We start from the raw sequence: 72,089 nt of genomic DNA on the forward strand, positions 1-72,089 counted from the left end.
ATGTTCTCTGATGTGAGCAAGACGGCGAGGGCGGACGCGCCGGCGGCATGCTTCGACGGCTTCCTGAGCTTCCACCAGGAGGCGGTGCAGGCCGTGGCCGACATCGAGTCCATCCAGGCGGCCACCTCGATGGCCGCCACCGCGGCAGGCACGAGCGACGAGCCCCCAGCCGCCGCAGCCGAGGAGGCGGCGCCGCCGAACGTCCTGCAGGAGATCGCCCAGAACAGGGCTGCGACGCCGAAGAGGCGAGGCCTGCTCGGGTTCGGAGGAGTGTCCAAGTCGGTGTCCTTCGCGCCTGGCACACTGCTGGACCCTTCCTCGCGGCAGGACGGTGGCCGGAGCTCGAGCGCCAGCAGGAAGTGCCTCGCCGCGGACAAGCCCGACGACAAGAGATCGTCTGCTCCTGTGGGGGCGGCGGTGGCGCACTCGGCTCTGGGCTCGTCGCTGAAGATGGCGAAACAGATGCAGGCCGAGGCTGGGAGCTGGTTTATGGAGTTCCTGGAGGCCGCGCTGGAGACCGGCCTGAAGAAGAGGAATAGCAGCAAGGCCTCGTCGGCGGCGGGGCAGAGCGGCGGCGGATGTCCGCAGTCGCTGATGCTCAGGGTGATCAACTGGGTGGAGATGGAGCAGAGCGGCGGGGAGAGCCGGAAGGCCGGGCACCCCAGGGCGGCCGCCGTGGCCAGGAAGCTCAGGATCAAGGCCAAGAACCCCTGATTCCTTTGCTCGCAAGATGATCGTGTTTGTAGTAGGAATTGGTGGGTGTTTGTGCTTTTGTGATAGGAACAATTGTAGAAGAGAGTTGGATCATCCACCTGTTGGTGTATGAATCACATGTATGAATCACAAATTCGTTATTCTTTCGGAAATGATTTCTATTTCATCGTTGTTCGCTTACAGAAGCAATTTGCAAATTTCTATTGGAAAAAGGAAATAAGAACATCGCAGTATGCAGAACTTGAAATGCACAGCTCACTCCAGAAAGCCACAACCCCTCATCACTGGAGGTGAGCTCGCCATTGCTGGTGCACCCAGCAAGGTATGTGATCAAATTTCAGCACCCAGCAAGTAGATGCATCGGGACAGAGACAAGCAAACTACTGCAGAACTTCAAAATGCCAGTATTCCTGCAAGTTGATCAAGGGGGAAACAACTCATTTGGAACACACAGCTAGCTCTCCAGCTATTTTTTCATTCTCCTGTCAAAAGTTTCCCTGATACATTATAAGAATAGGTATGTTCACTACTTCAAAAAAAAAAAGAATAGGTATGTTCACTATTTTCTCTTTGACAACTGCATACATATTGTTCACAACATAAACAAATTGACTCTATTCTGGAAGAAAAACGGCTACTTGCATCCCCAAAAAACCAATACTCCTCCTGCCACTAGCTTTGGTTCATTATTTTTCTGCAAAAGAGACCAATAGTTGAGTGAATAACAAATCCTGTAAACTGCAGACAGAAAAGCAGATCAGTCATACTAATATTATGAATACAGTAGTTCAAATGCAGCTATCTCATGCAAAGGAAAGAAAGTGGGGAGCCTCAAGTCCAGCGAAGCATACAAAACTCAATTACACTCATAGACATCCGAAATTTCCCATTCCCCAGTTCTGAACAAGAACCATAATAGGGATTTCACTGGAAATGACGATTCAAGTGAGAAGTTGTTACCAAAATATCTCTGTGCGAAATAGGCAGCAAGGATAGAACTACTGAACGAGACAACAGGGCACGGACTAATTAGAAGAAATTTCCTACGACCAACTAGAGATTCTCTTGACAGGAAATAGCAGGAGCTCTGCTTTTGCTTATAATATAGTAAAGGGAAAACTGTACAAAGACTGAGAGAAGTGTAGATGCAAAACAAGGCATAAGGAAACAAGAGAAGGTGTTCAGACTTCAGAGCGATTACTCTCCTAAGCGTGATCTGGAGTCATTAAATTATCACACATGGGAGTGGCAACGCGCTCTGTCTCTGGCATAACAGGCACATCTTCGAAACTTCTGTGGGTTTCTCTATTTCCGCAGGTGCCAAACAACATATGCGGCAACAGAGATGTGACCAACTAGAGATTTTCAGCGCTCTCTTTGAAAAGGTGTTCTGTCAAATGTTTCCATATGTAACAACAGCATGATTGATTGCGTTTGCATAGGTTCTGGCAATAAACATATGAGCACACCATGGAAAACATTACCAGCATTGACCTTTGATTTTCCAAACAAGATAACCTTATACTTCATTACTGAAAGGAAAAGAAGAGTGACAAAATCCAGAAACTACAACTGTTCTTCTGTCCTCATGTCAGTGGTGATAGAGGGGAAAAACCAACACACTCCTACTTTTTTTTAGGAAACCTCGAAATGGCAGGCCGTTTGTGCAGACTGTATATATCTAGGATCATGAATGTCAACTCCAGTATGACCTTGAAGAAGTGATTCTCTACAAGTTCTAATGCACATTAACAACCTATTCGTAACAACCTGCCACTGTTGGTACTAACGATAAGAACCTAATAGTTATGCTCACCTCACTATAAAATTCAATGGTCTTAAGTACATTCTTAACAGAATCTGATATCTAAAAAAGGAGAATCAGTGACTTTTGTTTCAAAGGAAATATTTGATTACCTCTTTAAGTATTTCGTTCTTACCAATACTAATGAGATGTGCAGATGTCATTTGATATTTCAGCTTGCCAAATCTTGTTGCATATATATTTCTATAACCAAATTTGCAAAAGTAACAGACTCTTATTCATCTTGCTAATATTCTTAGCCCAGTTCAGTTCCACCCGCGTACGTTTACAAGATCATTTCATATCCGCTGCATATGTTATAGAGTAGCAGAAATGGAAGAAACAAAATTTGAACAAGCATGAATAGCACATGTGTTGAAATATTGGGTCCACTTTTAGTGGCCCAAACTAGATTTCAGTTTTTCCTATAAATCTCAAAGCCCACATAGTGGCAGCCTTGTGAGTTTGAGCCCAAGTTGGTGGCAGCTCACTAGGGAGTGGCAAGAGGTGGGAAGTTTAGTCCCACATGGAAAGTTGCGAGGAAGTTAGACCACCTTATAAGGTGGGTTGTTCCACCACTAGTAAGTGAGTGAGAATAGGAGTGCTACACGCGCGCTCCTCCTCCTCCTCGCTCGTCTCGACTCGACACGACACGTCCCGACGCGCGCGCCGCGCTCGTGGTGAGTGGATTGAGCCTCGAGCCGGGAGAGCAGGTCTCCGGAACCGCTCGTCCTTGCGATCCTGTACGGGAGAGGGCGAATTAGGTTTTTGGGAAGCGCTCTGCGCGACTGCTCAAGCTCTTCATCACGGGTCGCCTTCCGTCCAAGTCGGGCGGTGCTGCCTAACGCCGTCTACTTCGACCCGTCGTCAACAACGTTGTCATCAACAATGTTACTGCTGCGACATCATTTGCTACACCTCCACCGCCACCTCCACCAGATCGGTACGTGCAACATATCTCGATCTGTTTAGCGATGGATGCTTTACCGTTTGCGCTGCTACTACTCATGTTGACTAATGCATCTAGTATGTTCGAATTTCACATGTTAGTAGTTGCTGCCATCATGTTTTATATTCTGGAATTAATCATGAAAATTGTGCCTAATTATCCAACAACATATGCATTAACATTTGCATCACATAAGTGTTTAAACATGAAATGCATATAGACGAACAAATAGATTACTTAGTTCAAGTTCCCAACATGGAAAAAATCTTATAGATACTCACATTATTGGTAAGGATGGAGTGCATCACAGGCCTCGGAAAAAGCTTTGCAGCTTCACACTTTTGCGATCTTTCCTTTCGAAAAACACATGCTTAACAAGGCTTTCTTTGAAGGAGAGCCGGAGAACCTCGGGGTTCACACAAGCCTCTTGGAATTTATCCACCAGCTTGCCCTCTCTGTCACAGTGAAACAGGAGACCAGAATAGCTGCCACTTACGAGCATATCTCCATTCTCAGTCACAGCCATCAGGTAAAATGTTGTGTACGGAGCATATTTCGTCATCTCCACCACTGGCAATTGAATTCTGTGCTTCAGTGACCATACCTCCATCTCGTAGTCCCGCAGCGCCCAGACCTGGACTGTCATGGTATGGCGATCCACCTGGTGGATGCCAAGCGTACCATCCATCCGACACAAATGTGCTTCTGCTTCATTGTCAGCTACAGGCGGAGATCGCATACACCTGAATGACTCATCCACCGTATCAAAAACCACTACCTTCCATTCGGCGTCCAGGTAGGTGCCGGAGTACCAATGGAGGCAGTCGTGTAAGAGGACAGGCGGGTTATCCTTATCAAGCGGCCGAGCATGGGCAATCCATTTCTTCACTGATGGTGAGGGCACTGAAAGCCCGATGCACCTCTTCTCCTCCAGGGAAGAACTCACGGTGAGAACGTAGTAGACAGCGCTGAAATGGCCGTCTGGTTGCTCCACGCAGAGGACGCGGTACTCGCCGGACTGGCGGTGATGGTACAGAGTGACCACATTGCTCACATCCGGGACCGGGAGTGCGCACCACTGGCGACGGCCGGGTTGCAGATGTAGTAGAGGCGGTAGGTGCGGGACAGGAGGAGGAGACCGTCGCAGGAGGCGCGGATGTAGTATTTATGGCACTCATCGTAGCTGCGGAACCCTAGGATCGGGCGGCGCACGGCGGGGGACTGCCGGAGATCGAAGGCGTCGACCGTGGCAGGGACCTTGCTGAAAGCGTCCCTGTTGAGCAAGACCAGCGGGAGCGACGGCTGGCGCCGATGGTGGGCGAGGAGAAACTCGGCGTCGAGGGTGAGGCGGCGCCAGGAGCGGCAGACCGCGCGGCAGCGGAGGATCTCCTTCGCCGCCAGGCGGTAGAAGATCTCCCACAGGACGAGGTCCTCCGGGAGGACGGGGCCGGCGGCGCGGTCGCGCTGCGTCCGCCTTACCCTCGCGGATTTCAGCATGGTCGATCGATCTCACGCTGCACAGCCGCTGGCCGCCTCACGCCATTGGACTGGAGCGAGAGCTCGCCGGCGAATCTAGGGTTGAAGAGAGGGGCAGTCGCGCGCGGCGTGGTGAATCGGAGAAGGGACTTTTTTTTTCCAAACACAATACACACTTGAGATGCACATTGTCGAGGTTTTATCACAAGTGCATCGCTATCGATAGGAATATCCTCTCCCACTGAAAAATATTCTGTCTTCAGTGAAACAACAGTATCAAATCTAAGATTCAAATTCTGGTGAACTTGAGATGCCACTGTGCTCCTAACCACCCAACTACATGTTGGTTCTCAAATGGAGAAGGAACTCTGAAAACGTGAATGGTTTGATTCATAAAGATGAGGTGTGCCTAGTGTTAGTTACGTTTCATACTTGTGATTTGTTTCCAAATAATTGCTACTCTCTAAAAATAATTTTAAAACAAATTCCGTAGTTTCAGGAAATATTTTTGGTAAATGATGATTTTTTCTCATGACTGGTAGTAATTCTTGGACCCCCTCCATTCCACCTAACTTGTCAGACGTTTAATACACATGGAATTTTAGGAACCCCCCATCAGTTCAATTCTTCTCAAAAATCGAAATTGGTCTCTTCCTGCCTATGTTACCATCCATTCGCCGCTGACGTCCTCTGCGGGCGTATGCCGTCGGCCATCCGCAGCTACCACGGGGAGGGCGGGGAACCTCTCCTTTGAGCGCATGTAGAGTATTATGTACCAAGAAGCGTAGAGCACAAGGTCCTCCTTGTCGGAGAAGTCGCCGGTCCTATGGCCCCCCTTCTTCTTGCCAACGCTCATGCCGGCCCCAGCATCCACAATATCATCAGGCCCCAAGATGTCCTCCTCTTCTCAAATTCCTCCTCGCCGTTTGTTCCCTGGGTATAAGCCATCGATCAATGGCTCCCCATCGATGTCAACCCTTTGGTATTGGGTCTATGTCCCAGGTCCTGTGTCTGTATCCCAAGGCCGTTGGCGACATAGCCGCTGCCGTATATCAGCGCATGAATGGACTCTTCTTCGTGATTGGCCTCATAGGTTTGCGGCACACCGGGCGTCGGAAGAACACAGTGCATGGTAAAAAGGACATGCGAGTGAGATCGTGCGAGCCTACCGGGTCATCCATCGTCGGGGTGACCAGCGTCATTTCAGCATACATGTTGCGGGGCGCCAACATGTGCTCTAGCTGCACCGCCCGAGTCTTGCGCACGGGGCCTTGACCCGAGTCCCCGCGGGGCGTGCAACACCTTGAGCTTCTCCTACTACATCAACAACTTCTTCGGCACCTTCAGCTTCGCCTCGCAGCGACGGAGGTGGCGCGCTTTGAACCCGTTGTAGGTGCGGTATCTTGGTTGGCTGGGGCGACATTTGTTGTGGCTTCATTGGCTTCTGTAAGGGTATTTTACCCTTATCCATTATTTTGGTAACAATGACACCGTGCTAGAGTATTTGGCCTAATACATGTTTGTAAGGACAATCCCAGGTATTAGCCAAAGAGGCATAAATGGTGTATCAAAGGAACAACAAGGCTCAAGGAGACCCCCCACTTCGACAACAATCAAAAAGGGGTCTACAGCATCCTGCCGGTCAGAGGCCCGGTCAGACCGGCCCCTGCGCCGGCCGATTCCGTGCTCGGCCGCTCGGCCAGACCGGCGCAGGGGCCGCGGCGCCCCGCGCCGACCGGCCACTAGCGCTGATGCCATCCGGGAGGCGTACTGGAAGACACGGAGCTGCCCCGGTCACGGCCCGGTCACCGGTCCGGTTGGGACCGGGCACTTTACAAAGTAAGATGCACCCTTCGTGGTAATGCTCTTGTCAAGTTTGATTTCTTGATGGATTCCCTCAAAGAAAAGGATGAGTCCATTGAGGAATTAGAATATCATTCTAATGAGAAGGAACGGAGATTCACTCTCCTAAGACAAGAGCTAAAAACCGAAAGGTGCATATCTCAAGGTCTTAAGCAACAAATTGAAACCTATGAACTAGATAAAGTTAAGGATCTTGAAACTATTGAAAGGGCTCAATTATTGGCCCAAGAGCTTGATGCTTCAAACAAGGAGCTTGAAGTTGCTCATGATTCTCTCACTAGGGATCTCGACCACCTTAAAAGGGCTAACAAGCTCGTCAAGGATGAGCTCAAGAAACTTGGAGAGAACCATGACATGCTTCAAGAAACCTACAAGAAGGCTCTTGGATCAATGAATGATCCCATTGTTGTTGAAAAGGTTGCTAGTTCCTCCACCTCTTTTACTAGTGAGCATGCTAAGCTTGTTGAGGAACATGTTCGTTTACAAGAGGAACTATCTTTGCATGTTGAGACCAATGCATATCTTGAATCTTTGGTGACCAAATATGGTCTCAACTATCATCCTAATGAATCTTCTTGTGAGCAAGCAACTATTCTTGAGGAAAATGTTAGGTTAACAAAGGAACTTGCAAAGTTCACCACCGCCAAGAATAAGATGGGATTGGATGACCTCTTGAGTAAGCAAAGGTCAAACAATCAAAAGTTTGGACTTGGATATGTTCCCAAGTCCTACAAGAAGAAGAACTACAAGAAGGAGAAGCCCGCTCAAGAAAAGAACAAGAAGGTCACTAATGATGGCAAAGCCTCAAAGGGCAAAGCCACTAGTGGTGACCGCACGGGGCCAAACAATCACTATGCTTTATTTGTTGATTATTATGGTGATGTTTATGCTAACTATGTTGGCCCTCGTAATGGCTATGCTTATAGAGGGTACTCAATTTGGGTACCAAAAGATATTGTTGCCATTGACAAAGGAACCCATTAATCAATGGGTTCCTAAATCCTCTACTTGATTTTGTAGGGGTATTCCTCCCGAGTGGTCCAAAATGGGTGTTTGATAGTGGATGCACCAATCATATGACCGGAGGAAGAGGTGTGCTTGACCAATTCATTGAAGATATAAACAAGAAGTCAAGCATCACCTTTGGTGACAATTCAAAGGGAAAGGTACTTGGGTATGGCAAGGTGGCAATCTCTAAGGACTTGTGCCTTGAGACGGTCATGCTTGTTGAATCCCTTGGCTATAATTTGCTTTCTATATATCACCTTGCGGATGCCGGTTACAATTCATATTTTACTAATTATTGTGTGAAAGTCTTTAGGAGTGACAATCTCAAATTGGTCCTTGTTGGATATGTGGAGAACAACCTTTATGTGGTTGACCTCTCGAAAGAGAGCCCCTCTCCCTCCACATGTCTAATGGCGGCCAAACATGACGAAGGTTGGTTGTGGCATCGCCGCCTTGGTCATGTTAACATGAGAAATCTTAAACAACTCCTAAAGGGTGAGCACATTGTGGGACTAACCGGCATTTCTTTTGAGAAAGATCGTGTTTGCAGTGCATGTGTAGCCGGAAAGCAACTCAAGAAGAAACATCCTATCAAGAGTATCGTCACCACATCTAGGCCTTTGGAGCTCCTTCATTTGGATCTCTTTGGGCCATCACATTATGATACTCTTGGTGGGAGCAAGTATGGACTTGTCATTGTTGATGATTACTCAAGATACTCTTGGGTCTTTCTCCTTAAGTCTAAGGATGAGACCCATAGAGAGTTCATCACCTTCGCCAAGAAGGCTCAACGTATGTATGAATCCGAGATCAAGGCGATTAGGACCGACAATGGCACCGAGTTCAAGAACTACACCATGCAAGAGTTTGTTGATGATGAGGGCATCAAGCATGAGTTTTCAGCTCCATACACCCCTCAACAAAATGGTGTTGTTGAAAGGAAGAACCGGACTATCATTGAGATGGCAAGAACCATGTTGAGTGAATTCAACTCACCCCACAACTTTTGGGGAGAAGCCATCTCTACTGCTGTCCACTACTCCAACCGGCTCTTCCTTCGCCCCCTCCATAACAAAACTCCATACGAGCTTCTCACAAGTAACAAGCCTAATGTCATGTACATTCGTGTCTTTGGATGCAAATGTCTTGTTAAGAACAATAAAGGGAAGCTCGGTAAATTTGAAACTAGAACCATAGAGGGCACATTTGTTGGATATGCGGAGAACTCCCACGCCTATAGATACTACAACAAGTCCACTGGGGCTATTGAAGTATCTTGTGACGTGGTGTTCTTGGAGGATAATGGCTCCCAAGTGGAGCAAGTTGTTCCATGTGTTGCAGGTAATGATGATGATCCTTCTAATGCCATCAAGCTTATGGGCATTGGACACATCCAGCCCACAGAAGTTCATACTGATGATCGAAGTGATGGAAGTAGAAGTATCAAGCACAGCCCAAGTGGAGCCTAGCTCAACTCAAGCCGAACCATCAAGTGCAACTCAAGAACCATCCTCCACTCAAGATGAGCCACATTCCGAAGAACAAGAAGAAAGTCCTCATTCCACCGAGCAAGACCATGATGATGATCAAGAGACATCCTCAACTCATGATCAAGCTCAAGTTGTCCCTCATGATCAAGTACTAGCAAGAGATGAGTTCATTGATCATGAAGGAACCATTCGGAAGATCAAGGCCGCTACAAGGGCAAGTGACATGAAAGTAGATCAAGTCCTTGGTAGCATCTCAAAAGGAGTGGTAACTCGTAGACACCATGCATTACTTATCACTTATTGTCAACACCATGCTTTTGTGTCTAGTTTTGAACCACTCAAGGTACATGAAGCCTTGGTTGATCCGGATTGGGTAATTGCCATGCAAGAAGAATTGGAGTGTTTCACTCGTAATGAAGTATGGTCTCTAGTTGAGAGACCCAAGGATCATCGCATCAATGTTATTGGGACCAAATGGGTATTCAAGAACAAGCAAGATGAGAATGGCATTGTCATAAGAAACAAAGCAAGGTTAGTGGCGCAAGGGTTTGCCCAAATAGAAGGTATGGATTTTGAGGATACCTTTGCGCCGGTAGCCTGTCTTGAAGCTATTCGCCTTTTGCTTGCATTTGCATCTTTCCACAATTTCAAACTATATCAAATGGATGTGAAAAGTGCATTTTTGAATGGTCCCCTAAAAGAAACCGCATATGTGGCTCAACCCCCGGGTTTCGAAGACCCACGCCGACCCAACCACGTGTATTTACTCCATAAGGCACTCTACGGTCTCAAGCAAGCTCCACGTGCTTGGTATGAGTTCCTTAGGGATTTCTTACTACATGATGGGTTTTGCATGGGTACGGTCGATTCCACCTTTTTCACCAAACGGGTTAAAGGGGGTGGCTTATTTATATGTGAAAGATCGAGATGTCGCCTAGAGGGGGGTGAATAGGCAATTACAAACTCTTGCGGATTTGTCTTGTATGAATGCGGAATTAAACTATCGTTTAGTTTACAAGCACAAACCCTAAATATGCTAAGCTCAACTAAGTGTAACAATAGCAACTAGAGCTAAGCAAGATAGGCACAAGATATATGTAGCACAAGTGATAGCAAGATATATGTACTTCAAGCACGATGGCTATCACAAGGAAAGAGAGCTCGGGTATAGAAATAGCCGAGGCACGCGGAGACGAGGATGTATTCCCGTGTTCCCTTGCTTTGCAACAAGGTACGTCACGTTTGGAGGAGTGGAGGTCCCACGAAGGATTCCCCGCGCCACGAAGGCTCACCCTATTCTCCGAACCACACCCACGAAGGATAATGGCCCTTTCCTTATGGTTAGCTTTTCCTCCGCTCCGGAGATGGCAAGCTCCACAACCACTTCACAAGCTCCACGAAGGAGAAGCCCGGGCCTCTTCACAATCTTCTTGAAGAGATCACCGGAGCACCAATCACCAAGCCAACTAGGAGGTCACCCTCCAAGAGTAACAAGCTCACGGTCTCTCACTCGAACAAATCGTGGTGGAGAGCTCAACACTATGCAATGATGCAAAGCAAGAACACCGGAGGTGTTCAAGTCCTTCACACTCAAATCCCACCAAAGCAACGAATGCTAGGATGAGATTGGAGAGGAAGAACAAGGGGAAAGTCAACCAAAGACTCCAAGATCTAGATCCCAAGAGATTCCCTCACTTAGAGAAGAAACGGTTTGGTGGAAGTGTAGATCTAGATCCCCTCTCTCAAATCCTCAAATTATGAGCAAGTATGGTTGGAGGATTCAAGGGGAAGAGCAAGTTCTTCAAAATGGTAGCAATGGAGGAGAGAGAATGGGAAGAACTAGTTGCTCAAGGTGGAAGAAGGGCTATTTATAGTCTAGGGAGAAAAATAACCGTTGGGGAGAAAACCGGGTGAAAAACGGCTCAAAACGAGTAAAAAAGACAGCCCGGCGGCCGGCCGGGCCAGCCGACCGGAGCTGGGCCGGAGAGGCCGGTGGCCTGCCCGGTCGGACCGGCCCACCGGCCGGGGCGGGCGGATGCGCGCTGGGCGGCAAGCGCCACGAGCCGCGCGGGGCAGGCGAGCCGGCGCGCGTGGGCCACGGCGGCCCATCAGCAGCCGAGCGGCGCGGAGCGCCGGGCCGCGCGGGGGCGCGCGGCGGGAGCGTGGGCCGGACGGCGGTGGCGGCCGGTGGAGTGTCCGGTCGGACCGGAGGAGGCGCCGAGGCGGGCCGGTCGGTGGCCGGGCCGACGCCACGGACGTGGGCCGAAAGAACCTGGAGGCGGCCGGATGTCACGGCGCCGGACCGGGCCGCGGACCGGGTGGGCCGGTGCTGGCCGGTCCGGCCGGCTGCCCCATTCCCCTTTTCTTTTTCTTTATCTTTTTCTCCTTTTCCTTTTTCCCTTTTCTTTAATAACAAATGCTCCCGAACTCCGAATCGCATGAAACCAATTTTGTTTGGAAGATAACAACAAATGCTATCTTATGGAAAGTGAAAAACCAAGAATCTGTAGGAGGGATTTTATCATGAATATAAAAGGTAGAACCTTATATCATGAATAACCGGTAAAATCACCCAACCTCGAAAACGCAATAGAAGATGCATGTGAACTCCGTTTTCGATGAACTTGGGCTTGTTGTAAAGCTAGCAACAAGCTCAAGAACCTCACACCGAGAAATACCAAGAAGCAATAAGAATATGCAACGCATGCAAGGATTGAGCTCCCTAAGACGATGTGATCAAGTTAACCAACCGAAAGCCCCTCTTAATAGTGCGGCTATCTATCCTATAATCCGGTCTCCCATCAACCACCTCGAGGCCAGGTAAAAGGAAAACCTATCAAGGTCATACCTTTGCCTTGCGCATCCCATCACTTGATCATTGTCGCTTCGTGTATACTCACAAATGCTCCCCCATACACAATGATGGGAAAGCTTCATTGATGCACATCTTCACATGTCCACTATCACCAAATGGACGGCAAGCTTCAAGCATGTGATCCACTCAAGATGCTCATCTTGAACTTGCCCAACTCAACCTTGTATCTTCTCATACTCACTTGAGATAGAGCATGGCTAATATTGAGTTCCACATAAGAACTCCATCTTCATTTCTTCTTCTTGATCATATCACATATATATCTTCATACCAATGATCTTGATGCCAAATCACAAGGTATATACATTTATCTTCATGGCATCCATACTTGAATCCAACACATGGAGATCAAGTAGTACCTATGGAATATTCCTTCATATAAACTCAATGAAAACATTAGTCCATAGGGGTTGTCATTAATTACCAAAACCACACATAGGGGCAATGTACCCTTACAATCTCCCCCATTTTGGTAATTGATGACAACCACAATAAGAAGGGTTTATATAATGAATATTAGTGACAAGTACGCAACTTATCAGAGAATAAGTTGTATACAAGAGGTTGTATTTGATATGGTCAAGTAACACAAAGCAACTAGTCCATATCAAAACCGGCTCTACTCACACAACTACAACAAATGCAATGGATGTGAGTAGAACCAATATATATAGAGAAAACTCCCCCACAATGTATGCACGTGTGATGAACATGAATTCATTGCATACATTGTCAAGATTAACCTTTGGGATAGTTTCCACTATATATATACAACCATGCAGAACATATAAATATGGAATGCATGAGAGGCAAAACACTGTAAGCACAAACCAAGCTTAAGTATAAAACCATTCCCTTAAACCCTCTAAACTTCTCCCCCATTGGCATCGATTGTCAAAATGGGTGAAAAATTTAGAAGGCCAATATAATGTGAGTTCCTCCCCAAAGTGTGCACTTCTCATAATTTGAGTGGAATCAAGTGCACATATCCAATGATGAATACTTGAAGGAAGTCAAACTATATTGAGGATCAAAGATTGCATAAAGATAACATGGTGAAGTGAGCTTCAACAAAATAAAGCAAGCAATCAAAGATCCAATTTGGAAAAATAAAGATATCATGATAAGAGAGATATATTGCTTCTAAAAATAAGAAAGCTCCCCAAGGTTTGTGCACAATTTATAATGTTTGCATTTGAATACAATATGCACAAACATGGAATCCTCACTCCCTATATATCATTTAGAACACAACTAAGATAAAGAGAGTATGCTTATCAAGAACAACTTTAGTCCAACAATTACGAGATATGAGTGCATGAAGGAAAACAAATAAACCAAGCACTCATAAATTTTCTTTACCAACCCACTAAAAACAAAAAGGGTAAAAGATGGTCGGCAAAGAACAAGGATATCAAGATGATGGATTAACGCTCTTATGTATATGAGTTTCTAAAGTGGACAAAGTGATCCATAAAGAAACATGCACACACAAGAGGTTAACAAAATAGATAAGACGAGATATCCAAGATGAAGTCATAAAATATACCAAAGGATGTTTGCTTAAGAAGCATATATAGCCTATGGCTCCAATTTTCACTTATGGTATATGAATGAACTTCAACCAAGTTAAACCTCAAAAACATACACAACTAACAATAAGGGAAGTAGAGCTAGTTGGAGTGTTTTGAGAAAGGCAACAAGTATCACAAATACGGATTTATTTCACAAATTCATCAATATTGCACACAAGAGCTCTTTGAGGAATTGATATGCAATAAATTGCTAGAGGGCATATTTGTGATAGGTGAATCATAAAATATGATATATATATATAACCTATCATATGCATCTTCTCAAATTACTCAAATGTTCAATAAGAAGTTTTACTTTAAAAGGGTTTTCAAGAACCGCAATATTTTTGAAATAAATAATTTCATGCCAAGATACAACCTACAAGAGGTTGGATGCTATATGAGAGTGCATGAATAAGATACTTGTTACCGAGATAGCAATGACTTGATGTAGTAGATAAGAGTTCATTGATCATCCTAGCTTGACTCCAATTCTCATATGGTGATAACACCTTCCTTATAGATGAGACAAGCCTCCATTGCATCTCCAATGTACCTAAAACATTATTCAAGTACATCTTGGTCCCCAAACTTATTGGGTCCAACATGGTTAGACTAACCACAATATATAGGACACACTCCATATAAACATGTGCATATTTAGATGAAGTTTGAATTTCATGCACATCTTAGCCATTTAGGATTTGATGGAGTATATCCTACATAATGGATCAAAAGAAAGCAAGCATGCTACAAGTATAAACAAATTACATATAAGCATGCACCAAAACCTTTAAAGATCCAAGAAAGATATACTTTGGACAAAACACCAAAAGAATTAAATAAGGCATAAAGGTGCCACAAAACAAATTTGTTGTCCAAATTATATCTAAGAAGCAAATCACAAAAGATTTGTTCAACAAAGTTCAACAAATGAACTAAGAAGAAACCATTGAGCATAATAGATGAAATAAAGCAAACATGCTCAAGGATTTATCTCATTCAAGCAAATAAATCATGTAAGAAAGAATGAGATAGCAAACTCCCCAAAAGAGCAAGGTTCAAACAAAATAAACCAAACCCTATACACTTTTCACAATGGCACAATGTACCGTAAGGAAAAGGTTTGTCTTCCAAAACAAACACTTGATATGAATCAAGAGAATTTATCAAAACATTTTTCAAAGGGACAAGGAAGACACATGGGAGCAACAACGATTTGTTGGAAGTAAAATAAGGCAATAAGAAGCAATCCAAGATGAAGATGATCCATGAATTCAATCACATACAAGGTTATCAATTGTCAAAGACAATGAGTATATTGGAAATAATTTCCGGTGGTGAAATGACAATGGTAGTAAGGATCAACTTCACAATAAAAGGCATAGGATAAGTATATAGAATTAAGCACTATGCACGGATGAAGATTCTTGATAGCTTCAACTAGTCAAACAATCACGCACGGCAATGATTAGAATAACTTGAAGCAAGCGGTGTCCCAAATAAGATATAGAGATATGTATTTGAGGAAAAACCGTACCAAGAATATCTTACTCAAACAAGAACCCATAAGATGAGTAATAAAGGATTTTTATTAGGAATGGAGCTTGTTTGAGCAAACATGCCACCTAGGAATAAGATAATTAAGAGCATCAACTCTAAGTGGCAAAACCTCATATGTTCACATTTTCTAGGCTTGTGATATGTACAAAACATATTACTCCCCCATAATGTGATAAAACATTTCTTCTAAACAAGAGGCAACTAAAATTCAACTAGAGATGATTAATGGATATTTTAGAATTTGAATTTCTCATGAGTATGACACACCACATAGTGACTAGATAATCTTGCAATATCAATACTAAGTGGTGGTACCCATGTACACACATTTTAAAGAAAGAGAGATGCACAAAGCATATCACTCCCCCAAAATGGGATGTTCCATTAATCACTTCAAAGAGAGCCAAATAAGATATCATCAAGATGCATTAGGCTCAAAACAATACACAAGTATATGGTGAGTCAAACAAACATACTTGAATACACAAGATAAGCAAGTAAGACACAACACATACATACACATATTTGGTACAAAACCAAACATGCAAAGGGGCAAGTAACTTACAATAAACATGATGAGTTGAAGTATAAGTTACCGCAAGGAGGAACATTGGATATAAGATATAGATGATAATCCATATGACTTGACTTGGTCAAAATATAATATATGAAGATCCCTTAATTCTTCATGAAGTAGTCAAGTCTCCAATGACCTCCAAATACACCTATTGATCAAATTTGAGCTTGTTGGTCCCCAACCAAGTTGGGTCCTAAGAGGTTAGTCACAATAGGCTTGGCAACCCAAATGGTTCTTTTCTTGAAACCACTTTGAGTTCCAACAAACTTGGCAAACACATTGCCATCCTTATCCTTCCCTAGAGAATAATCATCATCAACAATTATAGGGTTAGATAAGGTACCACTTAAGCAAGAAGAAGCAAAGTGCCCCTTCTCACGGCATAAGTAGCAAGTGTTCCCCTTTCTCTTCTTTATTGATTTCTTCTCTTGGGGAACATTATCTTGATTCTTCTTGGGAAGTGGCCTATCTTCATCTTGAGGTCGAGCATGAGCTTGACCTTGACCTTGTGGCCGTTTCCCTTGTTGTTTCTCACTCAAGTGCTTCTTCTTCTTCAATGGGCATGATCTAACATGATGCCCTTCAACCTTGCACTTGAAGCAAACCAACTTGGCCGGATCCTTGACTTTGTCTTGGCCCTTCTTCTTGTTGCTCTTGCTCTTGGACTTGTTCTTGTTATTGGAGTTGAATCCAAGTCCACTCTTGTCATTGGGGGATTGTTGCACACTTAGCATCTTGTCAAGTGCGGATTTCCCTTCATGACGCTTTTCCAAGTCTTTCTTCAAAGAAAGGACTTGAGCCTCGAGCTCTTTTATTTCCTCTACATGGTTAGTAGAAATACAAGTACTAGAGGAAGTAGAAGCTTCATTGTTAGAGCAACAAGGCAAATCAAGTAATCCAACACAAGGTGTATCACTAGTTTGACTAGATGGATTACAAGGACTAGCACATGGCAATATAGCATTTTGGGTAGAGATTGTGCTAATGTCCACATGAGGCTCACAAGATGTTACCTTAGTGATACTAGCCTCATGAGCTAACTTTAGCTCATCGTAGGAAGTTAGAAGATCCTCAAGAGAGTGTGAGAGCGTTTTATTGTTTTCTTCCAATTCCCTACAATTGCTAGTTAGCAACTCAAGTTGAGCCCTTAACTCAACATTCTCCTTTAAGATAGATGCTTCACAAGAAGTAGAGTTAGTAGCACAAGCATCAACAATAGTTTTCTCATTTTCATGCATATAGGATTCAATTTTTTGTGTAAGCATGAAATTAGTATGCTTCTCATCTTTTAGCTCATGCTTGAGGAGAGTGAATCTCATTTCCCCATTTTCAATATGGGACTCCAACTCCACTATGGTTTCCCTATATTTATTCAAGGTATCCATAGAGTGTTCGAGATAAGCACGAGCTTCTTTATTACCACGAAGAGAAGCATATACCATTGCCATATCATGCACCAAGGTATTATGTTCTTCATCATTATCATCATCATCACTCTCATCATTAGAGGATGTGTTAGGAGTCAAAGTAGGAGATACCTTTGATCCATTTGCCATAAGGCACATGTGCATACCGGAGGATGAAGATGAAGGTATTCTTGAATCCTCATTTGAAATCATGTCTTGATCCATAGAGTGTTCGGTTTCCTCTACATTGTTAGTCAACAAGCAACTAGAGGAAATAGAAGCATTTTGATTATGGGAGCAAGACAAGGCAAGCATATCCTCATGAGATCTATGTAAGCAATTTACACATGATATGCAAGAACTATCAACACAAGCATGTAGATTATTTTCAATGCAAGATGTGTTTAAGTCCAAAGAGGAACCATTGCAATGAGATAGAGATGAAGAGTCATCACTAATGAGCACAATATCAACATTGCAATTTCCCTCACCACTCACCATATCATTACCTTGTGTCTTGCAACACGTTGGTGAAGTGGAAGAAGATGATATATCATCACGGCCGGAGGTGGAAGCAACTTGGAGCTCTTCATGATGTGAAGGGGAAGAGAGCTCCTCGGAGACACCACCGACCAAATGAGAAGTGGATCCACCAAACATTTCCTTAAGCTTGATCCACATCTCATGAGACGATTTTCGCTTTATATATATCAAGAACCTACGAAAATCGGGTCTCAAAGAGAATAAAAGCTCATTAGATACTTGAGCTTCAAGATGTAAGTTTTTCTCATCCTCTAAAGATAGATTTTGAGAATCCATCGGAGGAGAAAAACCGACATCTAGAAATTGCTCTATATGTGGACACAAGGTCCGAAGCTTACAAAGCAAGCAATTTCTCCACAAAAGATAATTTGTGCCATTAAAGACAATTGTGTCATTGTGCACTAAATTACTAGCCGACATCTTTACTCTCAAGGCGGTGAAGCCTAAAACAAGGAGAGACCTTGCTCGATACCAATTGAAAGATCGAGATGTCGCCTAGAGGGGGGGGTGAATAGGCAATTACAAACTCTTGCGGATTTGTCTTGTATGAATGCGGAATTAAACTATCGTTTAGTTTACAAGCACAAACCCTAAATATGCTAAGCTCAACTAAGTGTAACAATAGCAACTAGAGCTAAGCAAGATAGGCACAAGATATATGTAGCACAAGTGATAGCAAGATATATGTACTTCAAGCACGATGGCTATCACAAGGAAAGAGAGCTCGGGTATAGAAATAACCGAGGCACGCGAGAGACGAGGATGTATTCCCGTGTTCCCTTGCTTTGCAACAAGGTACGTCACGTTTGGAGGAGTGGAGGTCCCACGAAGGATTCCCCGCGCCACGAAGGCTCACCCTATTCTCCGAACCACACCCACGAAGGATAATGGCCCTTTCCTTATGGTTAGCTTTTCCTCCGCTTCGGAGATGGCAAGCTCCACAACCACTTCACAAGCTCCACGAAGGAGAAGCCCGGGCCTCTTCACAATCTTCTTGAAGAGATCACCGGAGCACCAATCACCAAGCCAACTAGGAGGTCACCCTCCAAGAGTAACAAGCTCACGGTCTCTCACTCGAACAAATCGTGGTGGAGAGCTCAACACTATGCAATGATGCAAAGCAAGAACACCGGAGGTGTTCAAGTCCTTCACACTCAAATCCCACCAAAGCAACGAATGCTAGGATGAGATTGGAGAGGAAGAACAAGGGGAAAAGTCAACCAAAGACTCCAAGATCTAGATCCCAAGAGATTCCCTCACTTAGAGAAGAAACGGTTTGGTGGAAGTGTAGATCTAGATCCCCTCTCTCAAATCCTCAAATATGAGCAAGAATGGTTGGAGGATTCAAGGGGAAGAGCAAGTTCTTCAAATAGTAGCAATGGAGGAGAGAGAATGGGAAGAACTAGTTGCTCAAGGTGGAAGAAAGGGCTATTTATAGTCATAGGGAGAAAAATAACCGTTGGGGAAGAAAACCAGGTGAAAACGCTAAAAAACGAGTAAAAAAGACAGCCCGGCCGGCCGGCGGGCCGGCCGGCCGAGCTTGGGCCGGAGAGGCCGGTGGCCTGCCCGGTCGGACCGGCCCACCGACCGGGGCGGGCAGATGCGCGCCTGGGCGGCAAGCGCCACGAGGCCGCGCGGGGGCGGAGAGGCGCTGGGCGCGCGTGGGCCACGGCGGCCCGATCAGCGCCGGGCGGCGCGCGAGCCCGGGGCCGCGCGGGGCGCGCGGCGGCGAGCGTGGGCCGGACGGCGGTGGCGGCCCGGTTAAGTGTCGGCCGGTCCGGACGGAGAGCGCGGGCGGGCCGGTCGGTGGCCGGGCCAGCCGCCGGACGTGGGCGAAAGACCCCGGAGGCGGCCCGGATGTCACCGGCCGCCGGGCCGGTCGCGGACCGGGTGGGCCGGTTGCTTGGGCCGGTCCGGCCGGCCTGCTCCATTCCCCTTTTTTTTTTCTTTATCTTTTTCTCCTTTTCCTTTTTCCCTTTTCTTTAATAACAAATGCTCCCGAACTCCGAATCGCATGAAACCAATTTTGTTTGGAAGATAACAACAAATGCTATCTTATGGAAAGTGAAAAACCAAGAATCTGTAGGAGGGGATTTTATCATGAATATAAAAGGTAGAACCTTATATCATGAATAACCGGTAAAATCACCCAACCTCGAAAACGCAATAGAAGATGCATGTGAACTCCGTTTTCGATGAACTTGGGCTTGTTGTAAAGCTAGCAACAAGCTCAAGAACCTCACACCGAGAAATACCAAGAAGCAATAAGAATATGCAACGCATGCCAGGATTGAGCTCCCTAAGACGATGTGATCAAGTTAACCAACCGAAAGCCCCTCTTAATAGTGCGGCTATCTATCCTATAATCCGGTCTCCCATCAACCACCTCGAGACCGGTAAAAGGAAAACCTATCAAGGTCATACCTTTGCCTTGCGCATCCCATCACTTGATCATTGTCGCTTCGTGTATACTCACGAATGCTCCCCCATACACAATGATGGGAAAGCTTCATTGATGCACATCTTCACATGTCCACTATCACCAAATGGACGGCAAGCTTCAAGCATGTGATCCACTCAAGATGCTCATCTTGAACTTGCCCAACTCAACCTTGTATCTTCTCATACTCACTTGAGATAGAGCATGGCTAAAATTGAGTTCCCACTAGTAGGAAAAGCCTCATCAGTGACGCACGAAAATTTGATTCTGTGGCGCACGGGTGGTGCGCCACAGAAACGTCGCCACAAAAATAAGCTTTCTGTGGCGCACCTGGTCGTGCGCCACAGAAATAAGGTTTACGTGGCGCACTTGTTCTTAGGTGCGCCACGGAAAAGCGTGCTCCACAGAATTGCTTCTTAGTGCGCCACGAGAATTTGCTTGTATTATACACGATTTTGTGCTGCACTGCTACACATATGCGATTTATACACGGCAATACAGATACACAATACGTATACACGGGTTATATACAAGCAACATTCAGATATAATATAAATATCATGTACATTGCACGGATATAACATAGACATCATCATCACATTACTTAGAGCCCGATCGAGATACATATATAGTGGCAAGTGTCAAATGTTTTGCATACAACTCTTAATTCATACAAAATTCACAATTTCGAGATACAAAGTAGTCTTCATCCGGTTCCTCCTTTGCTCCGTCATCTCTACCCACCAGCCTCGCTTGCATCGGGGTCCTTCCATCCAGTTCCTACTATGATGAAAATGGAAGAAAGTGAGACCAACAAGTATCCGATGCACAAGAGAAATGGAATAAATGCCTCATACATTGTTGGTCAACACAAATATTAACATTCAGGGACGGTGTAAGTGAGACCAAGTCCGATGCACAAGAGATTGATATTTGTGCTATCTTACCGAGGCTCACTTACGCCGCCCCCGAGTGTACGGTGACCAAACATTTTAATCATCGGCATTTTGAAAATGTCAAAGCAAATGGAATGACAAAATGGAATAAGTGCCTCATACATTGTTGGCCAACACAAATATTAACATTTAGAGATGGCGTCAGGTGGAGACCAAGTCCGATGCACAAGAGATTGATATTTGTGCTATCTTACCGAGCTCACTTACGCCACCCCCAAGTGTACGGTGACCAACATTTTAATCATCGGCATTTCGAAAATACCAAGCAAATGGAATGACAAGGGCCTCATACTTTGTTGGTCGAAACAAATATTAACATTCCGGGACGGAGTTAGCGAGCCAGGTAGGATGCACAAGAGATTGATATTTGTGCAATCACACGAGGCTCACTAACACCGCCCCTGAGGGACATAAGTCAAGATGCTCAAACACACATAGCATGCATGGAGCAGATGCTCCAAAGGGATTATTCATCACTTGGTATATAGACCAAGTGATGCTGGCAAAAGAGAGGCCAATCAAGAACCAGTAAATCCGATAAGTGATAGATATGCCTAAACCGGCAACAACACATAGCATATCCCGGCTAACCGGATGAGACAAGTCTTGGTAGCCAAGCTGAATCACCTAGCACCACCTAGCCTTTTAAAACCATCGAAGCTAGTCCTTTTTCTTCAAAGGATACCACGGTGGCATTCATTTACATGATCCCCTACTCGTGGATATCTCTATTTTCATCAAAGCCAACACAAGAAATAGAAATTTATCATTACTCGGTTGAGTTCAAAACAAAGCTTAGGGGTACCATAAGGGATTATTCATCACTTGGTAGTAACCATCATAAGCATTCCATTTAAATCACACATTTTAGTATATGTTCTTATCCAAGTTTTTGCCTCGGCCTTTGCATCATTGGGTGAGCTAAGACATCAAGCTTCGGCCGGGGAGCATTCTTTATTTTTAGGGAACTATATGAACTATATGCACATGATCCGGTAAGCATCCCCACTAATCGAGCATTATAAGCATACCATAAGCTCACAAGAATCCATCAAGTAAATCATCGGGGGTCCAAAAAACTTGGGGTCCAGGAAAACTAATCCCAACGAGAGAATTACTTGGGGTCCGGAAAAACTAATCCCGAGGCCAACCAAGAGCAACTATAAATATGTATGTATACAAGCCCACCGAGTAGCATTTCATGCATTTAAATTCCTATGAACCAGATTAACCTCACTGAGCACAACAAGCATTTAAATGAACAGTAGCATCAAATTCCTATGAACCCATCAAGAAAATTGTTAACAGTTAACCTCACTTCGAGCACAACAAATGAACCGGTAGTAATAAGCCATCAAGATTAACGAGTTAACCTCACTTCGAGCACAACAAATGAACCGGTAGCATCAAATGAACCAACCGAGTAGCAATGCATCACTAGCAGCAATGCATCCCGAGCCAACAAATGAACCGGTAGCATCAAGATTAACGGCTAAGCATCACTAGCAGCAATGCATCCAGAGCCAACCGAGCGAGCATTTCGTCGAGCACGTTGTGCTCGCGCGGGAGGAAGAGGGAGGAGGGGAGGGAGCTTACCGACGATTTGGAGAGTTGTGGAGGAGCTCACCGACGACGACGGCGGGGGTGGAGGTCGCGGCGGCTCTTCCACCTTGACGCGGCGGCGGCTCCTCCACCTTGACGCCGCGCCGGCCCCTCCTCCTCCACGCCGCGGCGGCTGTGCTGCTGGCGGCGAGATGGGCGGAGCGTGGCGGCATCCGGCCCTCGCGGAGGAAGGCGGCGGCGGCGGCGGCGACGGCGACGGCATCGCTCGCCATGGAAGGCGGCGGCGCGGGGAGAGAGGGGAGAGGAACTTCTGCTGTGGCGAGGGAGGGTACGGCCTTGATATAGGACACGTTATTTACGTGGCGCACCGAGACAAGTGCGCCACGAGAAACATTATTTTTGTGGCGCACTCGTCGCCGTGCGCCACGAGAAGAGTAATTTACGTAGGCGCACCGAGGTTTGTGCGCGCGTAGAAATTGTAAAACCAATGGTTGGGGGTGACGGGGTGTGGGGCCCACCAAGTTTTTGTGGCGCACGGTTTAGTAGTGCGCCACAAAATTAAGCTATTTCTGTGGCGCACCGAGCTTCGTGCGCCACAAAATAAGTTTCTGTGGCGCACTCAAAACGGTGCGCCACAGAACTAAGCTTCGCCTATAAGGGTTTTCCTACTAGTGTCCACATAAGAACTCCATCTTCATTTCTTCTTCTTGATCATATCACATATATATCTTCATACCAATGATCTTGATGCCAAATCACAAGGTATATATATTTATGTTCATGGCATCCATACTTGAATCCAACACATGGAGAGCAAGTAGTACCTATGGAATATTCCTTCATATAAACTCAATGAAAACATTAGTCCATAGGGGTTGTCATTAATTACCAAAACCACACATAGGGGCAATGTACGCTTACAATATGTCAAATATATGTTGATGATATTATCTTTGGTGGAACTAACCCCAATCATAACAAAGCTTTTGAGCTATTGATGACTAAGAAATTTTAAATGTCCATGATGGGAGAGTTGAAATTCTTCCTGCAAATGGTGCACTTTGCATTCAAACGCAAATTCTCCAACTGCACACATTATGGGGGAGCTGTCGTAATATCTTATATGGAATCAAGGTTTAGAGCTTATCATAATATCTATATGTGACTCTAGCTCGATTTGTCATCGTATAGCAAAAAGGGGAAGATTGTAAGGGTATTTTACCCTTATCCATTATTTTGGTAACAATGACACCGTGCTAGAGTATTTGGCCTAATACATGTTTGTAAGGACAATCCCAGGTATTAGCCAAAGAGGCATAAATGGTGTATAAAAGGAAAAAGAAGGCTAAAGGAGACCCCCCACTTCGAGAACAATCAAAAAGGGGTCTACAGCATCCTGCCGGTCATAGGCCCGGTAAGACCGGCCCCTGCGCCGGCCAGTTCCGGTCTGCCGCCCGGTCGACCGGGCGCAGGGCCGGGCGCCCGGCGCCAGCGGCACCTTGGCCGATGCCATCCCGGGAGGCGTCTCTGGAAGACACGGAGCTGCCCGGTCACGGCCCGGTCACGGTCCGGGTTGGGACGCCAGGCACTTCCGGTCGGCCGCCGATCGGGCCGGGTGCGGGACCGGGGCGCCCGGCGCCAACCGGCCCCTACGCCGATGCCTTCGGGAGGAGATCGCGCGACACTTCAACGCTCCCGGTCTCGGTACGGTACGCCGCCCGGTTTGGACCGGCTGGGTCCGGTCCACGGCCGGTCGGACCGGGCACTGCGCGCCGGAGCAGCTCGGTCTGTGGTCCGGTTGACCGGGAATCTCGAGGAGAAAGCTGAGGTGGCAAGTTGACAACGGCCATATTTCAAGTGACACTATATATACCCCTTCTTCTACCTCTGAAGGGGTAGGCACTACACTACAAGCTGTTCTTGAGCTCTCTCTCTCTCTCATACTCTATTGCTAGAAACACCAAAAGCCTCAGATCTTCCTCCTCCTCCACCCAAACTCAAATCCCTCCGGGGAAATGATAGAGGAGGACCCGATCTACTGTTCTACCAAGCCAAATCCCATTCCCCCTTGTATTCATCAAGAAGCTTGCTCTCTTGGGTTCCTTGGAAACCCTAGGTGGGCAAGAGTGGTCCGGAAGCATCCGGGCTGTGGATTTTCTCCTGACAATACCTCAAAGTCTACCACAAGTGAGAGAGCTATTCCTTCGTGGGATAGGCTCCGGAGAATAGGGTGAGCCTTCGTGGCGTGGGGAATCCTTCGTGGGACCTCCACCCCTCCAAACGGATGTACCTTCTTGCAAAGGAAGGGAACACGGGAATAAACCCTCGTCTCCGCGTGCTATCGGTTATCTCTAACCGAACTCCTTACTTGTGATATAGGCACCTGTGAGAGCCTTCGTGCTCGAGTTACTTGTATCCTCATATAGGTTTTGTCTCACCTAGTTTGCATTAGGCTCACCTTTATATTCCGCAAAGCCTAATATTGCAAAGAAAGAATTAAAATCTGTAGAAATTTATTCACCCCCTCTAGGTTTACCATCTCTAAACTTTCAGCTTCCATGGCGGCGATAGTGGCGAGGGCGTCCATCGCTTGGTACGGGTTTTGGCGCTGCCCGAATACTATATTTTGGAGTGGCGGGAGTGGAAGTGGCTTCCGTGCCACTACCGAGCGGGCTATGCAGGAGAAAGAGGAGGTCGCGCGTGGACTTGTATTGCATCCTCGTAGACGCATTCCGACCTCAAATATGGACTGCGTTTGCGTCCCTGCGGATAGACTGGTCACTTTGCGTCGGACCGATGGGCTGGAGGCTAACGCAATTTTTAACCACGCGGATATAAGTGGTCACTTTGCATCTATTTGCTTCGGGCCGCTTGCTGGAGATTGGGCAGCCTGACCCGAGGCCCGACCCGTAGCTCGGCCCGAAGCCCAGCCCGTAGCCCGGCCCAAGAAACTCGGGCATGGGCCGGAAAATATTGGCCCGGCAGCCGGGCCGGGCCTGGGTAGCCCGAAAAAGCCAATTTACACTACAACCCGGCCCGTGGCCCGACGGCCCGACGAGCTTGGTAGGTAGTTGGTCGGGCCAGGCTTAGGCCTGTTTTTTCAACGTCGGGCTTTCCTCGGGCCGACTAACCCTAGTAACTTATTCAATGAAATGTGATCCAAAGTCGTTCTCCGACGTGGCATCCAGCTCAGACGCCCTTACACGTCACCATCTCCCACATATGCCAGGTAAGCTGCACATGTGGCACTCTTCGCCACTACAGCACGTCAGCACGAGTGTACGTATTCTAGGCTCCCAGGTCCCGGTCTTCTCCGTCGTCTTCTTCCTCGCGCACCTTCTTCCCCTGGTCTTCCTCCTCCCGGGCGTCCCCTCCTCCTCCTCGCCCGACCTCTCTCCGTCGCGAAACCAAGGTACGTGACCCCAATCTCGCGATCGAATTTCGATTCATGTCCGTCGTCGGTAGATCCGGCCGGCTGCGGCCGAAACTGCTCGCAAATTCGGGTTCTTGTGTTTTGTTTTTGCGGAATTGGTTCCGGGATCAAGGTCTCTCCCTCGCTGCTGTAGATCCCAGCTCTCGTCTGCTCCCTGACATAGCTTTGTGTGCCACACATCCCTCCTGCTGTTTGGTTCCATGTCATCTGGCCCCGATCTGGTCCAGTCGCGAGCCTAGATCGCACGGCAGAATCACGGATCATGGCGTGCTTCTGGCAAGATTGCGCGCGCGCTGGGGCATGCGTGCTCAACGCGTATTTGCTTTGCTTCCATGGAGGTTTGGGTATTGATGTCATGGTATCCCCACGCACAGTTTATTTGCTCTCATGGATGGGGAACTAGGTCAGTTCATGAATAATTGGCGTTCTATACTTAGAACCTGGGTCAGATATGCTGCCGGTTATCAAGCTGCATCGAGCCATTGCACCACACCGTTCAACATATGGAACATAAGCCTTGATTCTCCAATTTTGGTGGTAAGATAGTGGAGCGTGTCTCAGATGGTAGAGGAAACCGTAGCTTGCATATATTGCTAGGGAATATGTTCATTGGCAAGACTAGGGCATTTAGAAGCGCCAAGTGAGAGTAGATTTACTCTAGTACTGTAGATTGTTTGCCTGGTGATGAAATGTGTTTTCCATGGGTCCATACAAGCTAGAATCGGATTAGAACTTGACCAGTATACTTTGTTAGGGCCCTGTGTGCACATTTCTTTTGGTCTCCACTTTTTGGTTGATAAATTATTTTGTTCTTCAGCTGATTTAGTTTTTGTACGTTTAACCTGTCAGAGAAAAAACTCAGTAGTGTAATTACCAATTTCACCAACTTTGTCCTAAACTAGTGATTTTTTGTCAGAAAAAGTAAGACAGTCTTTCAAGTAAGGCCTCCGGGTACTGTCGTTTATTGATTCAGTGAGTGGTGTCATGGATTAACTATCAATGTTAGATTGTGGATTTCAGACAGTGAAGCTTGATAAGAGGATAATGGACTCCTTAATTTGTGATATGAGAGTTGCCCTTTTACCAAGTATTGCAAGATGGTACTGTTATCTGAATTTTCATTTATATTATGAAGTGTTGAGGTCCATCACTGCTGATTTTTTTCTTGTTGAAAGCACCATTCTTTTTAGCTCTTCCTTTTGGAAAAATATAAAGGCCACAACATCTCTCTTACTATTTGTTTCTGGCTCTATTTTGGAGTCAAATTATAAAATTCATTCACCCATGTCATGTAAATTAAATGAATCTAGATGGAATGAAGTATCAAGCCATGGGACCTTGTTTGGTTATGATTGGAAGCTAGAAATATCACCTGCAGTATGAAGTTCTGAACACACTGTTTTCTCCAGTCTGTCATTTTGTTCATGTCATGGCACTGGTTGTGTCTTCGTTCTTTATGTGTTGTACAACACTATCTTTTTGGATTCATATATCACTAGTATATATTTTAAGCCAAGCCATTTATCCGATGTTAGTCTTGTTGTTTAAATAGAAAGCTGAGTGACAATTATCTGACACCTGGACAAGATAATACAATATATAACTGTTAAAACGGTATATGTGGAACCTGATGCTTAAAATTATTACTGACCGATAGAAGAAGTCGAGCTATTCATCATCTTATGATGCAGTTTATTTGCGGTGTTCAGCAAAGTCACAACATATCCTTTTTATACATCTTTCCACTGTTCAAAAACTAGCCGATTTAACGATTACTAGGCCGATTAATCGCTACTAGGGGTTTGACCGTGTCGATTACCATTAATCTCTTGTGTTAATCCTTTAGCCCGATTAATCAGTCTGAAAGTCCGATTACTAGGTATTTTCCCGATTAACTACCACACTTGGTCAAAAAAGTTACAATATTTTCAATGCATATCGCTAATACATGCGCTACCCCTCCCCAATAAAGTAGATTTTGCGAAGCTCCCGCTAGCCTCCAGTAGCTTCATTTCCACTATTGACAAATAGTTTTTTGCTCTCCTAGACCAGTTACTCATAGTTTCCCAGACCTCAGGAGCCCGATCACCATGAGGAGCTCGTCCAGGAACTAGAGGACGCCTTCAATAGGTTAGGTGGTTGAGGTGTAAGAGGGGACCTACCATAGGTAGGTGGTGGGAGAATATAAACTTCAGAGGTGAGAGGAGAAGAAGTGGAAGGAAGGAACGCGGCTTCGGCTAGTGGATCCTGATTCGCTCCTGACCTTAAAGATTAGGTCATGGAGGAGAAGCGTACAAGTTTTTCTAGGATTTTAGGCTTTAGAGAAGTAGGGAGAGACATATAGAGGCTCATATACTATTATTTTTCTTATATAAATTTTTTAAGTGCTAATTTGTGTAGGTTGCACCGATTAATAGCCGATCGATTAAATCAGTTAATCGTCCGAATTCCGATTAATCTCTACCCCCAAGCCGGCCGAGCAGTTAACGATTACCGATTTCCTTAACATTGTATTTTTCTAAAGCTTGGCTATGCTGATTCTTTTCATTATATTACCAGGAGTGAACCATGGCGAAGATCAAGCCAAAGGCACTGCTGGCGCAGAGCAAGCAGAAGAAGAGCCCTACCCAGATCGGTGTGACCAGGATCATCACCTACATCGTCCTCGGCGCCCTCGCTGTGTCTTCCGTCTATTATGCCTATCAGTACTGGCAGAACAAAGGACTGGCAGCTGCAGTAGGAGCAGAAGGGGGGAACTAAACTAAGCCCCAAGAATGTAATTGATTTTGTTGTTGTAGCATGTTATCGGCTAATTTTGGTTGCTACAAGCCAGCCAAAATGAGCATGGACAGAAATGTCATGTTTAGTTGTATCCCCTGGTACATTACCGTAACATGTATGCCTATATTTCTTTCTTTGACATAGATGGGGTTTCCGGACATAATCTTTGTTGGAGTGGACTGCTGTGTTGTGCATACGACCTTTTCCTGTACAAAGTGCATCTGAACTTTTGATGATGATCATAGATTAAAAGAACATAAATTAAGATAATACAATGCCACAACCAAACTTTTGACGAGTCTACTACCATAGAAGAACAATGTGAAAATTCCGCTGTTCAACCACACATCCCATCTAGAATATACAATATTCGAAAAAAATATTATTAAAATATACAACTATGCATTGAAATATATTGGAGACACTGGATATCAATGGATTCTAGTCTATCAACATGAGCAGCCCAAGTATGGACACTGAAATGTAGTAGGCCAAGTTGTGCTGCTAGGGAACAGCCGACATACCCAGTTAAAGTGATACAAAATACAAGTAATGATTTCGTCAACTGAGGTTGTGACTCCTACCTAGGGTTTTGTACCTAAGGCAGGCGATTCCGGCGGCGATCTCATCTCGCCGGAAGTTTCTACCACCCTCTCACATCCCCGCCAACTCGGGCTGATCAAGAGGTGGGCTAGTACCGCTGCCCAGCCTTGGAAGATTGGGGTTGGTTTTTAGGGTTTGCGCGTAGGCGGTACTAAGCTCGCCTTGCCTCAGAGCTCCAAGATGGGCGAGGGGAAAACAAGGAGGTTTTTTGAGATGAACGACGTGATTTTGGGCAAAGAAGAGATTGGGAAGTGGCCGGAGGTCAAGTGGTTGGCCACGACAAAAGTATTGACGAACAAGGGCTTCTGCATGCAAGCTCTGTAGAACGCGATGCTAGCAGCGTGGAATCCAACGGCGTGAGGTCTCGTTTCACACAGCGGAAGAAAACATGTTTGTTCTAGTGCCGGGGGGGGGGGGGGGGGGATGGAATAAAATCATGGAAGAGGGGCCGTGGCTCTTTCGCAAGTACGTCCTAATGGTGGATCCTTTTGATGTGGCTACAATGGCACTGAAGGTGGCTCCGAAGAGTGTGCAGATGTGGATCCAAATCCACAAAATCCCGCCTCTGTTCAAAAACAAGGCGGTACTTGAGCAACCGGTAAGCAGGGTAGGCGTGGTCCTCTCTGACGATCTCATGGCTGTTCAGACAAGGTCGGGAGATTTCCATCGCGCACGGGTGAAGCTGGATTCGGCAAGACATTTGATGCGCTTTGTTCCTTTGGCACTTGAAGGGCATGATAGAATGTTTTTGCAAATCAAATACGAGAATATGCCCAAATTTTGTGATCATTGCGGCCTTATGGGCGATATGGAGTGTGGCACGGGCGAGTCTGAGGAGTCCAAGCTCCAATTCGGCTCGTGGATGCATCACATTGCATGTCTTTATTAATTTGGTAGGCAACGCAGCATATATCCTTGCTTTATACATTACCTATTAAAAATGACCTCCGGACTTTACATACGATGCTCCCATTTGTGCTTTGTTCTTTGTAGCTAACAACTTTATTTCCTGTACGTATGATATATATTCGTACATATTCCTACTGAATTATGCAACATCTGCATAGAAATCTTGGGCCGTTATCCGTGCCGCTACCGGGATTCTAACAACCTTTCGGTCACTACGCCAAGTAATGCTACCAAACGTGTAGTCCCCCTGTAGCTTCCAAACCGGCGATAATGTCACCTTAAATGTGTGCACTTTGTTTGCAGCGTTGAACACTAGCACATGTGGCTCGACCTCCATCCTGACTCCGACTGGGCTCTGCACCACGGCGCGGTACACGGAGTTGACCTCACCGACGTTGGTCACCGTCCTCGATACAGTGATTGGACGCCTCAGGTCGGGGACCGCGAGGGAGGGCAGATTCAGGTGATATGCCGGTAGCGCCGTCTCGTCGCAAAACACGGCGGTCTTGTTGAAGACGGTGCACCCGAAAAATTTGGTGTAGTCGCGTGGATCGATGTCATAAACAAGTCCAGGGTCAGCGGCACCAAGAGGGTTGATGTTGCCGCCGCCATAGTCGAATGGGTCGGCGGTCTTCCGCGGTATCCCCTCCGCCAGTATCGGCATGGCACGCTCGTCGGTGACATGTGCTTCATCACCATGCAAAATAAGATAGAGGATCATCAACTAGCTAGCTAGGAATTGGATAGTAACGGTTGCCTGCCGTGCAGTTTGCTTACCGGAGGTGACGATGGCTGATTTTATTGCCGCCGGAGACCAGTGTGGGTGCAGGGCTTTCAGCACCGCGACGATCCCTGATACGTGCGGGGCCGCCATCGATGTCCCAGACATGAATACGTAGGAATCTTCCTTTGCTGCCAAGATGTTTGCTCCAGGTGCGGCTATGTCAGGCTGTTTTTTGCAGAGAAGGAAGAAGACCGCAGTGTGAGATCAGATGATACGGGGCGTCATAATGTGCGGCGTTTTTAGTTGATTATCAGCTGGTACGCCTACCTTAATGATGTCTGGGTAATCAGGTGATGGACCTCTGGAGGAGAACAATGCCACTTTTGGAGCCAGTATCTCTTTCCCCGTTACGGTTGTCGCTGGCGCAATCTTTGCAACAGGAACGCTGCTTAAGAAAAGATGTTGAGTCTCAAACGATCACAAGAACATGCTCGATCGAACCAACTCATTTGACTGTACGCTACCTGGTGGCGTCCCTGTAATTGGCGATCTGCTTCCCGGTGTCACGGTCCACGAGAACGCATGCAATGCCTTGGCAAATATCTTGGATGGGACCTAAATTGTCCGTCGTATATTGAGGAAAGATAAGGCCAATTCCTCCGTGATTCCGGACGTATTGTAATGCCTGTACAAAATTCGTCTCTGGGATGAGGGCGTTTTGATCTCTTGATTGCGGAACGCAGAGCAGGATTTGCCCTTCCACGTCCGTGCCATTAAGTGCATCCGCGGTACACCTAGTCACACACAGAGCAGAGACAACTCGTTTTGAGAATTCCGGACAGATTCTAAAAAAAAAAACTAAAAAACTACTACTACTACTCCCGGAGTAGTTTGATTCACTTACTGGGGAGCAGCGACAAGACCTGTGAAACTGCTACTAGTGGAATTTTTCGCTTGGTAATACAGAGACTGTCCCTGCAAAACGAAATGGGCAGAGTTTGCTCAAGAACATATGTGTTTACGCACTGGTACACTCGGTCATTCTTCAAAGTTTATTTTCCATTAATTATGTAGGCACGTACCACTATCTGATGCTTGTTTCCCAGGGTGATCACCGTGGGGAACGACCGATCCATCTTACTCGCCGCCACGGTGATTGCCCACGGTGAAGTGTTCCCAACGGTCTGCGGCCTAGGACCATCGTTACCCGCCGTGTACACAACCGTGATTCCCTTCTCAACCGCGTGCAGAGCCCCGAACGAGTTCTCGTCCGGGACATTGAGAGACAAGGACAACACGTCCACTCCATCATGGATTGCATCATCGATGGCGGCGAGCACGGTGGCCGAACCACCAGCGCCCTCGGCGCCCCAGAGAGCCTTGTACACCGCGATGCGAGCATGTGGTGCGCCTCCCCGTGCCACCCCCTCGGCGAGGCCATTGAAGCTGGCCGCCTCCACGGCCGAGCCTGCCGCAGTGGACGCGCAATGCGTGCCATGACCGCTGTGGTCACGGGGCGAGAGCGAGTCCGACTTGAGGAACCGATCGGGAATTCCCGCGCTGTAGAACCTTTTTGCTGTCGGTATATATTCCTACATATTCCTACTTAATTATGCAACATCTGCATAGAAATCTTGGGCCGTTATCCGTGCCGCTACCGGGATTCTAACAACCTTTCGGTCACTACGCCAAGTAATGCTACCAAACGTGTAGTCCCCCTGTAGCTTCCAAACCGGCGATAATGTCACCTTAAATGTGTGCACTTTGTTTGCAGCGTTGAACACTAGCACATGTGGCTCGACCTCCATCCTGACTCCGACTGGGCTCTGCACCACGGCGCGGTACACGGAGTTGACCTCACCGACGTTGGTCACCGTCCTTGATACAGTGATTGGACGCCTCAGGTCGGGGACCGCGAGGAGAGGCAGATTCAGAGTGATATGCCGGTAGCGCCGTCTCGTCGCAAAACACGGCGGTCTTGTTGAAGACGGTGCACCGAAAAATTTGGTGTAGTCGCGTGGATCGATGTCATAAACAAGTCCAGGGTCAGCGGCACCAAGAGGGTTGATGTTGCCGCCGCCATAGTCGAATGGGTCGGCGGTCTTCCGCGGTATCCCCTCCGCCAGTATCGGCATGGCACGCTCGTCGGTGACATGTGCTTCATCACCATGCAAAATAAGATAGAGGATCATCAACTAGCTAGCTAGGAATTGGATAGTAACGGTTGCCTGCCGTGCAGTTTGCTTACCGGAGGTGACGATGGCTGATTTTATTGCCGCCGGAGACCAGTGTGGGTGCAGGGCTTTCAGCACCGCGACGATCCCTGATACGTGCGGGGCCGCCATCGATGTCCCAGACATGAATACGTAGGAATCTTCCTTTGCTGCCAAGATGTTTGCTCCAGGTGCGGCTATGTCAGGCTGTTTTTTGCAGAGAAGGAAGAAGACCGCAGTGTGAGATCAGATGATACGGGGCGTCATAATGTGCGGCGTTTTTAGTTGATTATCAGCTGGTACGCCTACCTTAATGATGTCTGGGTAATCAGGTGATGGACCTCTGGAGGAGAACAATGCCACTTTTGGAGCCAGTATCTCTTTCCCCGTTACGGTTGTCGCTGGCGCAATCTTTGCAACAGGAACGCTGCTTAAGAAAAGATGTTGAGTCTCAAACGATCACAAGAACATGCTCGATCGAACCAACTCATTTGACTGTACGCTACCTGGTGGCGTCCCTGTAATTGGCGATCTGCTTCCCGGTGTCACGGTCCACGAGAACGCATGCAATGCCTTGGCAAATATCTTGGATGGCACCTAAATTGTCCGTCGTATATTGAGGAAAAATAAGGCCAATTCCTCCGTGATTCTGGACGTATTGTAATGCCTGTACAAAATTTCTCCCTGGGATGAGGGCGTTCTGATCTCTTGATTGCGGAACGCAGAGCAGGATTTGCCCTTCCACGTCCGTGCCATTAAGTGCATCCGCGGTACACCTAAATACACAGAGCAGAGACAACTCGTTTTGAGGATTCCCAACAGATTCTAAAAAAAAAAACTGAAAAACTACTAGCTTGATTTACTTACTGGGGAGCAGTGACAAGACCTGTGAAACTGCTACTAGTCGAATTCTTCGCTTGGTAATAGAGAGACTGTCCCTGCAAAACGAAATGGGCAGAGTTTGCTCAAGAACATATGTGTTTACGCACCGGTACACTCGGTCATTCTTCAAAGTTTATTTTCCATTAATTATGTAGTCACGTACCACTATCTGATGCTTGTTTCCCAGGGTGATCACCGTGGGGAACGACCGATCCATCTTACTCGCCGCCACGGTGATTGCCCACGGTGAAGTGTTCCCAACGGTCTGCGGCCTAGGACCATCGTTACCCGCCGTGTACACAACCGTGATTCCCTTCTCAACCGCGTGCAGAGCCCCGAACGAGTTCTCGTCCGGGACGGTGAGAGACAACGACAACACATCCACTCCATCATGGATTGCATCATCGATGGCGGCGAGCACGGTGGCCGAACCACCAGCGCCCTCGGCGCCCCAGAGAGCCTTGTACACCGCGATGCGAGCACGTGGTGCGCCTCCCCGTGCCACCCCCTCGGCGAGGCCATTGAAGCTGGCCGCCTCCACGGCCGAGCCCGCCGCAGTGGACGCGCAGTGCGTGCCGTGACCACTGTGGTCACGGGGCGAGAGCGAGTCCGACTTGAGGAACCGATCGGGAATTCCCGCGCTGTAGAACCTTGCGCCGATGATCTTACGACTGCAATTATTTATGTCCCAGTCTGGACCAACTTGGCATTTCCCTTTCCACCTTGATGGCACGGGGCCATAGCCTTCATCGTTGAAGCTTCTCGACTCCGGCCATATCCCTAATTACTTAGCTAAGTTTGTAAAGAGAACCAACTTGCTCCAGGATTGTTTAGACATAATTATTTCTCGATACTAACCGGTGTCGACCACCCCGATGATGACATCTTCTCCGTAGTTAATTTTTTGACCACATGCATCCTCGCCGTAGTTGGTTCCGTGGAGTTGCCCAGTGGCCGGCGTGTGGTAGTTGAGACCAAGAAAGTCCCAGCTACGCGTGGTGGTCGTCGTGTGCCTTTTGCTCAGCTCTACACTGATAACCTCCGGAAACTCTACACACATCAAATCACATGATAATTGCTCAACTATACGCCTAATCGAGACATATATATGCATGCAAGCAAAATCAAGAAGGTGATAGATGGCAACGATAGCTGACCTGCAAGTTGCTTGGCTTGCTTTGGGGTGAGCATGGCGGCGAAGCCTGAGAAGCCATGCTTGTAGTTGTACACCACGGAGGCCGCCGAGTCTTCCTTGCTAAAATCAAATTTGATTCAAGCTAAGTTTCTTACTAGAGACATATGCATACGAGCTTTCCAGGCAGATCGACAAAAGCCGGTTGTATAGTGGTAGAAACTACAGGTAGGTGGGTACCTTCCGAGGAGAGTGGCGAGCATATCATGGTGCGAAGCAACGACATCGTCGGGGTGTCCATGCTTCACGTGACCTAGGTAAACTATGTAAAGCTGAGACACGCGTAGAGGGTTAGTCACTGAAACATATATGCAAAACTCCGATCGACCGTATGCTTAAATGAATTTACCTTTGGAATTTCGCCTTGGACTCTGCACAATAATATCATGCCAAGGCAAAGCAGTAGCGCAGAAGCTGCAGGCCAGCGGGAGGAAGAAGACAACCCCATATTGTTTCAGATGTTGTCTGTGAGACTCGCTGACTGTGGTTCTCATCTCTGTGGGGCTGGAATTTATAGATGAGAAAGATGACACTGTTTTTATAGTTGACCCGGCATTCTGCCGCATGCCACTGTTTTTATAATTGAGCAGGCATTTCCATGACACGACGTTGCCATTCAACTAACAAGATATCAATCGTGGAGGTTTCCATGCCACATTATTTAATGTAGACGTATTTTCTCGATGATGTCGGTTGCTGACTTTTGTGTGCCGAAATTTGTTACATGTCAGGTTTAAAGGTTGTCTTTTTTTTTGAGAAAGGTTTAAAGGTTGTCATTTACTGGTAGTTTATACCAACAACCGAAAGTTCCAAATTTGACCCTTTCTTTTTCTCCCGTCGAATGTTAGATAACCAAAACTACACTGAGTTTCGAAGTTTCCAGGTAAGTTTGATCCTGGTGTGACGTTATATAAGCGCGACAAATGTTGCAAGGATCCCTCCCCCGAATCCTGAACTGATTCACGGTTGACATTTTTTTTTTTAGATAAGGGGATCCCCCCCCCCTCCCCATATTTCCATTAAGAAACCATATGTTCGCTACAACAAACGCAAGCAAAGAAATAGAAAACCAGTCCATGGAACAGAATAAAACAAAATAAAACTTCAAAACTTATTACAGACAGTTCCAGCCGTAAACCCGAAACCTATTTTTGCTACACACTAGAGACAAACAACTACAAGAGCAAACACAACACGGTTTGACATCTTGAGAACACATATGTGACCTGGTTCTAGATATCCGCTTCGGTACTGGACTGTATTAACAAATACTTTGGAACTTCACTAGGCAGAAGCTAGGGAGTTGTCTCGGTTTCGAGAAAAAAAACAAAGCATACCTAGTGCATTTCGGATTGTTTAGTGCACACACGGTGAACCATTCTTCAATTAATTATACGTGGCGTTCGAACGTGCCGCATCATGTCAGGTCGTCCAGCGGAGTCTTAGACTGCTCATAGTGGGAGTAACTTAGGTAGTAACATCACACATTTCAATGTGTTTTGGTGACATGGCATCTATTATATACTAAAAGCAAAATACATATGTTTAATAAAGCAACCAGGTTAAGCCACATCATCTGAATTATTTTAACAGTTAGATATAAAAGTAATGGTTGTGATTTAATGAAAAAGATTAATTATGTAACCATGTAGTAGATCTGTTGACACGTTTATATCCATAAAGGAGACGTGCCATAGTTCTAATTTTAAATGAGATGGACTCTTAGTCCAAGAAGACCCGTTCCATATTTTGAGTCCGTACGTGCGTGCCCGGCCGGCCGTAAAGAAAAGGTTCATACATCAAAATAAAAATGGACAAGAAATCATGTTGCGGCAAAAAAAAAGTGAACTCTTATAAATCACTTCAATGGTTTAGTCCAAGGTTTTTTTTAAAGTATATGATTTAGTCCAAGAGTTATGATTTGCTAACATGAAGCGATCCGTATGGGATGTTAAGAAATCCGATCTTATGAATTAAACCCATATATTTCCGTCTGGCCACATAAATAGATTCATACACAGAAAAATGAATACGAAATCATATGGTGGTTAAAAAATGGTAGAATAATTTTATTTATAATATTTATGTTTTTAATAGCTAAGGTTTCAAGATTTTATTTTTAACACGTACAAACCGTATATTGTGGCTATGTTCGACAGGTACATGCAACAAGTTAAATATATGGCTCATATCGTGGACATTATCTATCCACCTGGATTTCTTGGAGTTGTTCATACGTACGCAAGCAACAAACACATGCGAGAGAGAGAGAGATACAAACCCACGTGGGTAGTGGTTTAAATTTATGTGCCGCAGGGAGGTATCTCCTGTTGACGTGTATAATAATTTTTAGTAAAACAAAAAAAATAATCATGGTTGGACAAAAAAAAATCCTCAGCGAGTCAACAACTGTAAATAGAAATTTAAATATTGTGTAAGTCAGCAATTTAAATGTTTCTAAAAATGTCCGGTTATAAATATTATATCAACATTATATTTTTTCTTCCTCCTATGTACAACAAGATTCAAATATACATATTGACTGCACTATCATGACACATCACGGAAATGTCTCTTACCTTCACACAACATATATAAATGACCAATAAGTTTAATATGTTTCCTGTAAGATAATAATTTGTTAACAACTTAACATAAAAATTTGTTTCATTAATATTTTTCTGTAAGAATAACAATTTATCTAAATAGCTGTAAGAAAATAAACCTGAACGAGTCAGCAGGTGTAAATATAAATTCAAATATTTCTCAAAGAAATGAGTCAGCTATTCAAACATTTCTCAAAAATGTCCTGGTCGTATATATTGACTGCACTATCAAGATGCATCAGGGAAATATGACCCGTTGTCCAATAAAATACAATAAGTTGAAGATATTTAACGGTAAATTAATAAATTGTTGCCATAGTTATTATTTTTTTAGTTCTTGGAAATGGAATCCTCTACAAAATTTTCAAAGTTAAGCGTTTAGGAATATGTGCATATGTAAACTAAGGTATTTTTTTAATGATGAAGGAGGCAAATGAGATGAAAAGTGATTGTAGAATATAAAAAGAAATAATAATCACTTTTAAAGTACTAAAGGTGATGTCCTCGCATTTGCGAGGGCCCCTGTGCTAGTTAAGAATAACGAGCTGAAATATCAGTGTTCTCGACTCGACTCGTTATGTTCTTGCGAGCGCTCGCGAGCAGCTCGTTAAGAATCGTTAAGGAGGCAATGAAAAACAAACATATGTGCATTGCGCAGTGAGAACGAGAGGAAGTATATGTTTTTAGATCCTAATGTAGGAGTTTCAAGCATGATTAAAGAACACTATTTTGCTTGGCCCTTCCTGCCAAATATTTGAGATAACTAAAGTGAATCGAGTCAAAACTGGTGAAGCCTAGCTTGTTACCGATCTTAACGAGTAGCTCATGAATATAAATGAAGAAAGAGAGGGAGGTGGTAACTAGCTATGTTACTGTAGCATCGCACAGCCCAAGTCTGATGAGTACTATAAACTAATAAATGAGACTTTGCATGATACTATCTACTGAGATTCTTTTCCACTTATGAAGGTAGTAACGTGAATTAGTAAGCTTATATATGACACCAGCGTATATTCTTTTCACATGTATGAAGCGCCTTATAGCTGTGGCGGTGACGCTAGCTGGACGACCAAGCTAGCCTAACGCGACAAGTTCTAGTGCGGAGCTTTTTTACTGGTTCAAGCCTTGATATCGGGAGATGTTCGATCAATGTGGAATTGTATTTTCAGAGACGTCTAAAAGTGTCTGCTTTTGACAGTCGTGACTTATTCACCAGATCGACCTGTTAGCTCAAAGTGAACCATACATCTGATATTGATCGCTACCTCTAATTAAGCATTCAACCGTCATGAAGGGCAAGTGCTGCAAGTGGCGTAGCTTGCTTTGAAACGGTCACATCGTTCGGAAGCCAGCTGTGCAGAAACCACATAATACTACTGAATGTGTTGTTTACGCTAGTCCTTTGAGGCACCAATCAGCATCATGTTTACGCCAGCTTGTGGTTAGGACGTACCATCTTGCTGAATTTTCTTTGAAGTGATCAAAGTTCTCCAGATGACACACAAAGTGCAATGACCCTTCCCAGCGGGGGTGAAAAAGCTCAATCGACTTGGGCTAGGTTATTAATAACACCGCCAAATGTTTTTCGTGAATCTAATCTTCCATATACTTCCTCCATCTAGAAATATATAAGACGTTTTGGCCATTTCATAGGTTCACTCACTTTTGGTTGTATATAGTCTACTTTTAGTGTGTAGGACACCCATTTTAGTTTGTATCTAGTCTACTGTAACAACATGTATAAGATCTTATATTATTTTATATTATTGCACGGAGGGGGTATATGGTCAACTGGACAAATTGGGGGGCTAGAATTGTTTGAATATTGCAAAAGAATTTTTCAATACCTTCTGTAATTATGTGTACATAATATCCACAAATTTTATAGGATATTATTTATTTCATACTATCGCTTTCTAGGCGAGCCACTGCTAGGCATGTGGCGAAAACTTAGGCCCAAGCCAATATATTCATTAATAAACGATGTAACGTGATGTTTTCTGATTTGGTCAAAAAGGATCTTAATCAGGACAGATGGACTGGCAATGCATGCCGAGGGTGACCGGTCGCCTGGTTTAGTGACTTGTTCCAAAGTTGCAATATCCGAAGAATTACCGACCTGAACAAAGAAATCAATGTAGAAATCTTGGAGATACTATAATTTAGTAGAATCACGCTAGTAATAGTTTACTGGAATACATGTGTCGACTTAAGGATGTAATATGATGTTGTGTGACAAGATGTTGAGAACCGTATCAGAAATGGGCTGCCCATTTTTATTTGATTCCAACAAAGGAAGAAAGATGCCTCTAGGTTCCAGCTTTGTTATCGCTGAAGGATTTATAACCCACGGTTACATAGCAATTGATGTGGATTATAGGGCGATTCCGTGATCCCCGATAATTAGTTTGTGTGGCGTTGTTTGTGTTTTTAGAGTATGAGGCCCTAACAACATGTCATGCTACTTCCCCCATTGCAAGGTTTATAGGTGTTGTGTAGTGGCTTCGGTTCGGTTATGTACGCAGTAGGCAGATCTTTGTTAAGTAAAATCTAAATAAAAACCGTATGCATCGATTGATGTAGAGGTTGGAGCTTACCTGTTTCAAAAAATAAAGCAGAAAACGTAGTAGCCAACAAAACTTTTTTGCCCGGTATGTAGTCCTTTAACCACAACTAGAAAGGGTGGCGAAGACATATGTGCTATGGCAGATTATATTACGGTTGCTAACCAGCACCATTGACGTTACTAAATGCCTTTGTACAAACTTGGGCAGTTATGCTTCCGGCATGTAAAAGAAACAACGTTGACTAATCAAGCTTGTCTCGCTGACGGGTGAGCCTCAATCGAAGCCGGCCCATTGCCCTCCAAATATTAAAATCACATCCGCCCATGATAGTACTCTCTCGCTCCCTCCCTCACTCTCACTACAAGATGACCCCTCCTACAGCAACAGATTTATCTGTATCTAAATGCCAATATAGGCGTTGCTAGCGCCTCTACCAACGGATAATGGTGCGTTGCGTTTTTGGGTGTTGCAAGGGTATAATGCAACGCATATAGGTCCGTTGGTAAGAGGGGCGTTGCTAGCCGGCAACGTATAGAACTAAGGGTGTGCAACGGTTACATATGTTGGTGCTTAAACTGCCCGATTGAATTCATGGTATATATAATTTTAATTTTGTCAAATAAATAATTGCAGTGCTTGCAAGCGGTGGTCCACATATAATATCCATTAAAAAAATTCAATTATCTTGAATTGGGTCCATGTTGTGCTTTCAAGAAATACGTGATGTGAGAAAAAAAAACAATATCAATATTTATAGAGAAGAGAAACATATTATATACTGCATTAAAATCGTAATATTACAAGAGGAACACCATCCACGAGTGGTACATATATAAATATTTTGTTTACAACATCTCTTCCCTCCTACGATTCTAAAGATGCTCAGACGTGAAGTAGATTATCCAGAAGAAACAGCATTGTCCTCCTTCCATTCAACTTGTCACTCATATCATCATCCATTTATCTATTGAATCTACAGGAAAAGGCCAAATTGTTAACACATCAATGGGGGAAACATCACATGATTCAAGTAGCGAGACAATAAAAAAAGTCATGTACAAAGGGTGAAGGCCATGCAATTTTTGTTCCGTCTGCATTACCAAGAATGGTGCATTTTTCCAGTTTCACGTACCAACTCTTTAGTTTCCATAAGTGACGCATTGACATGTACAACCCAGAATTGGTTTGTTATGTCAGCGCCATCAAGTTTATATTTTAGAACACAATAGATTCTTTCAAAAAAAAGATGTAACCAGAATTTAAATAATGTAAAAACATTATCACTCACATCAAGTGAAGCTAAGTAAAAGGATGAACAGGAGAAAATAATTAGAGTACTAAAGTTTGCACATAGTTCCACGTTTGATGATTTAAACACACATTTTTATTTCCATGATAAATAGAATAGAGGCATGATTTTTTAAACAATAGTAAGACCATGTCTGTAGGCATTTCATGATGTACATGCAGAGTAAAGTCTATTGAAAAATGAAATAAAAGTGCTTAATTTGCATCTTCGTTAGTTATACCTTTAAATTCACGTCTACGTGCTTCTTGGAATTTATTCTAACACATCAGTAGCAGGTCAACGCCAAGTACGTGTGCGGAACAATGTGTGATATACCGTGCTTTTGAAATAGCCCATCGCACCTACACGGAAAGATAATTAACCATTATAAAGATATGAACTATACATCCGATAGCATATCAAAACCTTCTAATTAACTAGATCGACACAATGAATGTAAAACGAAGCACGAGCGATTGTCTTGCATTTACCTCTATGTAAAGTGGATTTTTAGTGGCTCGAAACCAGCCAAGATAGAAATATAGTTCCACACTTCCACTCCCTTTGTTTACTAGCCAAACTTCCAAGTATTCAGTAGGAAACACAACTATGATGTTCATCCAGTTAACGTCACCTGCATAACTGAAGTTCACTAAAGCCAGTAGTTTGCTCCCAGGTACAGGTCAAATATGGGAGGTTTATTATGGCCGTGGATTTCTATCACTAGCATGCAAACTGACCTTTGGGTGGCACTTATGAGCATTCCATGTGCTTCTCATTGTGTATTTTCTGAACACATGCAGTAAAAAAATATGAACGAGGGGCAATGCACCTAAATAATCAGGCTACCCATTAATAAGCTTTATTATGCAGAATGTGTAGAATGTGCACACATATACATGATAATTGTTTACTCTTTTGGTCACATATTTGTTGGACAACTTAACTATTGTTTGTAATCAACATAATGACATGATGCAATGAAATATGAAGATATGATCCTAACGAATTTACAAGCAGCACATAATGGTATAGTTTGGGAAGGACTGTTGACATGGTCTAGTTTAAAAAGTCAAAATGGGCATACTGTAAATACACCCTGATTCTAGACTTCAGTTCGAGCCCTGAAGTTACATAGATAACAGGTACCTTACCTGGCCAAGATAGGTGCACAACATTAAGCTGTTCACATAAATTTTTCTTCTAATCTGCCGAAGTAAAGCCCTGTTACTTCTCCGTTTTAAGCTTCAGGAAATAAATTCTAGTTGCTAAAAGCTGGAGGACGAAACATGTCATTAACCAGAACATATGCCCTGTTGCAAATAACAATACTAATCATGTTCTTCCTGACCACTTAATTAATTACCTAGAACAGTGCCCATGGAAAACCAGACTCTGCATTTGGCACTCGCGTGAGGAGTGATGTGAGAGTTCCTGCCTTTAGTACGTATACATGTGACAGGCATGACAGTGAAAAACTAATAGCACTGCAAGACAGTTACGCACATGTGACGATAGGATGGCAGGTGTTGACGCCCACGGCGATGTCAATTAGGATGGATGCATAGCCGGAGCCCGACTATCCTCGTCCCCCAGGCGCTAGTCCCAAATCCCATCGGCGACTTCGGCTTCACCACAAACCAACAGAAGGAGACGCGGCAAGGTTGCAGAACTAGTCAAGCACAGGAAAAACGAACATGAATCTGAAAGGGGAAACGAGATGTGTCACCTGTAAATCCCTTGGTCCGCCTGACCGCTATGCTCCGCCATGCGGTTCTCCTTACGCCGCCGCATCATCTAGTGCTTGGTCGCCGCCTCGTGTGGTCTCCAATCAGCAACAATAACATGACTGCAAGGCCCGATGCGAGGGGGAAGCCGGAGAAGAAGGGATTAGATGTTCGACGGGTTGATTTGTGGCGGCGCCCTGCTGCTAGGGTTAAGGTGGACTCCAGGATAATGAGGATCAGCAGTTGGGATGGGGATACATAGGGTGGGGACGGGTTATACCCAGCCTTTGGCGTGGGGACGTGGGGGAGGTGAAACGTAGATACACATGTCATCACCGTTGCAATCTATGTGTTGTTGTAGGCCTGGTCGTGTTGTAGTGTCTCTCTCTCTCCCTCCCTCTCTCTCTCCAAATATTAAAATCACCTCTGCCCATGATAGTACTCTCTCTCCCTCCCTCCACCCCTCCATGAAAGCTTCAGTGGGTGTTGCGGCAAGAATTGGGCGAATATCTACGGCATGGATCATGGTCCTTCCTTCTAGGCTACGATGCCGGTAAGTGCACATTCAAGTTTTTAAATTTTGTTATAATTAATCGGTGCATCGGTTTTTTTTGTTCCTTGATGTTTTTGAGAAATTTGAGGATTACTCAACCTTACCCACACATGTTTTTATGTTCTTTTTTTTGTTTCAAGTTCAGCGTTGAAAGAGTACCATAGCACATAGTAGACTTGGCCTCACTCGCAGAACATGGCGACTCGACCATCGCCTGACAAGGTCCATTGTTTTTATAAGAGTAAGCCACCGGCCTTGTCCTCTTTCCACCAAGGGGATTGAGCCATTTCCATTCTTTTACTTTAATTGTTGTATTTTACTTTTTGCAATCAATCTCTGCAGTTTACTTAATTTTTTAGTACATAAATAACTAGAATTATAACACACTAGGTTGAGGGAAAAAATAACTTTACATTCTTTCTCACGCTGTTTGATAATCTATACTTCCATATTGACGTGTGCTACAACTATCCCCGCTCTTGGGGGTTATGAGGAACTTTTCTGGCGTACTTGCCAGGGAGCATAGTACTACTGATTTTATTCTTGTTTGCGCTACACTTTAGTTTTACTTCTATTTTGTTATAAATCTTGCAGTCACTCAATCTTGGGGAGGTTTACCACTTTAACTTGCTTGGTTACAAGTTTTTCGTTAGTTTTACGCAAGTACTTTTAGTTATCTCATCTTCTTTATTGATGTGTATTTAGTTACTACTTTAGTTTACTTTAAATTTTTATTTTAGTTTTACCATATAATAAAGCCCAATACAAATTTGAAAACATAAAATACTATTAACAAAATTGCTATGGAGAGGCATCCTAGAACCTCTATGGCCCAAACATGTACTCCTAAGGATCGTGAATCTCAAGAAGAGATTTTTTTTGAAAGATTGTTGAAACTCTTGCGCAATATGGCAAAAAGCTTTCATGAAATTCATGATATAAAATGTTGCTCTAAAGGTTTTTGTAATCACTTAAAGTTTCAATGTGGAGTTAACTTAGAACTCCAATTGTATACTATCATAGGAGTAATTATGCTCATCTAGGAATGTGACATGCGGAGTAATTTGTTACATTTATGGGAGCCTATGAGTTAGAGACTTTTATTTATGAAAAGTATGAAACTTTTTCTTTCTAGGGAACTAAAAAATTAAGTTATTTTATCCTCGATCATTGCATCAATCTTTTTATGATAATACTTATTTATTAACTATGCTAAAAGAACCATTTCTATTATAGAAAACACTAAAATTTTACAAAGGGAGAAGATAAAACCTAAGCAAAGAATTAAAATCAATGAGAAAAATGTACTACGCGGTAAGGGATGCAAGCCCCCACTCAGATTGGCAGTGGCACTGATGAAACCGAACAAACTTTTTTGGATGTTCTACTAATTTATGATTTTTTGTCTAATAATCTTGTCTACGGGAAGATGAATCTAATAATGTTGGCAGACATTATCTTTATTGCTATACACACAATGACGTGTGATTTATTATACATCTTGGATTATATATACTACTAGCAAATATATCTAGGGCTAGTATTTAATACATGGAACATGTCCCCCCTAAGGTCGGGGTTGCTTCATAGGTAACATTTTCCAATGCGAATGGAACTGGCCTACACGACCGGTTTAAACAAGGTGTCTTCTTTTATTTTTCTTATTCTTGCTAAATATGATAGCATGATTTTCTATACTGCACCCTCGTTACTTATGCAACGTCCGCGTAGAAGTCCTGAACCGTGATCCGGGCCGCAACCGGAATCCTAACGGCCTTTCGGTCACTGCGCCAAGTAATGCTACCAAACGTGTAGTCCCCTTGTATCTTCCACGCAGGCGACAACTTCACCTTGAACGTTCGCTCTTTGTTCACTGCATCGAACACGAGAACTGGCGGCACAACCTCCATCTTCACACCGACCGGACTTTGGACAATGACGTGGTACACAGACTTGATCTCTCCGACGTTCGTCACCGTTCTTGACACGGTGACCGGGCGCCTCAGATCTGGAACAGCGAGTGATGGCAGGTTCAGGTGATACGCGGGCAGCACCGTGGCGTTGCAGCTCACGTTCGTCCTCCTCAGGATGGTGCACTGGAAGAATTTGGTGTAGTCACGTGGATTGATGTCGTAGACCAGTCCTGGATCAGCCGCTCCAAGAGGGTTGATGTTCCCGCCGCCGTAGTCGAATGGGTCGGCGGTCTTGCGAGGAAGTCCCTCCGCCAGTATTGGCATGCCGTGCTCGTCGGTGACATGAGCTTTATCACCATATAGAACAAGAAAACAATATCGGTGAGGATCATCACTTCATCAGCCAGCTGCTACCTAGGGATTGAATGTTCTCTGGAGTAGTGAGATCGGCTGCAGCCCGCTTACCAGAGGTGACGATGGCTGATTTTATTGCAGCGGGAGACCAGTGTGGGTGCAGGGCTTTCAGCACCGCGACGACGCCGGATACGTGCGGTGCCGCCATCGAAGTCCCCCACATGAATACAAAGGAATCTCCCTTTGCTGCCAAGATGCTGGCTCCAGGTGCAGCTATGTCAGGCTGTTTGTCAAGGAAGCAAGATCGAAAACAACAGTGTGAGATCACATGATACAACGACGCCTGGCGCTCGATCATGGAGGATTGCTAGTGCAACATTTCAGTACCTTGATGATATCAGGGTAATCAGGAGATGGGCCTCTGGATGAGAACGATGCTACCTTTGGCGCTAGTATCTCTTTCCCTGTGACGGTGCGCGTTGGCTCAATCTTTGCCACGGCAGAGCTGCATACAAAACAAAACAAAAAAGATGTTATCTCCAGTGATCACACAAGGATATGCTTGATAATTGACTGTATGTACCTGGTGGTGCTCATGTATTTCTTAATCTTCTTCCCGGTGTCAAGGTCCACGACAACGCAAGCAATACCTTGGCAAAGTGATGTCGTTTCTAAAATGTCGGTCGTATATTGAGCGAAAATTAGACCAGATCCCCGACCATCCAGGACGTTTTGGACAGCGTTTTGGAAAACGGGCCCTGGGATGAGGGCGAATGGATCCTTTGGCGACGGAAGGCAGAGCAGGATTTTTCCTTGCACTTCCGTGTCATTAGTAAGTGCAGCCAAGGTACACCTAAACACAGAAAGCAGCAGAGAAAAGTGATCTTTAGCTAGAAACTCAACACATAGCTTTGTTGCTGTCCAAAATAGCTCGTTTTACTTACGGGATTCCACCTGTAAGACCTTTGAAACTGCTGCTCATGGACGAGTTCTCGTAATAGAGAGACTGTCCCTGCAAAACGAGACAAGCAGAGCTTGCTTACATTTGCGAATTTTCTTATCAAACGGCTGTATATGAAAAATATATACCACTATGTGTTGCTTGTTCCCCAGCGTGATCTCCGTGGGGAACGACCGATCAACCTTGCTCGCTGCAACGGTGATGGCCCATGGTGAAGTGTTCACGATGGTCTGCGGCCTTGGACCGTCGTTGCCGCCCGCATACACAACGGTGATCCCCTTCTGAACCGCATGCAGAGCGCCGAACGAGTTCTCCTCCAGGAGAACTAGAGAAAGTGAAAGCACATCCACTTGGTCATGGATCGCATCGTCAATGGCGGCGAGCAGAGTTGCTGTGTTCCCAGAGCCATCAGCCCAGAGGGCCTTGTACACTGCGATGCGAGCGCGTGGTGCGCCTCCCCGTGCAACTCCCTCGGCAAGGCCATGGAAGCTTGCCCCCTCCACGGCCGACCCCGCCGCGGTAGACGCACAGTGCGTACCGTGTCCAACGTGGTCACGGGGCGAGAGTGAGTCCACCTTGAGAAGGTCATCTGAAACTCCTGGGTTGTAGAACCTTGCGCCTATAATCTTGCGGCTGCAATTGTTGATGCCCCAGTCTGGACTGTTGAGTAACATATTGTATAGATATAGGTCCCCGTGTTTTCTCAGGGTTGTACCTGTAATTGTACATGTGTCCGCCTATATATATACGAGCAGCCGGCCCTATTGGTGCTGTGCAATCTCCAATACCCTTCTCTACATGGTATCGGAGACCCTTCGGGTCCTGACCTAGCCGCCGCCCCTCCTCCTCCTTAGGGCGCCGCCGGCCTGCCCAACCCTAGCCGCCGCCTCCTCCTCTAGGGCGCCGCCGGCCCTCCCCACCACCACCGCTTCCGCCATCCACCCTAGCCGCCGCCCCCTCCTCTCTAGGGCGCCGCCGGCCCTCCCCACTTCCAACCCTAGCCGCCGCCCTTCTCATCTAGGGCGCCGCCGGTCCTCCCACGCTTCCGCCATGGCGCGTTTCGACTCCTCCTCCGGCTCCGGCAGCAGCAACCCCTTCGCCGGCCCCTCCGTCGCCGTCATCCGCGACATCCCCATCGTCGAGCGCGTGCCGCTGAAGCTCTCCACCACCGCTGCCAACTTCTTCCCGTGGAAGACGTACTTTGGGCTGCTCTTCCGCGAGTATGATCTCCTTGATCACGTCGACGGCACCATCGACCTCCTCGCCATGCCGCACGACCCCGAGTGGCTCGCCATCGACGCCACCATCATCCGCTGGTTCTGCAGACCGTCTCCAACGACATCTTCCGCGCTTGTCGTCCGCGACGGCGACTCCGCCCACACGGTGCGGGATAAGATCACCGGCCTCTTCACGCGACAACAAAATCCAGCGGGTCACCTTCCTCCAACAGGAGTTCTTCGGCACCCACCGAACGACCCGTCTCTCGACGACTACGCCCTCAAGCTGAAGAGCCTCTCCGATGAGCTCCGTGACTTGGAGTTCCCGATCGATGACAAGATCATGCTCTCCACCACAGTCGGCGGGTCTCGGCGAGGATCTCAGCAACGCCGCCTCCAACCTCACGCTCCTCGCCACGCCCACCTACGAGCGAGGCCGTGGCGTACATGCGCCTCGAGGAGCGCCGCCTCAAGCACCTCCCGGGCTCGGGCGGCCCGCACCGCCTTCGCCGCCGGCTTCTCCCGCGGCGCCCGGACTCCCGCGCCCCGCGCCCCTGCGCCTCGCCCCGGGTCCGCCGCCGGGTTTCCCCGCCGCCGCCCCGCCGCCCGGTCGGACCGGCCCACGGACCGGGCCCGGCCGGCGCCCCGGCCGGCCGGACCGGTCCCCGGACCGGCCGGCCGGCTCCTCTCGGTGGTGGCCGCCGTGGCCGTCGTCGCCGTGGCGGTGGCAGCGGTGGCGGCAGCGGCGGCGCCAATGCCGCCGCCCCCGCGCCTCGTCCCCCGCGAGTACACCGCCCCTCCGCCATGGAGCTGCCGGTCACAACCCGTGGACCGGGGTTGTTCACGCCTACTCCATGCCCGTGCCGCGCGCCCCTACCCGGGCATTATGGGGCCGCGTCCGGCCCTCCCACCGGGCGTTCTACGCGGCGCCCCAGCCTGCCCCGGCCTACGCCGCCCCTCGGGTGCGACCCCGTGGGATCCCGCGCTCACGACCGCCCTCCGAGCGCCCCCTCTGCTGGGGCGTATGGTGGCGGTGGCGATTGGTTCATGGACACCGGCGCTTCCGCGCATATGGCGGCGCATCCCGGTAACCTCTCCTTTTCCACACCCGCTTCCACTTCTTCTCGCATCATCGTTGGCAACGGTCATGCTCTTCCTATTACTCACCACTGGTTACTGTCTCTTTTCCTTCCACCTCCACTCCCCTCTCTCTCCATAATGTTCTCGTTTCTCCCGACTTGATCAAAAACCTTGTTTCGTTAAATCTTTACGTCGTGATAACCACGTGATTCGTGGAATTTGACGCTTTTGGTTTCTCTGTCAAGGATGGTCGTACCGGATGCTCCTCCACCGATGTGACAGCCCCGGCGATCTCTACCCCGTTGGCGCGGCCTCCACCACCACCGGCCGTCCACTCGCCCTCTCCGCCGGTGTCGACCTTTGGCACGCCCGTCTTGGCCATCCTAGCTCCGCCACTCTGCGTCAAATAATGCAAGGATTCTCCTTTACTTGTAATAAAACGGATGCCCACTCTTGTGAAGCATGTCGTCTAGGCAAACATGTTCGCCTTCCGTTTAGTTCGTCCTCCACGGTCGCATCTTTTCCCTTTCAACTCATTCATAGTGATGTATGGACCTCGCCGGTTCCGAGTAACTGCTGGTTATAATTATTATCTTGTGATTCTTGATGATTACTCGCATTTTGTATGGACTTTTCCACTTCGCCGTAAGTCAGATGTTGCCACCACCCTCACCGCCTTCTTCGCGTTCGTCTCCACTCAGTTTGGTCGCCCCATTCACGCTTTCCAGACCGACAACGGCAAGGAGTTCGACAACATCACCATTCGCTCACTTCTCGCCACCCACGGCACCATCTTCCGCCTCACGTGTCCATACACTTCTTCCCAGAATGGCCGTGCCGAACGGATGCTTCGTACCCTCAACGACTGCGTCCGCACCCTTCTGTTCCATGCCTCCATGCCCCCGCGATTCTGGCCGGATGCCCTTGCCACGGCGACTCTCCTCGTCAACATCCGCCCGTGTCGTGTGCGTTGGTCCTACACGCCGCATCATCTCCTTTACGGTGCGCCGCCCACCTATGATGACCTCCGCATCTTCGGCTGCCGGTGTTTTCCTAACGCTGCTGCCACCGCCGCGCATAAGCTTGCGCCGCGCTCCCTCCCTTGTGTGTTTCTCGGCTACCCCGCCAACACCAAGGGTTACCGCTGTTACGACCCGGTCTCTCATCGTGTCATCACTTCCCGGCACGTGTACTTTGACGAGTTGGTTTTTCCGTTTCAGCGGGGACTCATGGCGACACCTCCGACGACGCTCCCGGCGCCCGGCTGGCCCTCCTGCGGCCGCGCGCCGGCGACCGACCGAGGTGGCCCCCCGGCGCCGGCCCCGCCTGGTCCCTCGGCGTCCCCGGCGCCCGCTCGGCCCTCCTGCGGCCGCGCGCCGGCACGCGACCGCGGTGGCCTCCCGCCTGGACCCTCGGCGTCCGCACCGCCCGCGGCGCCCTCGTCGCCCCGTCGCCGGCGGCGCCCTCGCCCGCGGCGCCCCGTCGCCGCCCGGCGGCGCCCTCGCCCGCGGCGCCCCGTCGCTCGCGGCGCCCTCGCCCGCGGCGCCCCCGTCGCCTGCGGCGCCCTCGCCCGCGGCGCCCCGTCGCTGCGCGGCGCCCTCGCCCGCGGCGCCATCGCCCGCGACGTCCGGCGTCCCCGGTGCCCCGTCGCCCGCGGCGGCCGCCTCTTCGCCGTCCGCCTCGCCACCCGTCGCTGCGGTTCCCCGAGCCCATGCTCACCCGCGCCGCGCGCGGGCGTGCGGCGGCCGTCTACACGCTACCCCGCCGACCGGTATGTCTGCGCGGCTTCTCCGTCTACTGCGTGCGCCGCCACCGGGCCAGCGGCAGCAGCATATTGCCGCACGACGGCGGCGTCCCCTCCACCGGCCGACCCGGCCAGCGCCCGGTCGGACGGGACCGTCGCCGGCACGTGCGGTCATCGGGCCGGCCAGGCCGGCTCTCCCGCGGCTCGGCGACCGCTCCTCCGCCGGTGCCCACCTCGGCTCGCGCTGCCTTGCGCGACCCGCATTGGCGTGCCGCCATGCGAGGAGGAGTACGACGCGCTTCGGCGCAATAGGACCTGGGAGCTCGTTCCCCGGCCCCCTCGCGCCAACGTCATCTCCGGCAAATGGGTCTTCAAGCACAAGCTCGGCTCCGACGGTACTCTCGAGCGCTACAAGGCGCGCTGGGTGGTGCGCGGCTTTCGGCAGCGCGGCTGGCGTCGACTTCACGGATACGTTTGCCCCGGTTGTCAAACCGGGCACGATCCGCACGGTGCTTGCACCTCGCCGCGTCTCGTGCGTGGCCCGTGCATCGGATGGACGTCTCCAACGCCTTCCTTCATGGCCATCTGCAGGAACGGGTGTACTTGTCAGCAACCCACCGGCTTCGTCGACCCCGCGCGCCCCGATGACGTGTGCTTGCTCTCTCGGTCCCTGTATGGACTGAAGCAGGCGCCCCGCGCCTGGTACCAGCGCATCGCCGGCTTCCTGCATCAGCTGGGCTTCCGCTCCACGCGTTCCGATGCGTCCCTGTTTGTCTACCGGACCGGCAACGACATGGCATACCTGCGCTGCATCGTCGACGACATCATTGCGACGGCCTCCACCGCTGGTCTCCTTCGACAGCTCACCGACCGCCTTCGCGGCGCGAGTTCGCGTTGAAGGATCTTGGCCCGCTTCACTACTTCCTCGGCATCGAGGTTGTCCGGCGTGCGGACGGATTCTTCCTCCATCGGCGGAAGTATGCTCACGAGCTTCTCGAGCGTGCGCGGGATGCTTAGCTGCAACCCTGCGCCTACTCCTGTCGACACGAAGGCCAAGCTTTCCGCCGGTGATGGGTCGGCCGGCGTCCGACGCGCCGTTCTATCGCTCCATCGTCGGTGCCCTTCGGTACCTGACAGCGACGCGCGCCGGAGCTCCGGTGCGCCGTGCGGCGAGGTGTGCTTGCATATGCATGCTCCTCGGGATGCTCATTGGGCCGCGGTGAAGCGGATTCTCCGCTACGTCTGCGGTACCATGGGCTACGGCTTGACATTGCATGCTTCGCCCTCGACGTCGGCCGACCTTGTCGCCTACTCGACGCGGACCGGGCGGGTTGCCCGGATGCGCGCCGCTCCACCAGCGGCTCACTGTGTCTACCTCGGCTCGTCGCTTGTTTCTTGGTCCTCCAAGAGGCAGCCCACCGTGTCCCGCTCCGAGTGCTGAGGCCGAGTACCGCGCCGTGGCCAACGCTGTGGCTGAGTGCACATGGCTCCGTCGGCTTCTGTCCGAGCTATCTTGTCCTGTTGACAAGGCTACGGTGGTTTTCTGCGACAACGTGTCGGCTGTCTACCTCTCCGCCAACCCCGTTCATCATCGGCGCACCAAGCACATCGAGCTGGATATCCACTTTGTTCGTGAGCAAGTTGCCCTCGGTCGCGTTCGAGTTCTTCACGTACACGACGTCTCGGCAATTTGCCGATATCATGACGAAGGGACTGCCATCCACGACTTTTCACTGAGTTTCGCTCCAGTCTGTGTGTCGGTGCCGACCCTTCGACTGCGGGGGGTGTTGAGTAACATATTGTATAGATATAGGTCCCCGTGTTTTCTCAGGGTTGTACCTGTAATTGTACATGTGTCCGCCTATATATATACGAGCAGCCGGCCCTATTGGTGCTGTGCAATCTCCAATACCCTTCTCTACATGGACCAACTTGGCACTTTCCTTTCCACCTTGATGGTACGGGACCGTACCCTTCATCGTTGAAGCTTCTCGACTCTGGCCAGATCCCTGATATGTACAAGAAATAAATAGCCCCAAATAGAAATATTTAGACTTCCTTGGTCAATTTATAAACATATTTTGTTAGTCAACTTATGGCTGTGTGCATCGATTGATGCAGAGGCCGGGGCAGCGCTCCCATATCGAAATTTTTTTTGTTAGTCAACTGCTCACAATGCTAACTGAATACTAACCAGTGTCAACCACCCCGATGATTACATCCTCTCCGTAGTTGCTTCCGTGGAGTAGTCCAGTGGCGGGCATCTGGTAGTTGAGACCAAGAAAGTCCCAGCTCCGCGTGGTGGCCGTTCTCTGCCGTTTGCTCTGTTCGACGCTGATGACCTCCGGAAACTCTGCATATACGTACATACATATGATAATAGCTCGAGAAAGTTATGGAAGAAAAACCTGGGAGGTTCAGATTAGATGATGCATGGCAATTGGCAACGAGTGCTGACCTGCAAGTTGCTTGGCTTGCTCTGGGGTGAGCATCGCGGCGAAGCCTGAGAAACCGTGTTTGTAGTTATACACCACAGAGGCCGATGATTTTTCCTTACTGAAATCAAAATCAATCCATATGTGTATGTATGCGTATTAGTTAGTTTTCTTGCTAGCTAGACAGAGGGAGACAAATGCAAATAGTTTCGCAATTGAAAAAAATTACACGTACCTTCCAAGGAGAGTGGCGAGCATATCATGGTGTGAAGAGACGACGTCGTCAGGGTGTCCATGCTTCACGTCACCTAGGTAAACTATGTATAGCTGGAGACGCGTGCGTGCAGAGGAGTGTTAGTTAGCTAGCTAGAAGCACCACCGTTTAGTTAACTAAACCACTGAAACACAGTTGCTTACCTTACGAGACTCGCCGTGTACTCTGCACAATATCATGCAAAGGCAAAGCAGTAGCGCCGTAGCAGCACGCGAGCGGGAGGAAGAAGAGAATCCCATCGTTTATTGCACCTATTGGGTGTGAGTGGCGATGTGGTTCTCATTGCTGTTATGCAGGGCTGGTATTTATAGGCGATTCCGCGGTAATACTATTCCGCCTCATGCGACTGCCGTGCCTTCCACCGTGAAGACTGGGCGCGTATGGTAGAAATAGCGAAGGCAATCTTTTTTAGATATACTGAAGATAATGTATATGTGCAGAACCATCCAATATCCATATTGTGTCCTTCATTAAACTTGGCTAAATTTGAATAAATTTTAATTAAGACAAGAAAAATAAGCCTTGTATTTGCAGTAGTATACCGCCACACATAAACATCCAAGGAACATCTTCTAAAGATTGATGTTCGGAAGCTTTAGTTAAGATCATCATAGTTGTCCCATTGTTGATGAAAGCACTACAGTTAGGAGTGGCCAAAGACAAACTCCAAAATACAGTGACCATAAATAAATGACACATCATTTACAACAAACCAAAGCCAATTCATTTCCGAGGGGCAAAAGATGATTCACCAACTACTGAGGGAAGGCAGTCTTCTATTTTTATCTTTTTCATTAACAAAAATCTATTGAGGAATTTCTAAAAAGAGACTCATGTACAAAAATCTATTGAGGAATTTCTAGAGACTGATGTCACATCATATTGGCGAGGTGTCGATTTTGTGGACTTTTATTTGATGAAAAATTGTGCTGAATTAGTCCAGTTTAAAGTGCAGTCGTTTAGTTCATATTGCATACCAAAATTTCCTAATTTGACAATTTGTTCTCTGGTTGAAAGGTATGGAACTTTTAAAGATTAAATTTTTATTTCCCTTTTTTGCGAAAAAACTACCGCCATATAGTGGAGTAGTCTGGACAATTGTTGTCACAAATTGACAACTTAATAATCATCAACAGAAGTACCAAACCCCGCATACAGCTTATGACTCTACTTATCTCAGACCCAAGCTGCAAGCACAAATAAAATAACAAACCCAATGGTTATAGCGAATCCAGACTCACGTGTCCAAGGCACACGGCAAACATATACTACATCCATTTTGTGTCTTTTTCTAAGGTTATGCATATCGGAGAAAAATGATTCGAAGTCTCTTAAATGGAGTAGTCTGGACAACTGGTGTCACAAATTGCATATAATTATAAATATAAATTCACTCTGTATTAAATATATCCTCAATTGGTTTCTAATATTTCAAGATTTCTAAGATCAGGTGCATACTCACCAAGCCCAAACGAACGGGGCAAGCAATTGCTGGTACGCCCTCCGTATTCACACTACGGGAGAGCAGCAGTCTGCCGACGGCCGCCAGCCGTCGGCACAGCAAGGAAGACCGTCGGCACAGGCTGTGCTGACGGTGACCCCGTCGGCATAGTGTCGTTGGCATAGTTCTGGTCGGGGACTACCCGATCACCGTCGGCACAGACTGGCCGTCGACATAGATTGTTGTGCCGACGGTTTTACCGTCGGCATAGTATTTCAAAAAATATAAATTTATTTTTGAAAAATATCCAAATTATGTTTTTTTGAATTTTTTAAATTTTTTTCCAATTTTCTTCTTATTCTTTTTTACTTGTTAATCTTTCACAATCACACTTAGTACACCTAATCTTATGTCAAATTACACTTGTAGTCAAACTTTCCAGTTGGTCACCCATTCTCACACTACTTCCGCCCTAGCACGCTTAACTTCTTGGTTTTCTTCGGATGAGCTTCCATGAAAGAAATGACACCTTGTTGTTAATACTACCATATCAATCATATTAACCTTTTGACCGTGATGGCACATCTCTAGATTTTGAATTCTAAACAATTACTTAAGTAAACAACAATGAATATATATAAATAATAATAATATAGAATTTGAAAAACAATTAAATAATTTTATTTTTTGTCTTTTTATTTAATATGGAATAATTAATATCAGTAAATGCGAATTTGGCAAATAATATGTCTAAATTGATCAGAAAAATGAGAGGAATACAAATATGGCATCCATATCATATTTTGAACCTACAAAGTTAATTTCCCAAAAATCATGAGCATTAGATCAAGTACCTCTAGTTTAAATCTGATTGACTTTATCGGAAATAAGGTGGGAAATGGCCTCGGCATGACATAATTTACCGAAATGAGGTCATATTTGGCACGTGTATGGGCCCTAGGATGGGAAGCAAGACCCCGGGTGCGGAATTCTAATCCAACCCACGAGCGACCATCTTTTCATTTTTAGCGTGCTCAAACGGCTTTTATTTGTGAAGAAGCTACATGGGGCGCATTTTAGTATGACGTGAAACCTCCGTATGATGATAGTAGACCACCTACGCACCACCTATCATATGACATGTGCACGCGTTAGCTTTTTGGGAACCCATGCGGTCCCGGCGGTGTCCGCCGAATCCGCCGGAAACCGACCGGATTTGAATTAGGGGCTGAACTATCCGTCGCTCCAGAAATTCCGGAAAAAATACTTTTAGTTCTACGACGTATCATTATATGTGCTAATTTTTGTCCGTTTAGTTTGTTCGCGAATGGGTGCACCCGCACACCCGGTACGGTGATACCGCATGTCTCGGGGGCCTGTTTTGGCCAGATGGCAATTTGAACGAAGTCAAAAAATCCCACGGAGCCGCGTGGTATCATTTTATATGTCATAGTAACTATTCCATTTGCCAAAACTGAGATCTACCAATTATTTTGAAACCCTTCACGAAAAGGGCTATCATGTCTGTAGTTCTATGGATTTCAGGGTAAATGAGGTGGGAAACAACCTCGGCATGGCATAGTTTGCCGAAACGAGGTCATATTTGGCACGTGTGTGGCCCCTAGGATGGTAAGCAATACCCCGCACGCGGATTTCTAATCCGATCCACTGGCGACCATTTTTTCATTTTTTGTGTGTGTGAAAGCCATGAAACCTCGAACATTATATCTCATTTCTAAGAAGATTTGTTTAGGTATTTGAAATATTCCATTTTTGATATTTTTCTATGATAGATCTTGTTTTTCTGCAAAATTTGATATATTATACTTATTTTTCTCAATTAGAATGATTTAGTTATGCTTTTTTGAAGGAGAAATAGAAAAAAGCTATGCCGACGGTTATACCGTCGGCACAGGTCTGTAGTGAAAAAAAAAATGTTGTGCCGACGGCCAGACTGGTCCTGTGCCGACGGCCAGAACTGTGCCGACGGTGACCGTCGCGCACCTTCCAGACTCGTACCGACGGCCAATTTAACGCCGACGGCCATCCTTATCGCCGCGCTCCGGAGGCTCCTGTGCCGACGGCCCCGACATTTGGCGGTCGGCACATCGCCTGGCCGTCGGCGTACGGCAGTTCTCCCGTAGTGTCAAATGAGTGTACTGCTTCTAGCTAGCTCTTTTCCTAAGTGAAAAAATTGGATTAATTTTACTTAAAAACGTAGCAACATATATAACATCAAATTGTTATAATACTAAACTATATTTCAGAAGTGATACTAAATTAGTGGCATAAATGTTATATCACTTTCTTCGATAAAATTAGTTACACTTTAAAATATTTGACTTGGGGTAAAAGCTAGAAATGAACTTCTTCATTTGTGAAACGAAGGAACGCTGGATTTCCTGGAACCCTACCAGCTGCTTGCTCTGTTCCACGAGAATCTTAGCACTTAAACTTCCTCTACACACGTATGCGTCTCCCTCTCTGCGATCTCCTGGCAATATACGTCATGCGATTAGGTAAGATATACACGTTTTACGTTTGAACAGTCGATAGATCAGGTATTGACTGGACTCGGGTGAACTGAAAAGATTATACTCCACCGTGTGGCCATGATGCGAGACGGAGATTGACAGTAAGTCGAACCGTGGAAATCTCGGCCAGCGCGTGCACATCGATCTACACATGCATATTGGTCTGCCTCCGTGATGGAGCAAGGAATTGTTTCCGATGCCCCCGATCCTTCGCGACAAGCACGTAGGTGCTGACGGGTGTCGTCATTGTCGGTAATACTAGTCTAGCGATCTTTTTTCCTGACAGTCTACTAGCTAGTCCCCGGAGACTTAGTATATAGACGTATACGTACAGTCCAGTAAGTACAAGGCAGGTAGAGGTTCTCGGTGTGCAGCGTGTAGCGTGCATCGTACGCGTGGCGCTGGACGGAGTGGCGAAGGACTCGAGTAGGGTGAACTTAAAGAGTGATGCAAAGATGATCCTAAGATGATAATATTATTATGTTTCTAACACAATCACTGAGTATAATAAAAATAGAAATATATTTGGTAATAAGTAGAGCCCAAAAAAACATTCCAACAATGCATGCTCGCTCAATGGCAAAGATTTACCTTTTAAAAAAGAGAGCAACTAGGGGGCGCGCGTGGCCGCTCCACACCGCGGCTGCGTTGCAACAGTCTGTCTCGCTGATGGCGTGTATTTCACACGTTCGTTGGGCAACCCCAAGAGGAAGGTATGATGCGCACAGCAGCAAATTTTCCTTCAGAAAGAAATCAAGGTTTATCGAACCAGGAGGAGCCAAGAAGCACGTTGAAGGTTGATGGCGGCGGGATGTAGTGCGGCGCAACACCAGGGATTCCGGCGCCAACGTGGAACTTGCACAACACAACCAAAGTACTTTGCCCCGACGAAACAGTGAGGTTGTCAATCTCACCTGCTTGCTGTAACAAAGGATTAACCGTATTGTGTGGAAGATGATTGTTTGCAGAGAAAACAGTAAAACAAGTATTGCAGCAGATTTGTATTTCAGTATTAAAGAATGGACCGGGATCCACAGTTCACTAGAGGTGTCTCTCCCATAAGATAAAAGCATGTTGGGTGAACAAATTACAGTCGGGCGATTGACAAATAGAGAGGGCATAACAATGCACATACATGACATGATAAGTATAGTGAGATTTAATTGGGCATTACGACAAAGTACATAGACCGTCATCCAACTGCATCTATGCCTAAAAAGTCCACCTTCGAGGTTATCATCCGAACCCTCCGGCATTAAGTTGCAAAGCAACGGACAATTGCATTAAGTATGATGCGTAATGTAATCAACAACTACATCCTCGGACATAGCGCCAATGTTTTATCCCCAGTGGCAACAACACAACACAACCTTAGAACTTTCGTCACATCGTCCTGGTGTCAATGCGAGCATGAACCCACTATCGAGCATAAATACTCCCTCTTGGAGTTAAAAGTAAAAACTTGGCCGAGCCTCTACTAGTAACGGAGAGCATGCAAGATCATAAACAACACATATGTAATAACTTGATAATTAACATGACATGGTATTCTCTATCCATCGGATCCCGACAAACACAACATAGAGTATTACGGATAGATGATCTTGATCATGTTAGGCAGCTCACAAGATCCAACAATGAAGCACAATGAGGAGAAGACAACCATCTAGCCTACCGCTATGGACCCATAGTCCAGGGGTGAACTACTCACTCATCACTCCGGAGGCGACCATGGCGGTGTAGAGTCCTCCCGGGAGATGAATCCCCTCTCCGGGCGAGGATGCCGGAGGAGATCTCCAGTAATCCCCCGAGATGAGATCGGCGGCGGCGTCTCGCAAGGGTTTTCCGTATCGTGGTTTTCCCATCGGGGGTTTCGCGACGGAGGCTTTAAGTAGGCGGAAGGGCAGCAGTCGGGGGCCCGACGAGGGGGCCACACCATAGGCGGCGCGGGCCCCCCTTGGCCGCGCCGCCTTGCGGGTGTCGCCACCTCGTGGCCCCACTTCGTATGTTCTTCGGTCTTCCGGAAGCTCCGTGGAAAAATAGGCCCGCGGGTCTTCGTTTCGTCCAATTCCGAGAATATTTCGTTACTAGGATTTCGAAACCAAAAACAGCGAGTAAAAACGAGAACCGGCACCTCGGCATCTTGTTAATAGGTTAGTTCCGAGAAAATGCACGAATATGACATAAAGTGTGCATGAAAACATGTAGGTATCATCAATAATATGGCATAGAACATAAGAAATTATCGATACGTGTCGGAGACGTATCAAGCATCCCCTAAGCTTAGTTCTCGCTCGTCCCGAGCAGGTAAAACGATAACAAAGATAATTTCTAAGTGATATGCCATCATAACCTTGATCATACTATTTGTAAACATATGTAGTGGATGCAGCGATCAAAACAATGGTAATGACATGAGTAAACAAGTGAATCATAAAGCAAAGACTTTTCATGAATAGTACTTCAAGACAAGTATTAATAAGTCTTGCATAAGAGTTAACTCATAAAGCAATAAATCAAAGTAAAGGTATTGAAGCAACACAAAGGAAGATTAAGTTTCAGCAAGTTAGCTTTCAACTTGTAACATGTATATCTCATGGATAATAGTCAACATAGAGTAATATAACAAGTACAATATGCAAGTATGTAGGAATCAATGCACAGTTCACACAAGTGTTTGCTTCTTGAGGTGGAGAGAGATAGGTGAACTGACTCAACATAAAAGTAAAGAGAATGGTCCTTCAAAGAGGAAAGCATCGATTGCTATATTTGTGCTAGAGCTTTTATTTTGAAAACATGAAACAATTTTGTCAACGGTAGTAATAAAGCATATGAGTTATGTACATTATATCTTACAAGTTGCAAGTCTCATGCATAGTATACTAATAGTGCCCGCACCTTGTCCTAATTAACTTGGACTACCGGATCTTTGCAATGCACATGTTTAACCAAATGTCACAATGGGGTACCTCCATGCCGCCTGTACAAAGGTCTAAGGAGAAAGCTCGCATTTTGGATTTCTCGCTTTTGATTATTCTCAACTTAGACATCCATACCGGGACAACATGGACAACGGATAATGGACTCCTCTTTAATGCATAAGCATGTGGCAACAATTATTATTCTCATATGAGATTGAGGATATATGTCCAAACTCGAAACTTCCACCATGAATCATGGCTTTAGTTAGCGGCCCAAAGTTCTTCTCTAACAATATGCATGCTCCAACCATGAAGGTGGTAGATCTCTCTTGCTTCGGACAAGACGGACATGCATAGCAACTCACATGATATTCAACAAAGAATAGTTGATGGCGTCCCCGTAAACATGGTTATCGCACAACAAGCAACTTAATAAGAGATAAAGTGCATAAGTACATATTCAATACCACAATAGTTTTTTAAGCTATTTGTCCCATGAGCTATATATTGCAAAGGTGAATGATGGAATTTTAAAGGTAGCACTCAAGCAATTTACTTTGGAATGGCGGATAAATACCATGTAGTAGGTAGGTATGATGGACACAAATGGCATAGTGGTTGGCTCAAGTATTTTGGATGCATGAGAAGTATTCCCTCTCGATACAAGGTTTAGGCTAGCAAGGTTATTTGAAACAAACACAAGGATGAACGGTACAACAAAACTCACATAAAAGACATATTGTAAACATTATAAGACTCCATACCGTCTTCCTTGTCGTTCAAAACTCAATACTAGATGTTATCTAGACTCTAGAGAAACCAAATATGCAAACCAAATTAACAAGCTCTAAGTATTTCTTCATTAATGGGTGCAAAGTATATGATGCAAGAGCTTAAACATGAGCACAAAAATTGCCAAGTATCAAATTATCCAAGACATTTTAGAGTTACTACATGTAGCTTTTTCCAATTCCAACCAACAATTTAACGAAGAAGAAACTTCGCCATGAATACTATGAGTAGAGCCTAAGGACATATTTGTCCATATGCTACAGCGGAGCGTGTCTCTCTCCCATACAGTGAATGCTAGGATCCATTTTATTCAAACAAAACAAAAAACAAAAACAAACCGACGCTCCAAGCAAAGTGCATAAGATGTGACGGAATAAAAATATAGTTTCAGGGAGGAACTCCGATAATGTTGTCGATGAAGAAGGGGATGCCTTGGGCATCCCCAAGCTTAGACGCTTGAGTCTTCTTAGAATATGCAGGGGTGAACCACCGGGGCATCCCCAAGCTTAGAGCTTTCACTCTCCTTAATCATATTGCATCATACTCCTCTCTTGATCCTTGAAAACTTCCTCCACACCAAACTCGAAACAACTCATTAGAGGGTTAGTGCATAATAAAAATTCACATGTTCAGAGGTGACACAATCATTCTTAACACTTCGGACATTGCATAAAGCTACTGGACATTAGTGGATCAAAGAAATTCATCCAACATAGCAAAAGAGGCAATGCGAAATAAAAGACAGAATCTGTCAAAACAGAACAGTCCGTAAAGATGGATTTTATTAGGCCACCAGACTTGCTCAAACGAAAATGCTCAAATTGAATGAAAGTTGCGTACATATCTGAGGATCATGCTCGTAAATTGGCTTAATTTTATGAGCTACCTACAGGGAGATAGACCCAGATTCGTGACAGCAAAGAAATCTGGAACTCGCGCAGTAATCCAAATCTAGTACTTACTTTTCTATCAAAGACTTTACTTGGCACAACAAAACATAAAACTAAGATAAGGAGAGGTTGCTACAGTAGTAAACAACTTCCAAGACACAAATATAAAACAAAAATACTGTAGTAAAAACATGGGTTGTCTCCCATAAGCGCTTTTCTTTAACGCCTTTCAGCTAGGCGCAGAAAGTTGTATCTCAAGTAACATCGAAGGGTGGTGCACCTACAGCGGGGTTTGGCGTTTTCTCAACCATGCATAGTATATTGGATACATAAGTTTCAGCGTCTCCCTTTTCATTAGTCTTGGGCTTGCTACTCTCATCGAACAAATTTTCGGGAACAAGCCAAGCATAGTTATTTTCTAGTGCATCATTCATAGCTAGGAGTTTGCATGGTATTGGTGCTTTGATCTCCCCACCATCATTAGCATTATTAGTATACCTTATCCTATCCATGTCCATTTTTTCAAGGAGACTAACAAAATTAGTATGAGAACCAAGCATATTAAATTTAGCGAAGACCTTTCTAGCCTCTCTTGCTAGACCACCAAATTCTCTAAGAAGGGTTTCTAAAACAAAATCTTTCTTTTCCCCTCTTCCAGATCACCAAGTGTAAGAAACATGTGTTGGATTATAGGATTAAGATTAACAAATTTAGTTTCCAACGAGCTAACTAAAGCAGCAAAGCAGCAATTTCATAAGTAGGAGCAAGTTCTACCAAGTGTCTATCTTCAAAATCTTCAACGGTACTAACATGGGTGAAAAATTCTTCTATATTGTTCCTCCCAATTATAGACCCTTGTCCTACCGGTATGTTTTTTTGTGGTAAAATTAAAAGGAAACATGATGAATCAAGTAAAGTAAATGCAAGTAACTAATTTTTTTGTGTTTTTGATATAGCAGACAAGACAGTAAATAAAGTAAAGCTAGCAACTAATTTTTTGTGTTTTGATATAGCAAACAAGACAGTAAATAAAGTAAAACTAGCAACTAATTTTTTTGTGTTTTGATATAATGCAGCAAACAAAGTAGTAAATAAAATAAAGCAAGACAAAAACAAAGTAAAGAGATTGAGAAGTGGAGACTCCCTTGCAGCGTGTCTTGATCTCCTCGACAACGGCGCCAGAAAATATGCTTGATGGCGTGTATTTCACACGTTCGTTGGGCAACCCCAAGAGGAAGGTATGATGCGCACAGCAGCAAGTTTTCCCTCGGAAAGAAACCAAGGTTTATCGAACCGGGAGGAGCCAAGAAGCACGTTGAAGGTTGATGGCGGCGGGATGTAGTGCGGCGCAACACCAGGGATTCCGGCGCCAACGTGGAACCCGCACAACACAACCAAAGTACTTTGCCCCAAAGAAACAAGTGAGGTTGTCAATCTCACCGGCTTGCTATAACAAAGGATTAACCGTATTGTGTGGAAGATGATTGTTTGCGAGAGAAAACAATAAAATAAGTATTGCAGCAGATTTGTATTTCAGTATTAAAGAATGGACCGGGGTCCACAGGTTCACTAGAGGTGTCTCTCCCATAAGATAAAAGCATGTTGGGTGAACAAATTACGATCGGACAATTGACAAATAGAGAGGGCATAACAATGCACATACATGACATGATAAGTATAGTGAGATTTAATTGGGCATTACGACAAAGTACATAGACCGCCATCCAACTCGCATCTATGCCTAAAAAGTCCACCTTCGAGGTTATCATCCGAACCCCCTCCAGCATTAAGTTGCAAAGCAACGAGACAATTGCATTAAGTATGGTGCGTAATGTAATCAACAACTACATCCTCTGGACATAGCGCCAATGTTTTATCCCTAGTGGCAACAAGACAACACAACCTTAGAACTTTCTCGCACATCGTCCCGGTGTCAATGCAGGCATGAATCCACTATCGAGCATAAATACTCCCTCTTGGAGTTAAAAGTAAAAACTTGGCCGGAGCCTCTACTAGTAACGGAGAGCATGCAAGATCATAAACAACACATATGTAATAACTTGATAATTAACATGACATGGTATTCTCTATCCATCGGATCCCGACAAACACAACATAGAGTATTACGGATAGATGATCTTGATCATGTTAGGCAGCTCACAAGATCCAACAATGAAGCACAATGAGGAGAAGACAACCATCTAGCTACTGCTATGGACCCATAGTCCAGGGGTGAACTACTCACTCATCACTCCGGAGGCGACCATGGCGGTGTAGATCTCCGGGCGCCGAATCCTCACACAGGCAGGGTGCCGGAGGAGATCTCCAGAATCCCCCGAGATGGGATCGGCGGCGGCGGCGTCTCGGTGAAGGTTTTCCGTATCGTGGTTTTTCCCATCGGGGGTTTCGCGATGGAGGCTTTAAGTAGGCGGAAGGGCGAGTCGGGGGCCCGACGAGGGGGCCACACCATAGGGCGGCGCGGGCCCCCCTTGGCCGCGCCGCCTTGTGGTGTCGCCACCTCGTGGCCCCACTTCGTATGTTCTTCGGTCTTCTCGGAAGCTCCGTGGAAAAATAGGCCCCGGGTCTTCGTTTCGTCCAATTCCGAGAATATTTCGTTACTAGGATTTCTGAAACCAAAAACAGCAGAAAACAGAACCGGCACTTCGACATCTTGTTAATAGGTTAGTTCCAGAAAATGCACGAATATGACATAAAGTGTGCATAAAACATGTAGGTATCATCAATAATATGTCATAGAACATAAGAAATTATCGATACGTCGGAGACGTATCACCCGCGTTCAACAACCTCATATTTAAACGGTCTCCACGTCTACCTACCCGCGTCATTAAAAAAAGAGAAAAAAACAGTGCACCGAGAGCAATGCACTGCCAGGAGACCGCGTGGTGCAAAAGCGACTCAAGCCACTGCACCGTGGTACAAAAAGGAAAATGCACGAACTATGCACTGCCAGGACACCGCACGGTGCAAATGGATCAAAAGCAATGCAATATCGTACAACAAAGCAATGCACAACTATGCATTTCACGACAATGTACGGTGCAAAAGCAACACAAGGCAGTGCAACACCGTGCAACAAGGCAGTGCACGGCTGGCAGGACACCGCGCGGTGCAAAAGCGACTCAAGGCAGTGCACCGCGGTAAAAAAAGGCAAATACACGGGCGATGCACTGCTAGGACACCACAATGAAAAGGGATCCAAGGCAGTGCAACATGGTGCAACAAAGCAGTGCATGGCGGTGCACTTCCACGACACTGTGCGGTGCAAAACCAACCCAAGGCAGTGCAACACCATGCAATAAGGTAGTGCACGGCTGGTGCACTACCAGGACAACGCGCGGTACAAAAGCGGCTCAAGCAGTGCACCGTGGTACAAAAAGGTAAATGCACGGACGATGCACTGCCAGGACACCGCATGGTGCAAAGGGATCCAAAGCAGTGCAACATGGTACAATAAAGCAGTACACAGTGGTGCACTTCCACGACACTGTGCGGTGCAAAAGCGACCCAAGGCAGTGCAACCGAGGCATAAAAGGCAGTCCAAAAAAAGTTCGTCCAAACCTATCAAGATGGGATCTAGTTTTGTAGATCTCGACGCGACTAGCACAACCATGAAAACGTAACTTTATTTAGATACTCGGTTTGCAAGATATTTCAGTTTTCATATTCGAATCTATGGAAAAAAGAGAAAAGCCAACCAGCGGCCTACTCCGCGCCCGCCACGTGTCGAGATGGGGATGATCCGTGGGAGGCTTCAAACGCACCAGGCTGCACCACTTGTCAGCGCGCGAAGCGAAGCTGCGCGCCCTCCCACGAAGCGCGTCCTATTTCTAGTAAAAACTTCTAAAAAAACACTTCTTTTATTCTGTTGTGTAACTTTTTAATATTCCTTGCACGATGCACAACTCGATATTGATGATCGTTGTCATCGAGAAATCCATTTCAGTTATTGTTGTCGCCATGCAATGCCAACTCAACGAGATGATAATGTTGTCTGAGGAACATGATGTGCCCTCTAAATATCAAGAAATTTCTGAAATCTCCAATTTTCCATGTATGAATCATGACTAACTCAAGTTTATCTTATATATATAGTAAGATTCATGGTAAATCTGTAAGACAAGCAATCTTAGTTACATTGACTAACTGAAACTAGAAGAATCTACATGCACAAAAACTTGTAACCAAGGATGAGTGTCACACCTAAGGCAGGACACGAGCTGGCTCGATCCAGGCTCGGTGCAAGCTGTCTCGTTTGGCCAACACCTGACATGTGGGGCCATGTTCCATGGCAGCGATAGTGGCCACGAGGAGCAACTTCTGCGTTGGAGATGGCAGGATCGCAAGTGCATGCAAGCAACGTCGGAGTAGGGAGGTCGCAGTCGGAGCGAGCAACATGGTAGAGGAGGGTCGAGCAGGAGCATGGAGGGTGTCCGCGGCACGACGGTGGCGTGTTTGTGTGGGTGTTCGGGCGGAGCTCCGTTGGCATGGGCGCGAGCAGCACCGACGACCGTGTCAAGTGTGCTTAGGGGGCGAGTTAGAGAGGTCAGAGATGATGTTGGTGAGAACCTGCGGCAACAACCGCGGAGTTGTGGCTTAGCAATTCTAGTCAAAGAACAAGCCCCCTCATCTCTTTCGTGTTTCATGTGCACCCGAAGAACAAAACGGGCCATAATAATAGGCCCAATCCTCTCCGTCCTCACTCTAAATCTATACCAATATAAAAAGAGCGAGAGGAGGCAGATCCAATACATCGTGACCGCACAACCTTGCATCAACGCTAAAAGATTAGCCCCGTGATTTGCGGTAAAACAGTGTCAGACGCCCCGCAAAGCGTTTTGCCCCCGGTAATCTCATCGAGCAGCCTGCCGCCTGCCGCCCGTCGCCCGTCGCCCGCCCGCCGCCCGTCCGCCGCCGCCCGTCGCTCGCCCGCCGCCCGTCGCCCGCCCGCCGCCCGTCCGCCGCCGCCCGTCCGCCGCCCGCCGCCCGTCGCTCGCCCGTCGCCCGCCCGCCGCCCGTCCCCCGCCGCCCGTCCCCCGCCCGTCGCCCTCCCGCCGTCCGTCGCCCGCCGCACATCCCGTCGCCCTCCCGCCGTCCGTCGCCCCTCACGAGCGCGGACGCAGCCGCACGTCTGCCGCCGCCCTGCGCGAGCCCGCCTGGCTTCTCTACATCACCGTCCGACATCACATCCTCTACACTGCAAAATCAAGGTCTGATGCAATATTTCCCCTTCGTTCACTGACATCCGTTCTCTTCTTCACGTAGCTGCAACATCAGGGACTAACGAAGAAATTTTGTTCTGAAATTTTGTTCTGGCTTTCCTTACGTACAGAGCACATGGACAGAAATACATTGTTCATGTATGTGCGGTATATACTGTAATATAAAGTTTTAGCAACTCAGGTTGTCCATAGATTTCAAACAAATAAATTATATGTATGAAAAGTTTGCATTGTGGAAATCATTGGCCTGAGGCTACTTTATTGTCAGGGACTAACGAAGAAATTTTGTTCTGAAATTTTGTTCTGGCTTTCCTTACGTACAGAGCACATGGACAGAAATACATTGTTCATGTATGTGCGGTATATACTGTAATATAAAGTTTTAGCAACTCAGGTTGTCCATAGATTTCAAACAAATAAATTATATGTATGAAAAGTTTGCATTGTGGAAATCATTGGCCTGAGGCTACTTTATTGCTCAAGTTGGTTCATTGTGGAGCTCCAGGATAAAATGTTTAATTCCATAGGAAACCTGTTCATGAACTATGCTAGACGATTTACATTATATTGTGTATGGGAGTAATATAGGAATTTATAGAACTTTAGAGAAATCATGATTTTTTACATTGTATAACTGAAAATCATTGGCTTTCCATGTTCCTGGATTGAGAAATCTTCATGCAATGTCTATTTGTGCATTAGAAATTAATATATGCATATCTTATGGGGCATGGTTTTGTTTTGTAAGACTTTCTATAATAGTTTTTCTTTCACCAAAAAAAGATGGATTACAAAATATATGTTTATATACTGAAAGACATACATCAAGGGGTCACACGGAATTATCATCTACATTAATTTTGTAGACATGGCTCCACTTGTTCAGCATATACGCCGCTTGGATGCTCCCCCTACCTCACCACCAAACTCAGCTTTCCCTAGGTAATATGCTTTTGGCCGCCCCAAGGTATTGCTTGTATTGGTACTGACTACAGAATCACCTGGTTGATTTGAGCATGTAAGCACACGGACCTTGGCCTGCAGTCTATGGAGCTGAAATTTTGCCGCTCTTTGATTTTTCTTTATTGATTCTTGTGAAGGAATGGAGAATTTAACCGAGATATGGATAGATTATAACAGAAATTGATGGGGAAACATGCAACCAGGCATCTCAATTCAATCCTTATGCCCTCTCTTTCTGTTTGATTTATGGTATATGTGTGTTTCCTATTAACATATCATTTAGAGCTAACCTTTTTTTGCTGTGAAACTGCAAGCTTCTGATCATTCAAATCTTGATATGCGACACAGGCCAATCGGCATGGGGCTTGGTAGTGTAATGTGCGATACAGGTCTATTATGCGCAGGTACATGTGCAAATAATGTTATTTTTTCCAGGTCTAAACTATTAGCTCTCTTTTGCTCCAAGGGCTGTAGACTGAACGGAGACTGATGAGAGGCTGGACTGCGGAGAGGAGTATGTAACACAGAAAAAAGATTGATCAGGGAGTTGGATCATAGGCGCAGCTGGACGACCGTCCGTAGAAGAATGGCGCTCAAATGCTGGATGACGACCAACAGAGAGCTGATTGGAGTAAGAAACTCTCTTATGCAAATATGCAATGTTTACAAGCAGAGGTTTCTAATATAAGCAACTGCATTTGTAGATCTCAAAAAGTAAGATTTTTTAACCCCCTTGGTAATGGTTGCATATTTGCTACATCAGACCTCTAGAAATGTTTTTAGACGTTTATCAAGTTTTACCAAGGTAATGGTCGCATGGTTGCTACACACATAGTACATATTAATTTTTTTTGTCTGTAGATCAATAATCCCAATTACATTATCTGAAGTTAAGCAGTTTGAAATTCCAAGGCCAGATATTTTAATGTTTGCCAAAGGTAACACTCACATGACCTACTATTATCCAAATCAGATTGCTTGGGATTCTGTACTGTCATGAGAATTCAGAGTTTCATTGTTCACCAGTTCATATAAATCGAATTTGATCTGTAAATAAACATTGTCACTTTGCTACCGAGAGTCTGATTACAAAATGTGCTAAAATGTGATACAGATCTTCTCCTGCTCAATATGCAAATTTGCTTCATGAGATCTGAACGTGATGTATATTGAGAAATATCTTGATTGCCTGCTATACTGAATTTTGCTTATATTTATTAGGCAACCTGCTCAGTTGCCTATTCTACTGAATTTTTTTGAAATTTTGAATCTATGGACACATGTACTCACGTTGACTCAATCACAGTGATTTAATTTGCCATGCTGACTATATAATCCCCTCCATATGCAGCCAGAGCCAACGCACAAGTCTTTTCCCTTACCTCATGGACCACTTGGTCGGTGTCTAGGTTTCTGACGCTGCCAAGTCGCCTCTTCGTCAACCCCGGTGGACGGCAAACTCGACTGCCAGGTTTGCTATCACTTGGTTTTGAACAACAAAGTATTAATAAGTAGTTCGAATTGGTAGATGGAATTATGTAGGTTTGCTAATCAGTATTTTGTTTTCATCTACATTGTTAGTATTGTATATATCTTTTTATAGATCAAATCATGATTTACTTAGTGGGAATATTGTCTTTTATATATTGATTGGCTGTAAGGTGTTATGTTTTAGGTGTTAGGCAACACGTCCGTGCCGAGACATCAATCCGGGAGCACGTAAAAAAATTGGTCTTATACAGAAGGGACATATATGAGGGTCAGATCGATGTCACTGAAGAACCTCCATCCAAGACATCAAAGCTTAATAATGGTGGATCTAATCGTTCCTCTGTGAAGGATCTATTTGGTTACATGACCCAGGGCGTAAAGAGATCGACTATGATGGATGAGCTAGATTAGCTCGAGAGTTCAAAATAATAATAAATAAAAAGTACATGCTGTCCCTTCGTTTAGGGATGACCTGTTTAATACAGGCTTCAAGTATCATGTGTGCCTAAAACAATGTTTATTTTCCGTGGTTTGATGATTTTGCTACTTTGAAGTTCCAATTTTTTAATGCTATTATACTTCCCTGAATTTTTGATATATCTCATATATTACACGTACGAGGTGGCTATACTGAATTTTTCTTATATTTATCATACAACCTACTCATTTGCCTATTGTACGAAACTTACGCCTGCTTGTTGAAACTTACGCCTGCTTCATGTTCATAACTTCACATAGCACGGGTTAATCTTGCCTTCAGGTTTGCATGTATAAGACTGAATTTTGTCGTCTGGTAGTTGTTCTGAGAATGGACTGCATCTGGTACTTTGATGGATTTCCTTCCAATAAGGCATTACACGTGATGATATTTATCACCTAAGATTACACGTGCATTGCACGTGCACAATTACTAGTTAATTAAAAAAATGACGAGCTTTGGGGCTGGACCAAGCCGAGTCTTACAAGCCAAAAGTCTGTGACGGTCCAAGTTTTTGGGTTTGAATTGGTCACCTCCTACCGCGGGTCAAACTCAACCTGAGCCTAGCCACGAAAAGCTCAGGCCGAGCCACGAAAATCTCAGGCTGAGCTAAAAGCCCGCTCCAAAGGTCCAGCCTTAGTCACACCCTATATTTCTCCTTTTGTTTTTCTCTTGTTCTCACGTTTTTCTAGGTTACTCCTACAAAACTCAAAGATCTGTCAGATATATATATGCATCCACTAACCTAGCTAAGCCGACTCATACATATGAACGACTTGCACTGGTGGAAAAAGGGGCTTTGGTCGCGGTTGACAACTGCCATTAGTCGCGGTGGCCCAACCGCGACCAAAGCAGCGCGACTAAAGGCCCCACCCTTTAGTCGCGGTTCCTTACGAACCGCGACTAAAGGCACATCCACGTGGGCCGCGAGGAGAGCGCCGGGCGGAGGACCTTTAGTCGCGGTTCTTCCGGCCAACCGCGACTAAAGGCCTCCGCGGGTTTAGGGTTTAGCCCCTCCCCCCTAAATCTGGTTTCTTTTTAATTTGTATTATTTTATTTCTTTTGGGTTTTAATTTTGA

General features: G+C 46.1%; 3 protein-coding genes and 1 pseudogene across 4 annotated transcripts; 2 read left to right on the forward strand and 2 right to left on the reverse strand.

Moving 5' to 3' along the window:
• LOC124668559 overlaps positions 1 to 826 on the forward strand; it is a 2,082-nt pseudogene extending 1,256 nt beyond the window's left edge.
• A 25,313-nt stretch (positions 827 to 26,139) lies between these two features.
• Positions 26,140 to 29,175, forward strand: LOC124665347. Its single transcript, XM_047202757.1, has 2 exons — positions 26,140 to 26,213; positions 28,794 to 29,175. The coding sequence occupies exon 2, from the start codon at positions 28,803 to 28,805 to the stop codon at positions 28,992 to 28,994; it is 192 nt and encodes a 63-aa protein (XP_047058713.1). The 5' UTR covers positions 26,140 to 26,213; positions 28,794 to 28,802; the 3' UTR covers positions 28,995 to 29,175.
• Positions 29,176 to 30,477: 1,302 nt separating this feature from the next.
• On the reverse strand, positions 30,478 to 36,079 carry LOC124668602 (subtilisin-like protease SBT3.8). 2 transcript variants are annotated; one of them, XM_047205714.1, is made up of 11 exons: positions 35,888 to 36,079; positions 35,719 to 35,810; positions 35,504 to 35,601; positions 35,205 to 35,396; positions 34,997 to 35,126; positions 32,334 to 32,820; positions 32,156 to 32,226; positions 31,776 to 32,045; positions 31,579 to 31,696; positions 31,305 to 31,476; positions 30,478 to 31,214 (listed from the first exon to the last, which is right to left on the reverse strand). In XM_047205714.1, exons 1-11 carry the CDS (start codon positions 35,984 to 35,986, stop codon positions 30,667 to 30,669), a joined length of 2,277 nt encoding a protein of 758 aa, XP_047061670.1. In that variant the 5' UTR covers positions 35,987 to 36,079; the 3' UTR covers positions 30,478 to 30,666. The 2 variants fall into 2 exon arrangements, with proteins under 2 accessions (XP_047061670.1, XP_047061671.1); XM_047205715.1 differs by lacking the exon at positions 32,334 to 32,820 and having other exon boundaries at positions 34,510 to 35,126.
• Positions 36,080 to 45,991: 9,912 nt separating this feature from the next.
• On the reverse strand, positions 45,992 to 54,457 carry LOC124667674 (subtilisin-like protease SBT3.8). The gene is made up of 11 exons (XM_047204935.1): positions 54,401 to 54,457; positions 54,219 to 54,310; positions 54,007 to 54,104; positions 53,743 to 53,901; positions 53,471 to 53,557; positions 47,636 to 48,162; positions 47,491 to 47,558; positions 47,130 to 47,399; positions 46,934 to 47,051; positions 46,658 to 46,829; positions 45,992 to 46,539 (listed from the first exon to the last, which is right to left on the reverse strand). Exons 1-11 carry the CDS (start codon positions 54,434 to 54,436, stop codon positions 45,992 to 45,994), a joined length of 2,175 nt encoding a protein of 724 aa, XP_047060891.1. The 5' UTR covers positions 54,437 to 54,457.
• Positions 54,458 to 72,089: the final 17,632 nt, after the last annotated feature.

The sequence above is a fragment of the Lolium rigidum genome, chromosome 6 (genome assembly GCF_022539505.1).
Source record: "Lolium rigidum isolate FL_2022 chromosome 6, APGP_CSIRO_Lrig_0.1, whole genome shotgun sequence".
Taxonomy (NCBI): Eukaryota; Viridiplantae; Streptophyta; class Magnoliopsida; order Poales; family Poaceae; genus Lolium; species Lolium rigidum.

Excerpts from the sequence above, each read along its gene's own strand:
- LOC124667674 (XM_047204935.1), bottom strand. The coding sequence starts at position 54,436 with ATGATATTGTGCAGAGTACACGGCGAGTCTCGTAAG. Across the intron at positions 53,558-53,742 it reads CATCGGGGTGGTTGACACTG|GGATCTGGCCAGAGTCGAGA; the intron begins GTTAGTATTCAG and ends TGTACATATCAG. Across the intron at positions 46,830-46,933 it reads ATTACCCTGATATCATCAAG|CCTGACATAGCTGCACCTGG; the intron begins GTACTGAAATGT and ends CTTGACAAACAG.
- LOC124668602 (XM_047205714.1), bottom strand. The coding sequence starts at position 35,986 with ATGGGGTTGTCTTCTTCCTCCCGCTGGCCTGCAGCTTCTGCGCTACTG. Across the intron at positions 35,127-35,204 it reads CATCGGGGTGGTCGACACCG|GGATATGGCCGGAGTCGAGA; the intron begins GTTAGTATCGAG and ends CTAAGTAATTAG. Across the intron at positions 31,477-31,578 it reads ATTACCCAGACATCATTAAG|CCTGACATAGCCGCACCTGG; the intron begins GTAGGCGTACCA and ends TGCAAAAAACAG.
- LOC124665347 (XM_047202757.1), top strand. The coding sequence starts at position 28,803 with ATGGCGAAGATCAAGCCAAAGGCACTGCTGGCGCAGAGCAAGCAGAAG.